Raw genomic sequence first — 72,089 nt, 5'->3', positions numbered from 1 at the left:
TGTTCTGCATTTTCCTCTTTCCACTTTCTTCTCAGCTCACTGTGCTCTTATCTCTCTGGTATTTTTTTGAGGGAGTTGAGGCTTTTAGCCTTGAGCAGCAAAACTATTTTTTACTGCATCATTCGGGCCTGGGTAGGGAGGTATGCGGGTGCTTTGAGGCCTGGGGTATTGAGAGCTGGTTGGGGGGAAAGGTTTTAGAAGGTGATGGCCTAGTGTGGTTTTGGAGAAGCCCAGGCTGGAGAGCAGGGCTGAGGCTGAATATGAATTGTTGGGTATTTATGTATGGTTTTGTATCATTGCATATAGTTGTGAACAGTACTCCCATTTAAATTTCCAATTCTCTCCAATCCAGTCTGGAACATTTTCTTTTATTCCTTTGGGAAGGGGTAAAGAGCATCTGTCCACACCCTAAACCTAATACAGTTGTATCACCGTAACAAACAAAAAAATGGCAACATCATCACAAAGAAAATTGACAGTTATCATCACAAGGAATTGCTGTTATTCTGTGCAATCTTTGTAGTCCTTCTAATCAAGGCTTTAAGACACTAATGTAGAACCTAAGTTATCAAAAAGAATTGGAAAATTTCTTGAGTCTACAATGCTCCATGTTCTTCTTATGTATATATTTAGTTCCATGGAAGGCATGGAATATTAGGAAATACAGCACTTTTTACAGAATAGGGGATGTTAATAGCAGGAATTGCCAGTCTATTAAACTGTAGCCTCTTTGCAGACTTCCTTGGCAAACTCTTACCATTAGAAGCAGTGATGACAGCAGGCAGCATCCAGTGTGGTGAGGTTTTTTATGCCAGGCCATTTTCCATTTCTGAATTGTTTCTGTACCACATGTAACACGCACACACCTCAGTTTGGGATCCCTTAATTTATGTTAGGGATCTTAGCAAAAGCAGTCAGCTCACATTGAAAATTTTTTGTTCAGCCAAACGAGAAATGCTGAGAAAATTTTAAATAGGTTTGTGGTGAATCACAACATTCCAGTTGCACAATAATGAAGAAAACTCACTGATCTGTAGTGATTTCTGATTATTGTAAAACCTTTGATTGTTCAGCTGGAGAAGATCTGTCAGATCATGAAGTCTAACCTCCTGTGTGGAGCAGGATGTTCCTGTACAGCAAGCCAACAAGAAACTTATCTAACTTAATTTTTTAATACCATTAATGAAGGTGACTCAGGTTGATTGGTAGAAAGCATTTTCCTATTATCTAATTGCATATCTGCTAATAAATGTTTCCTTTAATCTAATTCTGATCTTTTAATTTTACATCATTTATTCTGATTCTATTTCTAAAATGAAAAGCAAGCAGTTACTCCTTCATATTTCTCTTTAGATGTAAGCAACTAGCAATAGCTTCAAAGATAATTAAGTAATGCCAACTTAGTGCTTCAAAAAAGCAAGTTAGATAGATATTGGGTTTACAAAAAAATAGGCTTTAAAGAAAGATTACCTAGCAGCCAAATCTGAAATATTAGGCTCAGGATCACAGGATGTCAGGGATAAGAAGGGACCCAAAGAGATCACCAAGTCCAGCCCCCCTGCCAGAGCAGGACCATATAGCCTAGCTCAGGTCACCTCTCTGGGGAGCCTGTTTCAGTGGTCTGTGACCCTTACAGTAAGGAAATTCCCCCTTGTGTTGCAGTGGAAGCCCCTGTGCTGCAGTTTACATCCATTGCTCCTTGTCCTATCACAGGGAGCAAGTGAGCAGAGTCTGTCCCCTCTCTCCTGACATCCACCCCTCAGATATTTATAAACATTTATTAAATCCCCTGTAAGTCTTATCTTTTCTAGACTAAAAAGCCCCAGGTCCCTCAGCCTCTCCTTATGAGGCAGTGCTCCAGTAGCCTAATCATCCTTGTAGCCCTCCGCTGGACCCTCTCCAGCAGATCCCTGTCCCTCTTAAACTGAGAAGCTCAAAACTGAATGCAGTACTCAAGATGAGGTCTCACCAGGGCAGAGTAGAGGGGGAGGAGAACCTCCCTGGATCCGCTGGACGCACTCTTAATACACCCCAGGATTCCATAGGCCTTCTTGGCCACAAGGGCACATTGCTGTCCCATGGATAACGTGTTATCTACCAAGACTCCCAGGTCCCTCTCCACAGGGCTGCCCTCCAGCAGATCATCTCCCAGCCTGTACTGGTGTAGTTTGTTATTCCAGGAACCAAACCTAAGTTTTTATAAATAATGTATTTCCTACTGAAGTGAGGGATACCTTTAATTTTCATTAGATCTGAGTGAATACTTTCAAAATCTGCTGGCAGGCAAAATATTGGAAATCTCAGTTACACATTTGCATTGATGAGCATACTACTGAATTATATTTATTAGTACAAAATACCAGGAGAAGCCCTCAAATCCATTTAAATGATACCTGTAATTATCACATTTCACAAAAGCATGAACCTTAAAATATATAACCAACTTTGAAATGTGTGCTGTAAATAGTAAATCATAACCCAAACCATCAGGAAATGAGGAAAATATTAGCATCTTTTATGATTGTTTGTCATTATGGTGCAAGTTCAAACTTTAGCAAGAAGACTTTTAAAAGACAGGCTGGAAAAGAAGGTTTTCTGCAGAGGAACATCGCAAATTCCCATCTCAGTGAGTGATTATGAGAATTGCCTCATGTCAACAGCTTGTGTGGTTGTTTATACTTTGCTTGGCTCTCCTTTTAAGTCTCAGGCTTATATCACACTATTTTCTCTAAACTCATTATAGCTGTGGCTAAAATGTGCTGATAAGTCATAACATTTTCCTAGAGACCATCTGGTGTCCAAAGTCATGGGAATGTTGGCTGCTTTGCCTGACCTCACATGCAGTTAATCTTAAATCTGTTACTCTTTGTTTAGTGGAGGAGAAAAACACAGGCAAAAGTGTCTCCTTTGGTTGTGAACAAGGAACATTCAAAAGAAAAAAAGAAATACTTGAGGCAGATCTCAGAACACTACCTAACAATATCTAACCCTGTGGAGCTGAGGTTGAGAGCTTAAAAGCTCCTTTCTAATTTTCAGATGAAGGGTAATTATCACACAGCAAGGTTCAAATTCTAGAAAATAACAGTAAAAGCTGCAGTATGAGAACTGAGATGATAGACAAGTGACTACACAGAAACACACACCCCCCCCCCTTTATTTTGGTCACAGCTGGATTTTTAAAACTGATCTTCTTTTTCGAGGAGTCGAAGTCCTGCCTGCTGCTATGAGGAGTTTGACCCTGCAACCCATGTGGCTGCCAGACACTTCCCTGCAGCTGGTGTGTCTGCTAGTTTAAGAGACCCATACTGGAGATTGCACGAGGGGCACATCTCAGCCTGCTGTTGCAAGGTGCTTGGCATGGTCCTTCCAACAAAAAGCTGCCTCTAGCAAAGACAAAGTGGACTTAACACCTTCTTCACATGTACAACAACCTGAGCCTTACCAGAGGCTGCAGCCATAGACACTAGTTTGGATAACCAGCATCTACATCTTCTCCTGTAAATAATAACACCCAGCTGTATTCTCAGGACATTTTCCTTCTTTCTCTTCAGCTCAAGACTAAATCAATAATTGTAAAGCTTCTCAGAGAGACAGTAGAGAATTGTCTCTTCCAGGCTTTAAGGAGAACCTCAACACATAGATCATGCCCAGAGCAAAAATCCTTTGACCACACTTATCCTCAGCCTACAAGGAACTGAAGACCTGTCTGCCACTGTTAGGATTTGTATAATCAGACATGGTTACTTTATTTCTATTTATTTTTATCCACTGAAAGAAAATAGCATTCTTTTTCCAGAAGGGATTAATTTATTTTTATTATTATATTTTTTTCCCAGAGGAAGCTGCACATTCCAAATTGGAATACAATAACAAATATGACATTTTTCTGGGGACGATGACTATTCCAGACAGGCAATGACAGCTGAGTGTCAGTGATGGATGAAGAAATTGCAGTGCATATATACATAAGCACTATCGAAGGTAGGACTTGGTATTCCTTCCAATGAACAGGGTTTTGCCACTAAAATCATCTTGAGCAGACTCAGGCCCATAATTACCATCAGTACAATTGTAGATACTTACAAGAAATAAAAAATAACTACTATTTTTAAGCCTCCTTAACTATAGGATGCCCAACTAAATTATTTTAGTGAGAAACCCAGAGACCTTCCAAGCTTATACATAGCTGGAGACCAGGAATTAATTTCCTACCAGAGGCATTACATATATAATTGCAGGGTAGATTGATGCCACCAGAGGAGCTGCAGATGTCAGGCATCTAGTCAACATAAAAAAAGCCTACAAACAAAACAAGAAAACAACTGCACAGTACTGAAGAGAAATATTGCCCCGCCCTGGCTTTAGACAAAGTAAATGTACCAAGAGATCACTAATGCTGCAAGGTAAAACAATGAGATATTCCTCTAGCAAATGGTTGTTTTTTATTAAATAGAACATTATAAAGCTTGTCAAGATATATTAACAAGCCCACCACTGGTAGTATATAAAACTAATAATGGTGCATAGAAGTATATGCACATCCTCTTATTTGCACAAAATTACTGCCATTAAAAAAATATGCTGATGAGACAACGTTGTGACCCTCTTTAGTGCTGCTCAAAGTGGTTCTTGTTACGTGTTTGACTTTCTGAATTCTTACATGGAGAAAAGCATTCATAAAGGACTCTGGTCTGAGAGTCCTAACTATTTCAAAAATTGATGCTTAACAAAAAATCATAATCAGTTTTTCCTATACCAAATATAGCTAAGCACTGTCATCTATTCTTTTATTGTAACCATTTCATAGTAATCTTTGCACAATGCTCAAGTGTATAACTATTAAACCAACTATTATGTAAAAAGTCTGTCTGACAAAGTCTGATAGAAGACAGCAATAGCAGGACTCCTGCTAACAGTTGCACTTCCTGTGGCTAAGCTTACCTGAGTGGGGCTAGAGCATAAAGGTGTTTGCAAGAAAATAAATGAGTGGTAGAATCATAGAATCAACCAGGTTGGAAAAGACCTCAGAGAGCATCAAGTCCAACCTACTACTTAATACCCAACACCTCATAACAACTAAACCATGGCTTTTGAAGTGACAGTGACTCCACCACCTCCCTGGGCAGCACATTCCAATGGCCAATTATTCTTTCTGTGAAGAACTTCCTCCTCACCTTGAGCCTAAACTTCCACTGGCACAGTTTGAGATTGTGTCCCCTTGTTCTGGTGCTGGTTGCCTGGGAGAAGAGATCAAACCCCACCTGTCTACAACCTCCTTTCAGGTAGTTGCAGAGAGCAATAAGGTCTCCCCTGAGCCTCCTCTTCTCCAGGCTAAACAACCCCAGCTCCCTCAGCCTCTCCTCACAGGGCTTGTGCTCCAGACCTCTCACAGCCTAGTTGCCCTTCTCTGGACACGTTCAAGAGTCTCAATGTCCTTCTTAAACTGAGGAGCACAGAACTGGACACAGTACTCAAGGTGTGGCCTAACCAGTGCTGTCATGATTTATTTAAAGGACTGAAGTCCCTCTCAGCTTGCCCAGTGGGATATGCTTGTCATGACACATCTTTAAAATGAGCAGGAATACAGGAAAACAAATGATAACCCCACTTGCAAGAAAATGAAACCTTCCTTTATTTCAAGGTGATCTTAGGAATTTTGAAGCACCTGAGGTATCTCATCTTATTTGCTTTAGGAGTTCCATATTAATACACAAAGTTACAGAATTCATAATCCACCATGAAAAGTTTTTGCCATTTACATATAGACCCTTATCTTCTAATTTATTTAGCTTGAACTATATTAATGTTAATAGAGTTATATTAAACCTCACTGCCTGTGAGTCAGACAGGAACCTTCAGCAGGTCTGGATACATATTGCTGTATTAGAATCCCCATGTTCAAATATATTAATTAGTTTTTACCAAGTTTAAATGAAATATTTCATTCTGCACCACAATAAATTGGAGGGAACAGTGAGGATCAATGCTATTCATATTATTTTTACATTATGCATATATCTAGGGCATTACCATAGCAGAAGGATGTGAATTTCTCACAGTTACTCTTTTCTTCCACCACTTAAAACCTGTCATATACATGTATTTATGGGTAGATTATACATTAAGCATATGACATGCATGTTGTACATGTTTTATATGTCTGTCCACAAACTTGTGAAGATAAAGTAAAACCATAAAATAAAACATTCTGCCTTTATTTACAGTTTTCCACAACCAATAGGTATGTGAAAATGTGATTAAAAAACCCATTGCAACTCAAAATAGATTATCAGGCAGTTTCTTCATCTAAATGAATGCCTATGTTTCTGAAAAAGGTAGATTGCCTTTTTAAAAGGATGAAGGTACCTTCTGCTGTGACTAATCTTATCCAACCATCTGAGAAAGGCATAGCAGGAAACAATTTATTGAGTGCAATTATTCAGTATGCAGGTAGCTGTAAATCGCAAACATGAGCTTCTTCAGTGTACAGTCAGTAGAAGAAATACCTATTTACTGAGAATTTTTGCAAGTCTCTTTTTAGACCAGAGTCAACATCCAGCTCTTAGGAATAGTGTTTTATCATCTCCTGTGGAAAGACTTTAGACCAACAAACCAGCGTTGAATATTGTTGCTGTATTTCTGTGACAGTGATAAAAAGGGGAATATAGCAGAGCATGGATAATGCAGCACTCTCGTTTTGTTAAATACAAGGACTTACAATTACTCAACCAAGTTGTAATATAAAATAATCCTAATTAAATGTTTCCACTGCATTATCCTTGTCTCCGGTTCCATAAAATGTATATTGTTTCAGTTCCAGTATTTTGGAATCTGTCAATTCATCATCTTCTAGATGGCTACTGTCAGAAACTATCTGAGCTTGAGATAGAAGATGGGTAAAAAGTGTCATTTAGACTTTGTAAATGTCATTTGGACTTTATAGTCACTCCAGAAAGGAAACCAAGTATTCATTATATTGCTCTCTTCAGCAAGTACTAAGGGAGACTAAATGTGCCTTCCAGAAACTTGGCATATGCAACATACAGAATGCTACGCTGACATTCCTCACTTCCCATTCTTCTCTTTCCTTTTTGTCTTCTTGGGCTATTTCAGATAGTGAGATGATTCTTCTGGTAAGAGGTTGGCCCTTATTTCTTGGCCTCATTCTCATAAGATAAGAAATGACTGGAAATAGTCTGTTCCCCTGAGAAAGAAGCTTTCTATTTTTGGAATGGGTTCTTCACCATCCCTCACTCTATCAATATCTATCAAAACTAAATTACCTTCCAAGGATCTGAAGACCCTTGAATTTTATAATTTTAAGTTTAATATCACAATTCTTTTGGTTGTTGTTGTTGTTGAAGTTCTTGGGTATTTAACTACATTAAACTTATAACAATATTCAAATTGTAAATAAAATATCTTAAAAGATATTCAGTCTCTTAGTTCTGAACTGCTATTCTAGGCACCTTTATTCTAAGCATCATGGAAGTTTAAAGCAGAGACAGTGCTGATAGTACCACTTCTTGCAGAGTCTTGAAAGATTTTTAGCTTGCTTTCTACTGTCTTCTGATTCTTCAGTGGATATGTGAAGAATTTTTATTGCTGATAATCCTACAGACAATGCCACATTGCCTAATATTCTGGAAGCTTGTCCAAGGGAAAAAACAAAACAAAACAACCAACTTGAATGTGTTAATACACAGGTGAATAGTCATACTGGGGGGTTGCATATTTTCTTCCTTTATGTGCTGGTATTTTTAATAGTGGTAATGGCTGTCTCAGGTACAATTTTATTTTTAAAATCAAATTTAATCACATTTACCTACATGTAGACTCAATTTTGTCATCCTTCTTTGCTGATGATACCACATAAAGAAGTATGGAATAATTCCCCAGTAAGAGCATTTTATTCAGGACTGTTCAGTGGGGTTTTAGGTGACCCGGACGTGCAATTGGATGATATTTCATCTCCTTCATTTTGCCTCTCATGCTTAATATAGATATTATTTAATCTGTAAGTTGGTGTCTTCCCATGTATTTTGCAGTTTTGCTTGGTTTTACTCCTACAAGTACTCTTTTCCCCCCAACTATGTGGTTTTCTTCATTGTTATGTTGTGAGCTTAGTCCCATTGCTTCTCTCAGTTTTGTCAATCTCATATTTACAGTGTTGGTGTTACTGGATGAGGCATCTTGTCTGATGCCAACATGTATATTCTAGCATTGCTTTTTTTACCTTTGGGGGGGGTTATGCTCGTATTAGACTTTGCTCTGGTAACATAGGTTACTCACTGTTTGTTCACACCATGATTGCATAAAAAATAAAATCCATGCGTTTTCCTTTGCTCTTTACATCCTCCTTCAAATCTGACTTTTTAAATACAATATGCCTATTAACTGAGCACCAAATTTTTTGCATCTTTATGTGTAATCCTCTTTTCCATGTCATAGACAGCACATAAACCAACAGGTATCCAAACTTTTGAATTCAGTAATATTTGAATGTATCTGAGCTTCCACAACTGCTTAGGAACAAGTTCTTTACCATGACGATTGTGGAACACTGGAGCAGGTTGCCCAGAGAGGTGGTTGAGGCCCCATCCCTGAAGATATTCAAAGTGAGGCCCTACAAGACTCTGTGCAACCTGATCTAGTTGAGGATGTCCCTGCTTACTGCAGAGGGGGCTGGACTGAATGACCTTTGGATGTTCCTTCCAACCCAGATCATCATAGGATTCTATGATTATTTTTAACATTGTTATCGAGACTACAAATCTCATTGTATTGCATTGATAGTTCAGCAGTTCCAGTTTAGCAGTTCAACCTTGCTTCTCCTTCTAGCACATTGTGAATACCTCCTTGCACATAATCATTCTTTTTCATCATTTTGTAGGTATTCCTGGTGTTCTTTTTATTATTTTTACAATTTCTGTTCTGAATCCTTGACATTTAATCCCCACCCTTTTTCAGCTTCCACTCCAGCCTTCTTAATTTTCCATTACATTTCTCCCTATTTCTCTGCAACTTTTCATCAACTTTTTGTGATGGCTAGCAGTGCAGAGGGATTTGGAAGGCTGTTGTATTTATTTGATTTATTTGTTTGTTTTCTTTCATTTCTCTGCATTCTCTTTCTGAAAAACAAAACAAAACAAAACCAACAGACACAAGCAAGGAAAAGGCAGAGTTCCCAGCTTCCTAAGTATGAAAGGTCAGCATGATACAGGACCTTTCAGAGAACTGTATTAAGCTCCTGCTACATATTACACTGTCTCTTAAAGCTCCTAAGTGCAAATGTCACACCAAAAGCCAGAACACATGCATATGGCTCAGAAGAGAAGGCTCCGAGGTGACCTAATTGTGGCCTTCCAGTATCTGAAGGGGGCCTACAGGAAGGCTGGGGAAGGACTTCTCAGGATCTCAGGTAGTGATAGGACTAGGGGGAATGGAATGAAGCTGGAGGTGGGGAGATTCAGGCTGGATGTGAGGAGGAGGTTCTTCACCATGAGAGTGGTGAGACCCTGGAATGGGTTGTCCAGGGAGGTGGTCGAGGCCCCGTCCCTGGGGGTGTTTAAGAGCAGGCTGGATGAGGCTCTGGCCAACCTGATCTAGTGTAGGGTGTCCCTGCCCATGGCAGGGGGGTTGGAACTAGATGATCCTTGTGGTCCTGTCCAACCCTGAATGAAACTATGAAACTATGAAATAAACTGATACAGAGAATGGAAGTCAGAGTCATCATTTTGAAGTGCTTTGAGATAGGAAGGCCACTGAATGTTTGATAAAAATTACATTCTCCAAATTGGATAGTAATTTCTAATTCTCACAACAGTCCTTTGTGTCCTCCCTCCACTAGGAAGTACTATTCTTGGAACAGAATTCATTAATTTTCATTAAGAAATCAATTAGGGAAAAAAAAAAAAAAAAGACACCACGTTTTGCTATTACATTTTGAAATTCACATTCTTCTTTCTTGGAGTGGGCAGAGAAGACAAATTCAGTATGACAAACCTTAATTTGCATTGTTATGAAGCCAGGGAAATGGAGTTGCTCCAAGTCAATATGGACATGCTAGTTTATCATGTCAATGTACACTTGTTCATACACAGCACCATCTGATGCTTATGTGCTACACAGAAACACTGGCATGAAGCTACAGTTGTCACACAATTCAGCAGGGTTGGAAAATAATTATGGCACAGACAGCTTGGATGTGATCCCAGCCCTCAAGGATGTCACATAATTTCCAAAAAGCTGAAACTTAAAAAAAAACAAAACCCAACCCCAAACCAAAAAGCCCCATAAATTTAAAACTTTGGGTGGTTGTAGACAGCAAAATGGAGTAACTCACTTAAAATAGTAAAGAGTGGAGAATGATGGGTAAATACTTTGAAATTTCTATTTTTATTGGTCATAGTCTGATCAAATTCTGTAGTATTTCAGTTTCAGCTCTTCAATAATTTCCTTCTGGCAGCCAATGAGGCTGGTTCCAGCCCTGTTCTCTGACAGATGGAGCACAGCAAAGAGGGAAACATCTGCTTCTGTCTGTCAGGGCATTGAAGGCATTTCTAACCTAAAGTATAGGAGTACTCATTCCAGATTGGGATTTGGTGCTGTTAAGCACAAAAGAGGCCAGATATTTTCTTTTGTACTAGGATACCTCTAAGTCACTGTACCCTACCAAAACAATGCAAAGTTAATTGCTGTAGATGGGAGACTGGCTCAACACTGCAGAAAACTCATTGACATTCACACATTCCTTGTCAGGCACAGTATTTCAGGGGGGACGCAGAATAGCGAGACAATAGTTGATGTAAGCTAAGAACAAACTTTTCCAACTAGCTCTTGCCTCCCACTCTTCTTTCATAGTGCTGGGAATTAATTTGTTTACAGTGCAGTTCCACTATTTCCAGCCAGGTTTTGGATACTAAATGCCACTTTCAGAGAGCCAGACACAAGATGTAACATGGCCAAGAAATCTGTTCTTCTCAGACCCAAGACCTGCACGGCCAGCCTGCAGTTGTCCCCGTGCAAAGGCAAGCACCCAGTGCATGGCTCCCCTGCTCGCTAATGCTCTTTGTACATTCAGGCAGCATCTGTTTGTCAGTTGGTTCCTTCATTCTTCACACTGATGGGGCTTTTCAAACAGAAAGGCACTTTCCATGTCTATTTTTTTGGAGATGGAGGGATGCACAGTGCAAAAGGTCTGTAATAGATCATCTCAAAACAAGTAGTGCACCACAGATGTGTGTTCCTAGTGTGCCTCTGCACATGCTGCCTACAGCCAAGACTCCAGCAGCAGGGCAAAATCAGAAGCACTGGTACCAGCACTTGGCTGTCATCCCACAGTGGTCTCAGAAGGACATAAAGCCATGGGGACTATATAATGTTTCTGTAAGTGACACAAGGGGAAAATCTCAATGTGCCTCTGAACTCCTGAAATTGAAAAGGAACTTTAATTTTTGTATTTATTGATTATAAAAGAGGGGAGAAAGAGGAATGAAATGACACTGCAAAAAGGTATGGGATATTTACTACCAGTACTTGTTCTGCATCTAGTCTGCGTTCATAACATATTCATCTATTTAAATCAATGAGAGTTTGAGACATGCAAAGAATCTGGCACTGGGATTAATTTTCATGCTAGTCAAAGTGATTTTTCTTCAATCTATCATATACTGTATTTGACATAAGGCTTTTCTCTCAATCAGTAATTGACTGATACATGCTTTGTGCTCCAGTGAAGGTAGATTTAGTACACTGGGCATCAGCATGAGCTATGTTGGTCTTTTAAATGACATATTTAATTTTTCCAAGTTGTATTGTACTATTGTTTCTACTAATTTCACATTCCCCACCAGTTCTGCAGTCCCTTGTTTAATAACTAATGTTTTACTTCAAGGGAACATGGATCTTGAAGACATCAAAGGTGCCTTGACATCTCTCTATAGACCATGACAGCCTCCTTTGCTCTCCATGTCTCTTAATGTGGAGACATCAATGAAGGAAGAAACACAGGACCGTGGTAAATGTGGTAAACAGACAGAGAAAAAGTGACTCACTTTTTCTTTTCCAGTGGTGTTACTAATAGATTTTCATTGACCAGATTAAATGGACTAGGGGATTGAGCAATTTACCTAACCAGCTAGCAGAGAAATATGCACGCTAAAAGGAAGTGCAACAGTCATCTTCTGTGAAAGATTTTTTTCTTTCTCAATTTGACTGTTTGACTCAAAGTTATTATTTGCTTTTGGCTTTAAAGTAATTTTGAAACTTGATTTTGTGTGTACTGTTCATGAAAATGAAGGATCTTGATGAACAAAAATCTTAGAAAACAGAGCTAGAGAAATGTCCTAACTAACATTCACAGTTTCCTTGATCTTCTAAACATTTGCCCTATTTGCTGAAACTTTGTATTCCATACTCCTTAGAATTTAAGTTCTTAAGGCTGCTCACTGCAAGCCTTACTTGGCTGCCTTTCTGATTGCAAGTTTCCTTTTATTTTACTATTTCTTATATGACTGAGAGAAGCCAAATAAAAATCTTTTACTGGCAGTTCTAATAGGAACAACAAAGCAACTGAAACTGTAGAGTACCACTTCTTGGCTAGAAACAAGTGGTGAGTGTACAGTGTGGAGGAAGGAACAGTAGGAGAGGGAACTGCTAGGTATCAATTTTCTTTTTTTCTTAAATGTTCAACATGCATGACATTAATCTGATAGAAGAAAAGATTACAAGAAATAGGTTGGGCCTAAAACATGCACTACAGATTCTCAGGGTATCCAGTAAAACTGACAGAGTCAAAAAAACCAATCAAATAACCAAAACACAACAACAAAAACAACACCAAACAAAAAACCAACCAAATAAACCATCTAGGAGACTGTCCATTCCCTCATTTAGAGAAAGATCTGAACAACTTGCTTGAAGGCAGTGCAAATAATAGAACTGTAATCCTACCATGTAAGAATAAAACAATAGCCTCAGTAGAGTACTAATAGGGGAAATAATAATAATAATAAATAATAATAATAATCAGCTTAGAATTAGCCTCCACGATCATCTTCAACAAGCATTAGGTGCTCTTACTCATCTGCATTTCTACTCAAAAGCAACAAAGAAAGAGAGGAAATGTAAGGAGACAAAAAGGCTGCAGCTTAGGAAGAGGGGATCGTATAAATGTTTATAAATATCTGCAGGTTGAGGGTCAGTCTCCTTTTGGTGTGTCCTGGGTTAACACAATCCACTTCCACAGGCTCCCCCTCACATACAGACAGCACAGAAAAAATATATCTGGGTCAAGATAAGGAATTTAGAGACCTCACATAATGCACAATCACCTTAGCCTGTCTGCAGAAAAGTGCAGTAAAGGCAGAAGCAGCAGCAGTAGCCAGAGACCTCCATACCCTGACCCACAGGCTGCCCAGTGGAAAAGGCCAGCACCCCAAAAACCAAAAACCGAAAGCATCAACCAAAAACAGGAAGCCTTTCATGTTACAATCTGAACTTCAAGCCCCTTTGCTTTAGCCAGCACTTTAATTTTGAAGCTGGCATGAGGGCAGCATAGTATTGAATATCATCAGAAAATTCAACTCATCCCATGATATTCTCCACCCCTTATTCTATTCCATCTACATCATGCCCAGCAGCAATTAACATCAAACAACATACATCACTCACTGTCTATTTTCACTGAAATTGAGATTACAGTGTGCTACACAGAAGACTTCTCACTGCAGAGGCTCTGGAGTTTCACTCTGCCCCAGTATTGTCTGGGTCAGTCCATGATCAGCTCAAACGGTGGAGCTGTTTCCACCCCAGGGCAGTCAATTCCATGTGTACAGGACACTTCTCCAGATAAAAGCAAACTGGCCTGCATTCCAGTGCTCTGCTTCCAACTCACATAGCTGTCAGGATCCCCCTGTCACACCAGAAATACAGATGGCTTCCACCTGTCACAGTTTGATGGCATCAGAGTGCACAGCACACCTGTATCTACTAAAGCTTTACACTCTCATGGGTTCAACTTGCCAAGACATCGGATCCATACAGTCCAATAAACCCAGATACCCCTCTCTTTCATCTGATGGAGGCAGGGCCCCTCTAATTCTGACTGTAATCACTTGTAGCTTGTGAAGATGCTTCGAAAGTCCCTCCTCCCTTCAGGAGGATCAGAAGTAGTATCAGTTCTTCTGCCCTTTTTGGATGATTTTCCACTGGAAACTGGGGCAGTGTTCTTTGGGGGAGAATTTCTTTGTAATTCAGAGACTTACACAGTTAGAACTGACATGGATTTTGGACTAGATCATCTCCAGAGATCCCTTCCAGTTCTTACCATTCTGTGATTCTGTATGTGTGAACTGCAGGACTGCAGCCAAGGGACGTCTTGCAGGCATGGTATTTGTCATGCCAAATGGATCACACGAAGGTAAAAGCCTGAGGGAGCTCAGATCCAGGATAGATGTTATACCTAGAAAAGCAGCAAAATTTCCATCCTTGGCTGTCTTTCACACTAGTAGAGAAGCAAAATCCATAGTATGGATGCTGGCTAGGAATGGCTTTCTAGATGACCTTCACATTAACCAAAGTAATCAAGATGCATAGATACAGCACAAATTCTAACTTCTTGCTGTACTTTGTGAATTCTCATGTACTCTCTTTGTTTTTCTTCAAATGCTTAATTTTTGTCATTAATTAGATTACATTCTTAATACAACAGAATAAAATGAACCAGCTTGCTCTCTCTAAATACTTTGCCACTTTAAGCAGAGTACCAGAAGGAACAAGGAAAAAAAAAAAAACAATAAAAAAACCAAACACATAAAAAAAAAACCCCAAACCGAATGTCATGTTACAAAAGCAATGAAAAAAACAGCAACATCAATCCAGCCAATGAAAAATGCATTTCTGTTGATGCTCAAGGGCATATGGGAAGTGTTAAAATATATGAGTGAGGAAATGCACTCAGTCAGATGTACAAATGACAACGATTTGGGGAAAGATTCAAAACATTGTGAAAGAAATTCCAACAGGCATCAACAAGCAGAACAAATACACTTACTCGGATATTATGTCTGGAAGATTTCACAGCAGCTCATTTGACCATCTAAGGTGACAATATATCAGGAGATAACATTTTTACAATCCTAGTCTCCACAGGAAAAAAAAAATAAAAGAGAGAGTGAATATTAAAATTTGCAGTAATCTTCTTCATCTTAGTTTTAAGATAAATCACTCACACTGAATTTTCTGTCACCAGATTAACTATACATTCTCCCTTGGTGTATCTACCACCTGTTGCAAAGAGTAGTTCCTACCCACCTTTTTATTTCCTTTAATATGTCATATTCAACTTCATCACAGTCTTCAAACGACATTTTGTTTTCTCATATAGAAATAACACTACTTTCTATTCCTACAAAGATAAATTTTCCCCATGTTTTTCAGTATCTGCCTTGCTTTTTTTCCTCAGTGACTGTGCACTTCGTGGCAGTCAGAACTAAACCACTTCTGCTGCATACTGACAGTTCACCATGGTTGAGGAAAATGCTGCAGCTCTTAGGTGGTGAAGTGCTTCCCATTTTGGGTGCTATTTGGCTTCAGAATCTAATTTAAAACAAAACATGTTAGCAGCAGCAACCTCAAGCCATGCATAATTCAGCCCCTAACTCACTTCAGGGAAAGATAACTGAACTGTTGCCTCGGTCCTGCTGCTGTTATCACAGGATCTAGTGCTAAGATATTATACATAATGAAAGAAGTCCACAAAAATCAACATCTTGCTTGCATGGATCTTTGTTTAAAGGTTGCAAGGCTGGAACCTTCTCAGATGAACTCTTCTACACAGCTCTTCCTACTGGCTCTGCAAAAAAACTGAAAATAAAGGTAGCAGGCAGCTTTGTACACGTGGCACTGAGCTTTGCCTCCTTGTTACTGCTCTCATGCAGAAGTCTTGCTTGTGACTGAAGGGGGAAAAGACTTGTCTCCACTAGTTTTCCTCATGCAGTGTCTATCCTGTTCAGGTCAATCTCTTCAGCTCTTTGACTTAGAAGAATGCTTGAGTAGTCATACAGTTGTTGAAGCTGTGATGTGACAGCACAAGGAGTACTCTCCACAACTTTGCAGAAAATGCGGAGCTGGAGGGGGAGCAGCCAATGCACTGGAGAGTAGGACTGTGATGCCAAAGGATCTGGTCAGGCTGAAGTAATGGCCTAGCAGTAACCTCACAAAGTTAGAATAAAGAATAAAGAATAAAGAATAAACCAAACCAGGTTGGAAGAGACCTTCAAGATCATCGTGTCCAACCCATCAACCAATCCAACCCACCCAAACAGCTAACCCATGGCACCAAGCACCCCATCAAGTCTCCTCCTGAACACCTCCAATGACGGCAACTCCACCACCTCCCTGGGCAGCCCATTCCAATGGGCAATCACTCTCTCTGTATAGAACTTCTTCCTAACATCCAACCTGAACCTCCCCTGGTGCAGCCTCAGACTGTGTCCTCTTGTTCTGGTACTGGCTGCCTGGGAGAAGAGACCATCATCCGCCTGTCTACAACCTCCCTTCAGGTAGTTGTAGAGAGTGATAAGGTCACCCCTGAGTCTCCTCTTCTCCAGGCTAAGCAACCCCAGCTCCCTCAGTCTTTCCTCACAGGGCTTGTGTTCCAAACCCCTCACCAACTTTGTTGCTCTTCTCTGGATTCGTTCCAGCAAGTCAACCTCCTTCCTAAACTGAGGGGCCCAGAACTGGACACAGTACTCGAGGTGTGGCCTAACCAGTGCAGTGTACAGGGGCAGAATGACCTCCCTGCTCCTGCTGGCCACACTATTCCTGATGCAGGCCAGGATGCCATTGGCCCTCTTGGCTGCCTGGGCACACTGCAGGCTCATGTTCAGCCTACCACCATTGGGTGGTTCTTCCATGCACCAGTACAGACTGGGGTTTGACCTACTACGAATCAGGTCTGCACAAATCAGCCTGGTGGTCAAGGTGGGCAGCAATCTGGACAAGAGCCAGCAATGCAACCTTGCAGTAAAAGTGGCCAATAGCAACCTGGCCTCTCTCATCAAGAATATAGCCAGCAGGTCCAAGAGGCTGACCCACCACCTCTCCTCAACACTTGTGAGGTCATTTTTGGAGCATTCTGTCCAAAGTTTTGTCTCCCTAGAGCAGGAAAGATGCTGACATACTGGAGTGAGTCCTCCACAGACCAATGAGGATGATCAGAACACTCAGCATATGAGAAGCTGAGAGAGATGGATTTGTTGAGCCCAGAGAAGTAAAGGCTCAGGGAAATCTTACTACTTTGCAAGCACAGGAAACAAAAATTGTGCTGCCAGACTTCTCACAGAGGTCTGTTGTGATGGGGCAGGGGGCAATAGGGAAAATATGGAACACAGCAAATTCTGATTAGATAATGGAAGCTTTTTTTATCAGAAGGGCACTCAAATTCCATGATACTGGGACAAACAGACACTGTGGCATTTCCAGTTTTGGAGATATCCGAGCCTTGAGTGAAAACAGTCCTAAGCAACCCGATGTGATTAGACCAGGTTTTAAGCAGCAGTTTGGGCTACATGACCACTGAAGGTCCCCATTCTGACTAAATTATTCTTTGAGTCTATAGATGTAGTGGTACAATGGACAAGAGAGTGTCAAAAGAAAAACAGAGATATTGGAAAGAAAGAAAGCAAATTAACATAGTAGTCAAAACAGAAACAGGGGAAGAGTAAATGCTGATGCCACAGTGATACCCTAAGAAAAACATACTTAAGAAATGGCATGTCATTGTAGAAATTATCTCCTACAATGTTCACTTCTATAACATCCCTAAGTATCTTTAAAAAAATACTACTCATCTGAAATGCTTTAAGTTAGATTATTCTATTTTAGGTTATGTGTAGAATAATATATTGTATTTTAAAAGATGTTGTTCCAAAGTGTAGCACTTAGAGGTATGGAAATGACATGATTTATACTGCTTTAATTCAGCTGTTTTTACAGATGTACTGAGCACTGTTAATAGTGGCATACTATTGGCTGTACTTTCAGAGGATTGTGCCCCTTCAAGGAAATGAAGCAGGCAGCCAGCACTTCCTTGAAGATTCACTATTTATTTATTGCATTTTACCTCCATGCTGGCTTTTTGTTGACTACTACAGCATTAATTCTCTTGGGATACCTCTATGGCTCTTTGTGGCTTTAGCATATGGATTCTCGTGAACAGTAATGAACATCTCTATCAGATTAGGAGACATTATTTTTTTCCCTGTTTCCTAAGAGGCATTTCATGTAGAGACCAATTGAGATTCCTCAAAACTGCCCACTGATGGCAAGAGAAACTTGGGTGCTTTGCACCTGGTATTTGAAAACATTTAACAAGCTTGTACTGGCTTACATGTTAAAAGCATCCCTGTAATTGATTTCATTTGTCAACAGGAGCTCCAAATCTGAATCAAGGTAAGTCATTCAGACATTGCAAAGATGAATCATTGGTACCGTGGAAATGCACACTGTGTGAAATTACTCTGACCTGCATCTTATGTCATCAGCAAAGGTCGGGTCTTTGTAGTGACATGGAGGAGATCCTTATCACAGACAAATAGTTTCAGCTGTAGTCAGTGGACTGAGTCTCCAGGGAGGCAGGGCAGAGACTTTTCCAGTTGATTTCACATCCATTCACTAAGGGAAAAAGATGCTCACAGTATTCCTTAAGTCACGGACAAATTTCTGAGGCAATGGTGCTTGTTACTTTGTTATCAACTCTGCAATTTCTTTTGTTTTTTCTTCCTTTATTTTCCTATTTTGCCTCTATTCACTTAAACTTTGTTTATACGTTTACACAGTCTCTGCCTTCCCATTTCCAGCTCTCCCTGCTGTGAAGCCCATGTTGTCTTTCTAACTCTTGAACCCTTGAAGTCTGATTGTGTCTTAGGACTAAGTGGATCCCACTACGTGGGCTGTTTCTCTTGTGCTCCTTGAGAAAAGATCTCTGAGGCAAGGGAATACCTCACACTCAGAGAGGGCTCTCCCAGGTACTTCAGGAACAGTGGGTGGCCAGGAAGCAGAGACTAGAGAATGCCCAAGCTCCCATCTCTTGTTTGCTCAGATACAGAAGCTGTAAATGGATGTAGCACACTGACTACAGAGGAAAGCTTTGAAGAACCAAAGATGTCAACAACTGCTGACCCTAGTAAAATGCACTGTAGTGTGCAGGTTGTGGTTGGGTTTGTGTTTTGAGGGGTGCTATGTGTCAACCTTCTGCTTGTCACTGAGAAGCCTGTTGAAGTCTTTCAGTTATGTAGACACTGAAAACATTCACACTACGTATGACTGAACTTAGCTGGAACTTTAAAAACAACAACAACAAAAATCAACCCAAGGTAGGTATCTTGCAGAGGCAACTTCAAACAGCAAAGTTTAATAAAGTAAAAACTAATTGAGTAAAAACTAATTGTACAGAAAGCACTGGCAACATTCACAATAAGCAGCAGTACTGTTATATATATAATATTCCAAGTTTTTGCTTATATTGTTGCCATTTTCTCCTTTTTATGAAATACATTTTTGAGGTGGTGTGTTGTAACTTGGCACACCTATGGTCTTCATAAGTTTGTTAATCCTTTCTCAATTTTTAAATATAATATTTGCTATATATTTCCAGTAATTAACATTTTACAATTGGAAGGCAATGGAAACATAACTCAGACAAACTAAATGGCTAACATATTTGTGTCTGGGACATGCCTACTGAAGGGATACAAGACATTAAAAAACAGCAAAATCATCCAAAACTAAATCCCACAAAACTCCAACCCCCAAAATCTAATTTCCTTTCAGATTGTAACATGTCAGTGAAATACGTTTGTTCTTCAAGATGCATGACAGGCTGGTGTTGATTCACAGACACCTATGGCTAAAAGGCTCTTCACAGAGCTAGCTGATACCCCCACTATGTTAACCAGAGCACTGATACCCCTCCTATGTTAACCAGAGCTCTGAGTTTTGGTGGTTGTGTTTTTAATAGAGGAGCCACCTAAGTACTTCAGAAAAGGTGAAATTGTTGCAATACATGTGTGTGTTCTCTAACACTACTGCTACTGGGAAGCAAACTCCTGTGACCAGCAGTAAGAGCAAAGCTGTTTGTGCTCTGAGGAGATCTTAATGTAAATAATATTCTTCCTTTCTGTTTCAGCCTTAAAAGTTTATGAACAGAGCAAAACACAGTTCGGAAGAAAGTTGTGTGCACCATTAGGATTTAATCCTACACTGTTTGAAATTTATGGGAATAGCTATAGTTAGATCAGGATCTTAGGAAGGTAAGTGAAGCTTTTGGGGGCAAGAATTATTCTTAATAGAGCTGTAATAATCACTTATGTAACAGATTTTCTCCTGGTTCTTCACTAGAAGATGGCTTTCCTGTATATTTCCCCATTTTATAGGTTTACCTAAAATCTGAGTAGCACCACTTGCTTTAAAATCTGTGGGCTGAATCTGCCTCCTCTTCTTTTTTTGATCATCTGTAATGGACATTACCTGGGTGCCTCTGTTTCTGTCCTACGAGGCAGAGCTGCTTTAGGCAGTGAATTATGCTAGTACTCATGTTTAATAACTAATCAAAACATTTGCCCTTGACATTCTCAGCACCGTAATGCTAATTAAGCAAAATAAACAGAGATGAAATGAAAACCGGGCAAAGTACTTATGCCTCCTCAAGATTTAATTTGGGCTCAGAAAAGCCGCTGACGGGAGAGGGAAGTGGCAATTGCGAAGTATGGCCACGCACGAAGGCTGAAATGCTGAATTATTTTTTTTAAACTTCCACTAATCACTTGTGATTTAAAGATCGCTTCAGCAAAGGAATCAAGGTCAGGCACCGCTTAACCTGCATCCGAGGCGGCTTTTGGTTTCTTCCAGGTTTCTCGTCGTAGCGGTGCGTTAACACGGAGCTGCCGGCGGCTGCCGTGGGGCCGGTGCTGCCCAGTCCCTTCTGCCAGCACGGCACGGCCCGTCCGGCACACGCTTCGCGTCCACGCGTGACGCCTGCCCAGACGTGCGGGGTCACGGCACACACGGCCACGGCTCCGCCAGGAAGAGCCGTGCTCCCTCCCGCCCCCCAGGCGCGGCCGACGACGGCAGCTAAGCCTTAAGCGAAAGAAGCCGCTCGGCGCTCGCTTTCCAAACGCAAAGCCAAACGAGAGAATCCCAGCGCCGCCTGCGGCTAGGGGAAACTTCCCAAAACTTCGCCTTAGCGGGGCGGGGAGGAGCCTGCAGGGGCCGCGCCCCGGCCCTGCTGCCGGCCTCCGCTCACCCGGCGCGTTGGCTCCCGCCCCTTCTTCGGCTGAGTGCGGGTCAGGCCGAGCCCCTCCACCTCCCCCGACAGGGGCGGGCAGGGGGAGGAGCGCGTCGGGCCGGGCCGGGAGGTGCTGGGGGACTAGGGGGAGCTGCTGCACCTGATACACCGGGGGGGAGCGTGGTGAAGCAGAGAGGGAGTGGCGCTGTCCACAGCTTGCGAAAGCTTCTCCCCACCGTTAGTCAGCGCTGGTCTCACTGTTTCTCTCCTCCCGCCCCTTCTGTGCGGAGCTGGGCTCTCGTTCTTGTTCCCCTCGGGGCCGGCGGCAACGCGTCCTCCTCCTCCTTTCCCCCGGGCCCCATGGCTTCGGCTGGCAGCGGCATGGAGGAGGTGCGCGTCTCGGTGTTGACCCCGCTGAAGCTGGTGGGACTGGTGTGCATCTTCCTGGCGCTGTGCCTGGACCTGGGAGCCGTGCTGAGCCCCGCATGGGTGACGGCGGACCACCAGTACTACCTGTCTCTCTGGGAGTCCTGCCGCAAGCCCGGCAACTTGGACAGCTGGCTCTGCGAGTCGACGCTGCACAGCGGTGAGATACGGCTGCCCCAGGGCTTGCCCCAGTCCCCTCCGGCTCCGCTCTCCCCCGCTGGCGGCACTCCTGTCGCGCAGCAGCGCAGCGGGGCGCCTGACCCCTTCAGCGCTCCTTCGGTGCTTTCTACCTTTCCCCTCAACATCGGCTGCCTCCCGTTCCCCTGGCCGCACCCTGGGCACTGTGACTTAGCCGCCTTCCCCGTGCCCTGGATGCCCCGCCAGCATCCCCTGAGCCGCCTCTCCTTCACCCTTGTCGCCTCCGGGACTGAGTCCCAGCCCCTTCCAGGGACCAGCGCCTGCAGACCTGAGCAGTGCCTGGGGCGCTGCCTTGCCATCTCCCGCTGCCCCTCCGGGGTCCCCGCTTGGCGCACTCCCCGCCCAGCTCCGGCCGCTGCCGCCGGGAAAAGTCCCCGGCACCTTTGTCCTCCGGCCCTCCGCACCCTTCCCGTTCCCGAGCCGCTCCGTCCGTCCTCATCCTTCTTTCTGCCTTCTCGATCCCGGAGCTTGTCCCCCCCGGGCCGCGCGGCCCCGACTCCGTATCTCGCTGCCAGGCGGGTTGGATGACGGCGGCAGCAGTCGCTGTCAATATCGTGTGTTGGAGGGGGGAGCATCGAGAGTCCGTGCTCGGTTCGTCCCTCTGCGAGATCGTCTAGGGTGCAGGAGAGACGTGAGCTTGGTTTCTGTGAGTGAAAGGGGTGCCTGACTGCCTATCTCCCTGGACTGTGTTTTCACAAGAGATCTCGGGCTTGGACTAGGTTCGATTATTTTTCCGTGTGGCAGTTGTTCTCGTACAGTGAGAAACTGTTGGGGGTGAAGTATCTTTTAATTCCCCCCCGGCTCCTCGGCCCCCATCTCCCGAAGTCACTGGTGTTGGAAAGTTGTGGCTTTCTAAACCAAAACTGGTTGTTATTTTGTCCCGACTGAGGACGCCTGGACTCTCTCGCTCTCTCTCCATCCCCGAGTGTGCTTGTGTGTGCCTTTTCTTTAGCAGGTACTGTTCTTCCCATCGCCTTTCATACTCATTTGCCTTCAGCCCACACTCCCTGTTTTGGTTTCTTGATGCTCATCTGTTCTTCAGCTTTCTAGGTCTTGGGTCATAAATAATTTTTATTTTTTTATTTTTTTTTTTTAATGTCATTACCCTATTGCTTGGAGTACTTAAACAGGTTGTGAATGATATGAATGAGTTGCCTGTTGAATAAATTATTTTGTAGTACCATAATTGGTTCGATTTTCATGGGTTACTGTATTTACTTTATGCCTGATACCAACTTCTGGAGTTTTAATAGAAACACGAATGAAGCCAGCTTCATTCCCCTACACCCCCTCCCCCCGGCCCCTGTTTTCATCCCCATCCCTGTCCTCCACACATACAAACACACACACACATGCTTTACTAAATCATCCATTTAGTTGGGTGAATGGTAGAGGGACAAGATGTTTGTTTTGGGAAAGAAGGCAGGGGGCTGGCTGTAGACAGTTTCTTTTTATCTCAGTTCTCTGAAATCCTTCTGTGGATTCTGGAAAATAACTGATCTGTTCTTGAGTAGAAATTGCACAGCTTCCCTTGCTGCTGTGCTCTTCCCCCCCAACCCCCACATCCCGGTCATTGTGTGTAATAATATTTGCGAGTTTGGATGTTTTTTGGGGTTTTGTTTTAAATCAGTACTGCCAAAACGAATTACAAAGAGATGTCGGTTTCAATCAGTTCCCAGGGTATCTACACGAAGTTGGGAGAGCTTTCTTTTCCTTCCCCAGTATAAATGGAAATTTATGTAGGAATGTCAGTTTCTACGTGTCTCCTTAGCAACGTGAATCCTTTGCCCCTTCTCCCTGTCTCCTGAAATAGTATCCCCATGATTGCAGAAAGACTTTTCAAAGAGCTTGAATGAAAACCTGCTTCAAATCCCCCCCCCCCCAGCCCCCCCCTCTACGCACACTTTATTGGACTCCCCTCTCAACCCATATCCTCACCACGCATGCGTGTATACACACAACTGGGAAAAGCAGGACAGCTTATGGAACAGCATAAAAGGACACTAATCTCTCTCTCTCTATTGGTCACCTGTCTGTTTATGGGAAGGTGGAAGATGAATGAGTGAGGATGGATAGGAAAGAAATGTGCTTTTGTTGGTTGCTGTGTTGTAAATCTGTCCTGTCCTTGTATTCTATCCTGTGCAAAAATGCACACCCGACCACTATCATAAAAGTTCCTTGAATGAGCTTTACTCATTTTCCGCAGATGCTTTCCAGTCTAGAGGAGCCAGGTTTCACAAGCTGCTGGGGCAGAAATGAATGATTGTTTTATGTGAGGCTACTGGAATAAAGCCTTGGTGTTCCTCATGTTTTGCACACAATGCTGTGCTCTGAGGAGACCTGAAATTTGAGAAACTGCACTGTGATTCCTTTGCCTTTTGCTAGTCTGTTGCAGTTCTTATTAAAGTCAATAGGAAGGCTTGCAGTAAGTTCACCAGGTTGGATTGGGCTCATATTTGAGACCATTTTGTGTGCTTGCCTTAATATTTTAAGTGCACTTCCTTCCTACATTGAGAATGTAGCAAGTGGTATATTTCTGAGATAGTGGAGGGCTCCCACAGAGAGAGCTCACACAGGGAAAGCTCTTTTAGCTTGATACCAGTGCAAACAGCTTTGGAGCTAGCTGGCTGTGAAAAGCAGTAGTACACACAGGAAAAAGGCATCTTCACCTCTGGTTTTAGGAGATTTACTTCATCATCCCTTGAAGGAGAGCACCTCAAGTGGCACCATCAAGGGCAAGCTCATGCTAGAAGCTGTTAAAGCATATTTGAGGTTTAATTAAAAATCTTTGTTGTAATTAGATATAGGACCCCTGACTGCTATCAGAAGGGCAATTTAGTAGTGGAGAGCAGAAGGAAATGTATAGAGCATGATTACATTGGCTGTTATAGCTGGAAATAATCCCTATGTTTTCCTTGAGCATTGCTGCAGCTTTAAGTATTATGTTCTTGCATTTATTCATTCATTCACTGTTTTGAGGGCTTTATATATATGTGTGTATATATATATATATATATATATATATATATCTCCTGCAAGCAATCCATTGCTCTTATACTGTTTTTTTCAAGTTCTGTAAGTAATTCACAATATTGATAGTTCAAGAATGTAAAATAATGAGTTAAATTAACTTTTGAAATCTGAAGATTACAAATACCTCATTTTACCTTTCTGCTGTCTGAGGCTTTTGAGTCTATGTAAGTCACCTGTTAAGTTTTGTGGTTTTTTTCCCCCTGTAACTGTAGGAGCTAGCAAGGTATTCTTGCATATCCATCATCTCCCTCTTCCCTCGATGAAATTCTAAAATTCCTATTAATTGAGACTTCAGGAGCTGAAAAACTATCAAAGTTGCCAGTATGAAAAGCTTCCTGACAAAATACAGAGATCCAGCAATGCTGCTTTACAGTTTCACTAGCTGTCTGGGCATAAAATTATTATCTATGATCAAAGCTTAACTTGGATCATGCACAAGTTTGTCTTTAAGTCAGCTGTGTTTTAAATTCATGTGCTAAACCAAAAAATCCCCCACAACTTACAGGGTTTGGAGTGTTCCTTTGCTGTCTTAAAATGAGATATTTTTTTTTTAGACCTCATTTGAAGTGGCTCATGCCTAATTTGTGATGATTCATTTACAGATTCATCAAGAGTTATGGGTTATGTATGAATATTTATTTCTATCATAGAATCTTCCCAAAATTGTGTGCTAGTGTGCTTGCAGCTGTACAGAGAGTTGTTTTCTGCCTTCAGAATTAATAGACGTAAACTTGAATTTGTACAATAGACTGCAGCCATTACAGTTCTTTATATCAGAGATCATAGGTACACAGGATGTGGAAGACACAAGTGGCTCCCTAGAATCTGATGTGCAGGAAAACATTGTGTATTTTGGTTTCAATACATGTATATGCTACTCATAGAAAACAACCTCTCCCTTGCAGCAGTTCAGTTAATGTGAAAACAGTGTATATAAAAACTATGTTTGGATGGTTTCGTACTGATGGACTGCATTCATCCTCATGAATGGAGGTATTTGGCTTGTTACTTAACAACCTGCATATTTCTTTATGCAATGCTCGCTGTTGTTTAAGAATGCTATACTCTTCAAGAACTGTCTGCAAATGTTTGAAAGACAAAACATTCTCCAGGAAGTAAAACAAGGTCTCTGTAGGTGTTTAAACTGAGCAGTGAAACAAACCTTGAAGCTTAACTTACAGCATAGTGCAGTAAAACAACTTTGAGTCTAGTTTTATGCTTATAATTGTATTATAATTTGTTCTTTAAAAAAAGCATCAGAGGCTGCTCATTCAGTAGCACTTGAAGGAGTTTAACTTTAATTATACATTAGATGCAGATATCTGAATTGACATGACTCGATAGTCTTGGATGGTATCTGCTTGTTTAGAATCTAAGGAGTTGTTCAAAGGGGAAATTGCTAGCTCATAAGCAGCTTCCTCATTAGAAGAGCTGGATCGTTGCTCAGAGTTGATGTTGACAATATTTGTAACATGCTCAGCAAGGCTGATTGTTTGCTATAAAATAACATAAGAACAAATGTAATCTTACTAAGCCGAAAGGAAGTAGCTCATACAATGTAAGGAGGAATTAATAAAACATTCCTTCTGGTTTTGAGAACTACTCTGCATTATTGCATATTGCTCTCTTTAATAATCATCCCCAACACTTCATCTGAGGGTGGATATAAAATCAAAAGCCACACTACTTCAAACTCAGCATCTAAGACCCTGAGCAAGTTGATTTAACTTTGAAGTTGAGTCTGCCTTAGAGATTGGCCCTGCTTTCCATGGGGAGCTGCGCTAGATGACCTCCAGAGATTCTTGACCATCTAAATTATTCTGTGAGTCTGTGATGACTGATACTCTGTTTATGCCTGATGCCTGTCTGACTCCTTCAACATTTTCAAAATGCCTTGAATTTCTTACCCCTCACAGTGGCCCCAGATAGAATATTTTCAGGTATGCTCCCAATTTTACAAATGGACCACTTATTGTAGCCTCAGGATGTTCCAAGACATGCTCTTTGGGAGGAGCAGATCTAAGACTTCTCTTTGGTAGTCTGGACCCTTTAGTGTGATGTAGGATACCATTTCAGTCACCCATTTCCAACCAGCTAAGAGATATAGTTACAACATGTAATACATGAAGTTTGTGTGAGTTTATCTGATCAGGTCAGGAGCACCATACACCTTATCACTGATAATACTCTTAAAGTCATAAAGGAAGGAAGATTTCTAGACTTAGTGGGTTATTGTTACTGCCATTGTTTATTGCAGTTTTAAAATTGGTAATGTATCCTGTTGCTTTAAAATATTTTTATTAAATAATAAAGTCTTGCACCAATAAGTTAAAATGTTCCTTGTGTTAGGGATAATATCAGTGGTTTAAATATTTGATGAGATTTTATATTTAGAATCATATAGAGAGTAATCTTGCCTCTATTACTGATTCATGGCCAAAGGTGACCACATAGGATTCGAGCTAACAAGCAGCAGGTGGGATGAAGTCTATTCAGGTATATTGCTTTATGTATTTTCACTTTACTTGTTCCAGTTCTGTACTATAAAAGCCACCATTTTGATAAGAAGTACTTCTTATTTTAAGTGTTAATTGTTTTTTTTCTCAAGGAACGATGGAGTGAGTTTTGAAGATTGCAAAAGATTGCCAGTTTGCTTGAAGAGTGTTGGTAACTGGGGGAAATAATTACATTGCTGTTCCAGTGCAAAGCCTACTTCTTCCTTCTTCAGATCGCTAAAATGTAATAGTACATTATACAGGAGAGGTCAGAAGAGGTGGTATTTCCTTGAAAAGCTTGCATAACACATCTCCCACACTTCTTTCCTAATGGCATAATTCTATGATTTCCAGGTTTTGGGGAGGTTATTGGAGTTGTGGGTGTGATTGAGTTTTTTTTGTTTGGGTTTTTTGTGGTGTGTGGTTGTTCTTTTTTCTTTTTTTTTTTTTTTTTTAACTGAATGAATGACTCTCCAGTAATTAAAATGGCATAGTAGTGAGCTCTTCTCAGAAGAATGCCATGTATCCAGTGGAAGAAATTCCTGAGCACATGCTGTACTAAATGAATTATAGATTACATGTTGGTTTTTTTTCTGTAATGCTGTGCTTGTCTTGAAGTCCTCTGTTGGCAAAAATGATGTGCAATGCATGTTGCCTTTAAATAATAAAGATCTGTGTGATGGCACTCAGTTAACTCTTTATTTGAAGATGTACTGCATTTAAGGAATGTAAGCTTTCATCTTCTGGAGAGATGTGTATCAGTGAGCAAGCACCTGCTGTTTCAAGTTCCTCATACATCTGTAGCCCTCCCTACCCCCTTGGGCATAGTTGTCTTGCAAAATCTGTTTCCTTTGCACAACAGTAGAGTTGCTTACCATATTTTTATTGCTTCTGTTGTTTAGTCTGATCTCCTATAGAGAGGGGAGATAAAACTTGTAGTGGTATCAAAGCACGCAGGAAGTTCTAGCAGTCTCAGGGTCACAAATAGTCTGATGAGCATGGTAGATGAAATGGAGACATCAGTCAGATTAATGCAGTCTGTATTTTATGCAAAACTGCTGTAAAGACCATCCTGAAAAACTTGAGATGATTTCTGCTTTGTGTGCTGCTTGCCACTCTGGGAACCAGACTGTCAACTGCATGGTGAGTGGCAGGGTGGAAGGCAGGGTAGCTGTGTTTGCCATTGAAAGGTGAGTGGAATCTGTACAATGGCTACCTAATTATTTTTCTGACCTAGCAAGTATGTCCTTCCTGGGCTGAGGAGGGTTGGTAAAAGAGCAACTTCTGCCTGGAGCATCCTTCTACTGGGCTGTTACCTTGCCTGGAATGGAGCTGGCCTCTTCCTTACTAATTACAATTGCTATGGAGAAAAAGAAAACCATGGGAGGAGGCTAAGTGAGAAGGATGCAGCTCTTTAGGAGATTAAGGACTTTCTTTGCTCAAAGGCAAGAGAACCCTGAGTTGTGGCTGGCTTACAGTAGCACTCAGTGTGTTTATTTGTCACTGGAAAGGTGTGTAGATGACACCAGAAAGATGTAAAGGACCAGTTAGGTAAGAAGCACTTCAAAGCAAGACTCGGATTTAGATTCCTTCATAGATACTTGTTCAAAGACCTCAAAGATCTCATGTTTATCTTTTTTCCACCTTGAGTGGGTCTAGCAGATGGAAGAAGAGAGTGTTTTCAGTCTGCCCTGGTGGTTTAAGAAATTATTCTGGGAAATGGGAGCAGAGGTTCAAGTCTGCAACCAGAACTGGGAAGCAAAGACCTTACGGTTTCTGAGACACCCTCTAGACCCTGGTATATTGCAGATAAGGAAGTGCCTTCCTTTCTTCCTTCATTAGTCAGCTATGGTTAACCATTATCATTCTGCATCTCAGCAAAATGCAGGTGTACTCAGGTTTGCCTCAGTTTATTTTGGACAGGTCTTGTGTTTGTTGTCTTTTTCTTTTGCTCTAAATGGCTCTTTACTCATCATGAGGAACACTTAATTAGAGAATGGCTTGAGTTGGGAGCGACCTTACATCTAGTTTCAACTCCACTGCCATGGGCAGTGACACCTCCCACTAAGCCAGGTTGCTTAAAGCCTCATCTAGGAATGAGGTGACCACAGCTTCTTCTCTGGGCATCCTGGTCCAGTGTCTCACCACATTCACAGTAAAGAACGTCTTCCTAATGTCTAATCTAAATCTACCCTGCTCTTGTTTAAAACTATTTCCCCTTGCCCTGTCACCATGGGCCCTTATATAAATAGTGCCTCTCCAGCTTTCTTGTAGGCCCCCTGCAGGTACTGGAAGGCTGCTATAAGGTCTCCCAAGAGCCTTCTCTCCTCGAAACTGAACAGACCAACTGGCTCAGCCTGTCCTCCTAGAAGAGGTGCTCCAGCCCTCTGATCATCTTCATGGCCCTCTTCTGGGTGCTCTTCAATAGATCCATGTCCTTGTGTGGGGGGCTCCAGAGCTGGATGCAGTCCTCCAGGCAGGGTCTTACCAGAGCAGAGCAGAGTGAAAGAATCTCCTCTCTTGACCTGCTGGCCGCACTCAGGACATGGTTGGCTTTTTGGGCTGCCAGTGCACATACCTGACTTAAATCAAGTGCTTTAAGGTCCCTTCCATCCCAGACAATTCAATGATGCTATGATGCCTCATCAAGCAGCACCTCCAAGTCCTTCTCTGCAGGGCTGCTCGCAATCCACTCATCACCCAGCCTATATTTGTGCTTGGGATTTACCCCTACCCAGATGCAGGACCTTGCACTTTGCCTTGTTGAACTTCATCCTACAAGCACCTTGTACAGTAATTGGAAAGTGACTGATGCCTTGTGTGGAGCCTCTCAAACACTTAGGATTTTTGGCATCCAGCATAAAATTCTCAAATTTCTGTTTGGGTGTTATCAAACATCTGGTGAATCAGAATTGCTGTTAAACCCACCTATGTTGTGCAACTTGAATTATTGAGGGCTTTCTCCCATGTGCTGCTCTGTGTGGATGAAGACCAGTTCCTTAGGGAACAGCTCAGTAAGCAAATTTCCTGCTGAAAAAAAGAAGGACAAAATAGTTTTGTCTCTTCCACTTTTGTTTGTTTGTTTGTTCTAACATACCTGTGATCTCACACAGTGTTTTCAGAAGAGTGTTTTGAGTTCTGTCTTGAGGAAATAATGCATTCAGTCACAGCTGGCTGGTTTCCATAGCTTTAGGCTTTCTAGGTGGCTAAGTGACTTTGAGGATACTCACACAAGTCCTTTTCATAGTTCAAAAAAAAACCCCAACTTATTCTCAATCCATAAAATAAAAAGAAAACATAAAAGCTGGAGTTGATCTGTCCAGCAGCTATCAGTAATAAGCATACTATAGAAATGGACAACGAGCAGAAAATGCTTATTTATTGCAATTTTTGTACAAGGCTCTGCTGTGGAGAGCTGTAGCTAAAGCAACTTACTGGAGATTTGGTATGGAACCCGCCTGAAAGTGCTTCTCTCTGCAGTGTGCAGAAGTGTACCCTGTGGAGTTCCAAAAGACTGTACTTGTGGTGCTGGCTGTACAAGAATAGAAAAGTATGGGCCAAGTAACTTACGGACACTGAGCATTCCAGTTTTAACCACTGTCCCCTTCATCCTGAACAAAATTCATCTGATCATCTCAGCTCCTTAAAAACCATCATTTCTGCTTGGGTGAGGTTCCAAAGGATTGACTTTGTGGAATAATTTTGTGAGAGCTTAATGGCCACTGCAGTACTTGTTTTACCTTGGTATTTCTGTCGAATTCCATGGAACTTGGCCTTCCACAGGAGTGTGTGGATCTGGTCATGCTGAAGAAAGGGAATCTACTGATTGTGTGGCTAATGCACTTTCAGAAACTGGATTCTACCTCTGTGTTTTTACATAATCACTATGGGTTTTTTAAAACTTTTGTTGGCTGTTTGATGACCAAGTTAGTGAGTGTTTATAAACTTAGCCAGAGATTCCTAATTGCTTCATATTCAAAAATATTTATCTTAGTTGATTGTTATGACATTGAGTAGGTTATATTTAATTTGTTATGCGTGGGTAGCTCAGCTTTCCATGCTTCACTTGACATGTTTTTTGAATTCATTATTCTTGAATTTAAATGTTATATTGCAATTTCTAATAATATTTATTGGCTGACGGTGGATGCATGAAAGGTGGAAAGCTTTGCAATAAATCAGAAAAAATTACCTAAGAGTAGTGCTGAGTTTTATTTCTTGCCCAAGGCTTTGCTTACTGCTATGAGAAGATCAGCCATTACCTTCATCATGTAACAGCTGCATGTGTTTTCTTACATCAGCATCTACTAGGAAAGGATCATAGAAGCATAGAATTGTTAGGGTTGGAAGGGACCTCAAGGATCATCCAGTTCAAACTCCCCTGCCATGGGCAGGGACACCTCACATTACAGCAGGTTGCTCACAGCCACATCCAGCCTGGCCTTAAAAACCTCCAGGGATGAGGCTTCTGCCACCTCCCTGGGCATCCTGTTCCAGTGTCTCACCACCCTCATGGTGAAAAACTTCTTCCTAACATCCAATCTGAATCTACCCATTTCTACTTTTTTCCTTTCCCCCTAGTACCTGACCCCCTAAAAATCCCTCCTCAGCTTTCTTGTAGGCCCCCTTCAGATACTGGAAGGCCAGAATGAGGTCTGCTCAGAGCCTTCTCTTCTCCAGACTGAACAGCTTCAACTCTCTAAGTCTCCCTAAGTCCCTAAGAGGTGCTCCAGCCCTCTAATCATCCTTGTGGCTCTTCTCTGGACATGTTCCAGCATGTCCAGGTCCTTCCTGTAATACGACACAGTACTCTAGGTGGGGTCTCACCAGAGGGGGTTAGAGGGGGAGAGTCACCTCTCTGGACCTGCTGGCTATGCTTCTCTTGATGCAGCCCAGGATGTGATTGGCTTTTTGGGCTGCAAGTGCACACTGCTGGCTCATGTTGGGCTTCTCATCCACCAGCACCCCCAAGTCCATTTCTTCAGGGCTGCTCTCAAGCCAGTCGCTGCCCAGCCTGTATCAGTGCTTGGGATTGCCCTGACCCACATGCAGGACCTTGCATTTGGTCTTGTTGAACCTTATGAGGTTGTCATGTGGTGAAGAACCATTGTATAAAATTAAGGAATAAATTATTCTTTCTTAAGAGATTAATTCAGTTCACTGACATTTATCTCAAAGAATGCTGTACACAAACGTCTTGCATATTCTACAGTATGTTTTGTGTCCACTGCTTCTTTTACTGTAGAATCCCAAGTAGATAAAATTTAATTTGGGGGAAACTTGCTAAAAACATGAAATCCATGGCAGTGCTAGCTAGCCCCGTGTTGCTCTTTTTCATGTTACAAGATTACGTCATTATTAAACATTTCAGAACTTTGAGATGTTTGTTCCTTTTATGACTTTTCCTGATTTTTATCCTAGTACTGAAGTATTATTTTTTTTCCTCAAGAAATAGCACAGATAGAGCTGCTCTTAATTAAAAATGAATGTACAGCTTAAAGCCTTAGGTCAATTCATTTGGGGGGAAGAAGAGAGAGAAGTCACACACTTCAGTGTGCAATTAACACTGTGCTTCCCTATCATTAAGAAACAGGCAGAATTTCCAGAGGCAAATGAGACCATTCTGCCCTTACAAAAAAAGGCACTGAGTTATGCATGATCTATTAAGTGAAATAAAGAAAAAAGTTATTGACATGGTTTAGGGTTTGGTTTGTTGTTTTGTAGGTTTCTTTTTTCTTGTGCTTATAGACATTGCAATGCTTCTTGTGCATCACAAAAATATGTTTACAATTTTACACCTGAAAATAGCACACATTAAGTGAGGCTTTTCTTAAGACATCTCTCAAGTTAGTTAATGTGTTGATTTGGGTTGATTTTGGTAGGGTTTTTTTGGAATGGGATAGGTGGCATTATTGGAGTAACTCTTAACATACTGGTAAAATGGTGAAACACTGAAAAGATCTGAAGTTATGCTTTCTGTTGGCTGCAATTGCAAACAAAACAACTTAATTGGAACACACCTGTGAGGTGACAATGCTTTTTAAAGTCTAAAGAGATTGGTGGGAGTGCAATTTTACTGGTTAAGTGTTTTCTTAGGTAGTGATGTGTTGTGTAAATAAACTGTAGTGATGTACAGTGAAAAATACTGTTGTGTATTCTTAAAGCATAACCACATTGTGCTTTGAATCCAGGAAACTAATAATTATTATCTACAAGTTCCCATTTTGCTCATGTTTATACATGTTTCTATCTCTCTGAGAACAAGCAGTCCCTCTGAACTACTCAGGCTCCTGCACTGAGTAACTTATTTGCAAGATTGGTGCGTGCCTAGAAATGGTGCAAGCGTGCTTTGGATACCCTAAAATAGGTTTATGGTGTTTATGTTCTCCATACCAGTAACACTGTGTAACAGAACAGCCTGCTGTTCCACTTTGGATGCTGTGTGCTACAAATCACACCTGGGCACTTTGAGGAATCAGAGAGTGTTTTACTGTAGCAAACTCTGTGGTTATATTGTGGCACCTATCTAATTTACGGAGTGTTCTTTCAGAGACACTGATTCCACTTTCTTTGGATCTTTCTCTTCTTTTGTATGAAGTCCAGTGGCCTGGATTTTTTTCTTGAAAAGTAATTACTGTTAAGTGGAAGACCCATACAGAAGATTTTACTTCCTTAATCCAGCATAAGCTTTATTTTGTCACCAGATCAAATGGCTTTCAGAATGGAAAGTCAGGTTTTTCTATGATGACAAGGAGATTTAAACATGTAGTTTCCATGGTAATAGAGGCAATATAGGAAAATTCAGTCTAGTATACTTTGTGCACTAGTGTCTGACCTTCATGATGTTCTTTAACCAGCATCCCTCTCAGATGCAGCTCAAGGCAAAGGCTGGTAGCTCTATGCTCCTGTGAACAGAAGCTGGAGCTAAAATTAAGAGACAATTCCAGACATTGTGGCTCAGAACACAACTTTCAATACTTAATCCCTCAGCTAGCAGTAAGGAACATTAAAAGCCTCACTTTTGTCCTACAGTCAACATTACTGAGTAAGTTCTCTTATCCAAGAAATTAATTTTGTTTAATTAAGTCAGCTCTTTTTTAGTTGGGAGTGTAGGTGTCGTCCAACAGTCATTTGTCCTTTTACCTCCCACATCAGTCCTACAGTAAGGTGGTTTGTTTATTTTTCAACCTTTCCAAAATCCATAGATATATCTGTCCTGGAAGCTGAACTATAGTCTAACCTCACAGTTATATCATATTTGCTTTAGTTATTTTCTCTTATTTGGTGATTTTGCCAATGTTGGTTTAGAAAACAGTAGGATAGTCATCTTTTTATTTTTGTTGTTGTTGTTCTTTTCATTTAATTACTATTCCAGTCTTGCACACCTTTTGTTTGCCATTAGACTTTGGTGTCTGAACAATGTGAAGATAACAGTTAATAATTTATTTCTACTGGCTTTCAAAAATCTTAGCTTCTGAGTTTCCCATCTGACACTTTGATAGTATTAATCAATTTTGTATGGCTTTTAACTTTGGGGCTGATATGGATTTGTGTGTCTAGTCTTTGTATCTGTGTAATTTTTTAGTAACAAGGGTTCCTTACATTTTCTCCCAAAGTGGTCCATTCTGTTTATTTATTTCTGTATTTTGTATTTGTAATGCACTCTGATACTGGAAGAATAGTTTCTAAATCATCACCGTTCTAACCACTTAGTATTTCTGAGCTATCATCTCAACATTAAAAGCCACTCATGACAGCATTCCCATCCATGACTGCAATTGTATTTCCATCCCAGTAATAGTAGAGCAGCAGGCCACACAGCAAACTGGATGTTAGAGATTGCATGCTGACAGGAGGAGAATAAGAGATTGTTCCCAGCCTTGGGGTTTGGTCCCGTAAGAAAATGAGGAGTAAAATAGCTTGCAAGATTGAGTACTGAGTAATTAAAGTATTAGTAAACAACATGCCTGAATTGCTAAAAGAAATTAAATGTGTGTGCTTGCACAAACATGCCTTTAAACTACTTTCTATTTTAGCAATGCTTTTAAAGCTCTTCTATTCACTTTCTTCTTTTAATCTCCTTCATTCTTTTTCATATAATATATGAAGGCTTTTTTTTGGTGATAATAGCAGCCAGCCTTCCATTCCCAAGCCCCACAGCTGCACTGTTGGTATCTTCAGCAGATTATGTCCCTTTTAAAGCTGGATGGACTTTAAAAAAAAACATGTGCTTTTGCTCTCTTCAAGAAGGGAATGTGAATTTTTGTCCTTTAACTTTAAGATATCTACATTGATTTAGGAATTATTTTTTTTACTATATAATGCATTTTGACACCATTCTGAATACTGTATAAGGGTTGTTATTTTCAAAGGAAGGAAGGATGCATTTGATCCATAGATCTATTTCCCAGCAGATGATTTTCAGTTGTCTTTATTGAACTACTTAAATAGTAGAGATAACAGTGATCTGATTATTTTTCTTGATGCCTGCTATTGGAGAGAGGCATGGTTACTGACGGTACTAAGCTGTGTGGTGCTGTGCACTCACTTGAGGGAAGGGATGCCATTCAGAAGGGTCTTCACAGGCCAGTGAAAAGTGGGCCAGTGACAGCTCCGTGAAGTTTAACAAATCAAATTTGGTTCAAGGTCTTGCATCTGGGTCGGGCCAGTCCCAGGCACAAATGCAGGCTGGGTGCAGAGTGGGTTGAGAGTATGTCTGAAGAAAAAGACATGAGCTGGCAGTTTGCTCATTCACACGTATCCTAAGCTGCATCAAGAGGAGTGTGGTCAGCAGGTCAAGAGAGGTGATTCTTCCCCTTTACTCTGTTCTTGTGAGAGGCCCACCTCAAATTTGTGCCAAATTGTGGTGTCCCTGTCATGGGAAGAACACAGAGTGAGTCCAGAGGAGGGCCACAAAGGTGATCCAAGAGCTGGAACACCTCTGCTATAAGGACAGACGGAGGGAGCTGGGTTTTTTTAGCCTGGAGAAGACTCCAGGGGGACCTTATAGCTGCCTTCCAATACCTGAAGGGATCCTACAGGAAGGCTGGAGAGGGACTACTCATAAGGGTGTCTAGCAGCAAGACAATAGGGAATGGTTTTAAGCTGAGCGAGAGTGGATTTAGACTGGATCATATGAAGAAGTTCTTCAGTTTGAGGGTGATGGGTCTCTGGAGTAGGCTGCCCAGGGAGGTTGTGGATGCCTCTGCTCTGGGGCTGTTTAAGGCCATGCTGGATGATGCCTTGAGCAGCTGACTCTAGTTGAGAGGCATCCTTGTCCCTGGCAGGGAAGTTGGAGTAAATGATCTCTAAGGTCCTTTCCAACCTGGGAGTTCTACGATGCTCTTTTGCAAGAAAGAGACAGCACAAATGCCATGCCATTCTGAAATTGTACAGAAGTTTTTAAGTTAGATCTTGGATGTTGTATAGGCCTGTGATGACCATCAGCTTGCAAACAGATTTTGGTTTACGTAATTTATGACTGCAAGGATATTGTGTATAACTGTCCATTACGTATAAAAATAACTAGAAAATACACTGGACCAAATCCAGAAGTAGCTTTTGGGGAGAGGAAAGAAAAACAGACATTTTCACAGATAACTTGACATTTTCATAGGGATTTCAGATTTTACTTGATCTGCATTTTATGATCATTTGCTGCCTCTATAACAGCTTGACTTCCATGCTTTTTTTTTTTTTTTTAGTGTTAAATTTGTTTATTTATCAGTTCCTTTGAGCATCTCCTTACTTTTACCTTTTGTTTTATTATTCATATTATGTGGCCTTGCTTCTTCCCAAATGACAAGTGCATGTGATAAGCCTCCATGAATTTTCCTTTGTATATCATTGTAATGAGCTCAAACGGAGGTTTGGCTTTCACTCTTTTCTGAGAAACTCATGATGGAGGCAGCAACACATGCTGGCTAATCCTGACCCAGTCTCAATTTCTCATTCTAAATTGGACAAAAAACAGAAGACCAAATTATTCAGTCCTATTTGAACCAAAATCCCAAAGAGGCCAACTAAATGTGAAAGGTTGCAGCACTTTGTTCCCGAGTTGCATCCGTTGTATAAAGGTGTTTCACTAATTAGGAGGAAAGAAATCCAAAGCACAGTTGTTTATTTACTCGAGCCTCAATGCAAGTCTCTGTTCTTCGTGTTCTGCTGTTTCTGTCAGGCCTCTGGACTTACTCTACTGAAATTGTATTAATTTTTTCCCCATTCTTTTGTCCCTCCTAGACTGGCAGATAGCTACTCTCGCTTTGCTGCTGGGTGGTGCTGCCATTATTCTTATAGCTTTCCTGGTTGGGTTGATCTCCATCTGTGTAGGATCTCGGAGGCGGTTCTACAGACCAGTTGCAGTCATGCTCTTTGCTGCAGGTAAGCAGATTACTGGTACCACTATGAAAATTTCATGAGAGCAGCTTCACTTTTGTGAAGAAAGATATACCATGTTCTGCATACTAATTCCGAGCCATTTGGTTTACTTCTGTGCTAACTCTGGTGAGGTTTCTCGATATGCTGGTTCTGCATGACATCAGTAATTTTTGCAGTTGCACTGTTACTAATTCATAAACAATTATTTTATTTTCTGCACATTTTATTGTTTGTTGAAGTACATGCAGTGGGGGTAACCGTGGAGGATAAATCTCAAAGTACTGTTTTTAACCTATGACTCCATGCTGCTCAGTGTCCTCATTTTTATTCTTCATGCAAAGCCATTTCTGTGATTTTAATGTTCTTCCCTTTACAGTTTTTAAAACAGGAAAATTAATGCCCAAATATGAACCCTTGAAGTCCTGTGTGTCAAAATTAATAAGATTATGTTGCGAGGTGTTTATATATACCCCTGTGCCACGAGGAATTAATTTCCTTGTATCAGCTTGCATACTTAGTTATTAATTTAACAAGCTGTCACAGCGTAGCCCCTGTCTGCTTTTTAAAACATGAAAATGGAACAGTTTATATAAACTATCTCAAAATCTTAAGGGAGACCTATGAATTCAAATTGTCTGGAAGACTGATCCAGTGAGCTGTAATTACAATATCAAATCATCTCCTTTTGTACATTCTGGTGCTTTGAGGCTTAGTCAGCATGGATGTTTCTGTCTCTCCTGAGATTCACCAAGGCTGGTTTGCCTTCGTCCTGTCACTCATACCTGCCTTGGAGCCAGCAGCTTAAGCCCCTTCTGATAGCCCATAATGAAGAGGATGACAGGACCTAGTCTTTGGGATGTGTTAAAAAAAAAAAAAGGCGCATAGAAGGATATGTAAAGATAAGGGTGCAGGATTTGTAGAGTATTCAGGAACGAAACAAAGCTCCGGGGAAGGCTCCTGCTGCCCCCTGCTGTTAACATTACCTTAATTGAGCCTCAGCTGTTTAAGATGCACTTCTGTTTGCTCAAGACACATTGGTAGGTTATATTTAATTTGCTTTTAGGAAATGGGTGAATCCTAGGGTCAGATTTCCTCAGCAGAAGTCGTCTCTTTTTATTCTATGTGTTGTTTTGCTTGCTTGGCTAAATGAGTAAAGGCACTAGTGCCATTATTTTGCAATTTTATTCTAATTCTGAGATTGTGAAGAAATCTGGGAAGTTACCTTTGAAGGAAACAGGGGTTTTTATTTGGCTTTTGACTTAAATTCTCATAACACTGTGTAGTAATTTAGTAATTATTCAGCCATATGCTGCCATATTGTTCATTTCAGTTTGTAGTAGAAAAAAAAATAAACAACTTTCTCCAAGGAAAAAAAAAAAATCCCCAAATCCTGCAGTTTGTCTTAAAGCTTAATCTGTTCTCTTTGGCACAAAATTATTTCTAGTCTTTACTACAAAAGGTTGGGGTTAGGGAGGTTTAATGCTTGCTTACATCAAAAAGCAAAATATATCGGTCCTTTAAGGCTTGAGTGGTGTTCACCTCTTTCCTTTGCTCCTGTGTGTGTGCATGCGCATTTTAAATAGCCATGACTTGAAGCTTATAAGATGAGAGATCACAGAATTGTCAGGGTTGGAAGGGATCTCAAAGATCATCCAGTTCCAACCTTGTTGCCATGGGCAGGGACACCTCACACTTGATCAGGTTGCTCAGACCTCCATCCAGCCTGGCCTTAAAAACTTCCTGGGATGGGGCCTCCACCGTGACTGAGATGATGAAGCTGAGACAACCTTGCCCAGTTCTTCATTATCTGGCAAATCTAAGGAGAATCCTTTTAGGATTTGATTCTGACATCATTAGTGTAGTTTCCTACAGATTTTATCTTTGATGTCAGCTATTTTTAGAGTTAAATATGGCCTGGCATATCTTGAAACAATTATGGAAAGAATTCCATGCTACAGAGCAGAAGGTTAAGATTGCAGCACAGTGGAGTTTATGCCTTATGCAGCTGTCCATGGATTAAAAGGTTCTCATGTGGATTTCACAGATCTTTTAGGATAAACCCCATCCCAGGCTGTGAATCTGCTGGCAAGACTACATATTCTGTATGACTGTGGTTAGGAGTCTACCAGCTGCCTCTCGAGGAAGGACACAGGATGCATTATCTAGACACATTTAATGATCTGTATGGCTGTCAGGTAGAAAGCACCACTTTGTGGGAGAAAGGACAAAATGTGAAAGTGGTTTCCAGGCACTTTAAACGGTTGTCTTCAAGCATTAATTTTTATATTTCTAGCTTTGCTTTTTATTTTTTTCCCTTTTGTGGTTCATTTTTCTTCCTTTTTTTTTTTTTTTTTTTTTTTTTTTTTGTTTTTTTTTGTTTTTGGGTTTTTTTTTTCCCTTCCCAGCTTTAGATTTGAGGTAGTGACTCTAGGTAAGGAAGAAGATTGACTGACTAGGACTGGAATAGATGGAAGACATGAGAAAGCAAAGGGACTAAAGATATAACTCAGCCTAGGTACTGAGAGTAAGCCAGCAAAGGGTGAAGGGGTGTGAGTGTGTTTAAAATACAGTCAGCTCTGTGTAATGGGGGAGGAACAGCAATACCTCAGGTAATGTGAAAATGTGGAGCACATAGAGAGGGAGTTGTAGAACACTTGTATGGAGCCATCTTGGATCATTCAGCTCTTCACAGCATTTTTGGTCTAGCTGAGGTCACTAGCTTAGGTACTTGCTGGAGTATCTTAGTGCTCATGAACCAAACTGGCCCTGTAACCCATGTCCTCAGACTTTCCAGGGATTGAGTTGAGGCTGACCAACCTATAATTGTGTGGATTTTTCACTTCTAGCATTTTTTAAATGGACTCATTAACCTTTTTTCAGTTGTTTGAATATCTCCTGATCAGTGTTATGTTTTTTTGTGGAGGGTTTATGATTGTGTTGGCCAACTCTTTCATTGCCCTTTGGTCAAACTCATCTGTCTCTATAGATATGGGTGTAACTCTTATGTCATCCCTAACCTAATCCACCACTGCTGACACTGTCCCAGATCATGCCACTCAGAGGCCTTGAACAAGATGCCTGTCACTAAACTGGCTTTCTCATCCATCATTGTATGGATATATTTTCTGAACTTCTTTGCTGTGAAAATTCTTCTTACTCTTTTTGCCATCTCCTAACTTTATGTTGGGGTCCATCTGGCCTTCAGTTTTCCTGATGTTATATCTTAAGTAACAGTGCTTTTATGCTCCTGTCATTGTCTGTCTACAGTTGTTTCATAGAATCATAGAATCAACCAGGTTGGAAAAGACCTCAGAGATCATGAAGTCCAACCTATTACCTAATAACACCTCATGACAACTAAACCATGGCTTTAATGCTATGTCCAATCCTTTTTTAAACACCTCCAGGGACAGTGACTCCACCACCTCCCTGGGCAGCACATTCCAAAGATGAACAACTCTCTCAGTGAAGAACTTTCTCCTCACAGCCTAAACTTCCCCTGGCACAGCTTGAGACTCTGTCCTCTTGTTCTGCCACTGGTTGTCTGCTCATGTATACCCCTTTCTTGCATGTGATTGAGAAACTCCATTTGACCACCTGGGCATCCTGACAGTTAATTGCACAGGTTGTATTAAATGCAAACAGTTTCTCAGAGAGTAGTTGTATGTGTGTTAACCTTTGAACCTGCAACACCCTTTGCTTATTAATGAAGTGCTCTACTCACATGAAGGAGCAGAAGGAATGTAGTAGAGAAGAGAAATGCAGAACTTAGTAGCCAGCACCACCATTTTTTGTAAATACAGACCAATTAGAAAGCCACACCATAACTGTGGCTTTTTGACAGCAAAGTTGTTATAGCCAAGCATTTGAACAAGTTAAAAAAGATCACAGAAATGATATTTTTATAGTTGTAAGTATTTGTTGTGATTCCTGCAAGTTTGATATAGTGAGTACACATTATATTTCATGTAAACGGCGTAAAGCTAGTATTTGTGTTCTGTGCAGGTGTCTTACAGCATCATAGTGGTAGTCATAAAAATGGGTCCAAACTTGAAGTGAATAGCCTTTTTTGTTTGTTTGTTTTTTGTTGTTGTTTTCTCATACAGGAAATGCTAGCACATCTGAAAAAAAGTGCACACGCTTTCCATAAGCAAGTCAACACAGCATGGAGTTCCTTTAACTTCACTGAAAGCAGATTAGTGGTTGCAAGCATTGGTTTTAACATCTTTTAGGGTCATACTGGTCATTTTTCATAACTTCACCAACTGGGTTTTTTATAGCCTACATAGGTCCCTTCCCACTCCCCAGGAAGAAAGTGATGACTGTTATGCTGCCCAGCTGTTTCCACTGGCTAGTTGCTGCCAGGACTTCCTTTGACTTTTACAGTACTGTATCCAGAACAGTAGTAGCAAAAGCAAGAACCCTCACTTTAAAAATTACTTAAATACCTGTTGTGGGTGTTGCTGCTTTAGAACCATGTTCCCCTTCCAGAAGAATCATTTTTTTTTGGTTTGTTTTGACAAGTCCAATCTGTAGATTAAAATTCAGCATACTTCATATGTTTGAGGGAAGATGGAAACCTTCCTTAGCTGGCATTTGACACACAGACATACACAGAGCAGATTGTTGACTCAGCAGAGAGTCTTCATCTGGCAGTTCAGGAAGCCACTAAAAAACTTGCATATTTCCATTCATCTTAGGAAATCCTTTTTGACTTTGAATGGTCTTAAAGCATATGCCTGAAAGCTGAGCATATGTTCAGGTGGTTTTAGGTATAATGATGCTCTTATTATACAGAATTGAAATGCATAATCTCTTCATAAAAGTAGGTGCTTCCCCTAGTGAATCCTGTCAAAATTTCTCCAGTGTTGCACCATGTTTTATGAGCTGGCAGACAAAAAGTTATATTAAAATGGAATAACACAAAAGTAACACTTCAATAACTTTAGGATTAAAAAAAACCCTGTGGATTTTGGTCTTCACACTAGAAAATCCACTCTCCAAAACATTATTCAGGTTGTCAGTCTCGAGTAAGGCTCCAAAGACTGTTCTGTGTGCTAAAAGGGGAGAGATGAATTTTCCAGTGTTTTATGAAGTGCTACCAGTGAGGGTGTAATGAGCATTTGAGATCATCTCCCCATACCAGTCCCTTCCAGAGGACAGACAAACATTAATCTCCAGGCCTAATGAAAGTGCCAGTTTAACAACACTGAGGAGTGCATGTGGGAATAAAAAGGCAAATGACAGATTTTGAGTGTGCAAGTTCTCAAGCAGTAGAAGAATACCATTAGTATCAGTAATCAGTATCAGTATCACTAAGGTTGGATTATTTTGTTTACCTATAATTTCTAAGTGTAATTTCAGAAGGGCTTCTGTAGTCCAAAGTAGTCTTCCTGTTATCCACTGGCATTTGATATTGACTCTGACTTTGCAACAATTCTCTAAATTGTGTTAATTCTTTTTACAATACTTAATAAACTGTAAAAAAAGGACCAGTCAATGTTGAAGAAAGTGGTTATGGCATTATATTGAGTGCCACTAAACTTCAATCAGGCATATCTCAGACCTGCAAATACTTAAGCACATGCTTAAAATTATCAGCCTTTTCTCACTTGTACCCTGTGATAGGACAAGGGGCAATGGATCTAAACTACAGCACAGGAAGTTTCACCTCAACATGTGGAAGAGCAGTTGTGGTGCTTAGGGACAGTTTAGCTGTGGAATTGGTATAATTGGGTTAATGGTTGGACTCAGTGATCTTGGAGATCTTTTCCAGCCTAAATGATTCTATGATTCTATACTGTAAGGGTCACAGATCACTGGAACAGGCTCCCCAGAGAGGTTGTGGAATCTTCTATTCTGGAGACTTTGAAGACCTGTCTGGATACATTCTTGTGTGACCTGCAGTAGATTTTATGGTCCTGCTCTGGCAGTGGGTTGGACTCAAAGATCTCTAGAGATTCCTTCCAACTCCTAACGTCCTGTGATCCTGTGAACTATATGGATGTGCCAACCTTGCCTGTAATCCAGGGGCTGGAGCAGTTTGTAAAGACACTCATGTGCTGAAGTCCATAAAAATGGCCAGGGTTATATGCTGGAAAGGAGCATTGTGAAAAGTCTCTATCATATATACCAGGGCCAAAAAGGGTGTTTTGCACATTCCTGTGATATTTAATCTTTTGTGGGTAGCAGAACTAGGGGCCTGAAGGATCACCACATCACACAGCTCATTGCATTTGAGCATAGTTTTCACCTGCTTGCCTTGGAAACTATTGTCCCAATTTTCTGTTACCATTGTGCCTGGAGTTAAAAGAGAATGGATGCTGATGAAACTGAATCTTATCGTGAAAACTGTTCTTCATCTCTGTTTTTCCTTTTCAGACTACTGCATGTGGTGGGGCTTTTTTTGATGTAGTACTATAATTAACAGGTTTGCTGAATTCCACTGCAGACCTGTGGATCAGGCTGCAGATCTGGTGAGGAGAGGATGCTGTAAAAAGTAATAATTTTTAAGCTTCTTTTATTACCTTGGATTTTATCTGCTTTATTAGGTTTTTATCATGAAGCATTTCTGATCCACCCTCTAAATTTGTACTAGGAGTCAATGCTTTGTCGGTTGGAAATTTAGTGACTGATAAGGTTTTGTATATTCTGTGGTATTCGGTGTAACAGTATCATTAATTCTGATTACAGTACACAGTCATGTGAAATATGAATTCAGAGAGCATCTACTGAACATAAATATTGTCACCTACTGGAATGAGTTATTTCTAGGCTAAGTAAATTATTTAAATCTGAGCTATTAATATTTTTTTAATACTTGTTTCTTGTTTTGACTTAAAATAAGAACAGGTGATCTTAGTGTTGTTTTTATGGAAGGAATAATGACTGCAAACTAAAATACCAAGGAGAGACAGAATTGGGAGAGGATTGCTTTCACTGTTTATTTCATGGACATCTGAAGGATCATTGTTATACTGTGGCAGTAACATTTGTTCATCTGTGAGCGAATATGGAAGAACTTCTCTGTTCTCTGTGAATGAAATGAAGGTGATACTCTTTTTCAAAAAGAGCAGTACTCGCAAGCTAAAAATGCAGCAAAAGCATTTTAAATGTGAATTTGAGTTCTGTGATGTTTTCCTTGTTTTATGGAAATGAATTAAGGCTGCTTCTTCTGACATTTGGGTTTATTTTTCTCTTTCAGTTGTTCTCCAAGTGTGCAGCTTAGTCCTTTATCCAATCAAGTTCATCGAAACGGTCAGCTTGAAAATATATCATGAGTTCAACTGGGGCTATGGCCTGGCTTGGGGTGCAACTATATTTTCATTTGGGGGTGCCATTCTTTATTGCCTGAACCCTAAGAACTATGAAGACTATTACTAGAATCATTTAATGGCGACTAAAATAGCAAAAGGATTACCCCATCTTTTCTAACTCACGGTTTTTTTAGAACACTTGTGGAGCACCAAACAGTCTGCTCTGTTGATAAAATAGCCTTTGCCTTTTGGGTGTGAACACTGTAACCAGCTTTTACAACCATTTAAAAGAACTGCAGACACTAGGATTGCTGATCTTACATAGGCAGATGCTGCAAGCTGCTGATACATAAGCTTCATTTTTCCTGACAACAAGCAACAGGATCTACGTGACTGCGATCATTGTGAGAAAACTAGTTGGAATGAGAGTGCAATGCCAGCATCTGCTATTGCCTTCAGGGGAGCAGCTGGTATAGGCTCCATTTAGAAGTTTCCCTGTATCATAGAGGATTCAGATGTCTGATAAGCAGGCAGTGGCATCCTGTACAATAGGCTGTGTTGGCCCCTTGTTACTTGCTCAAAAAAAGCTCTTAAGGAATTAGTTGCAAGTGACTGTTGAGGGCAGTGAATGTAACTAGTTAATGACTTGTCTAATATGTTCATTCAACAGTCTTCTGGGAGAGTAATAATAATAAGAAAAAAGCAACAGCAAGGCACCAACCACACAGGATTTCATGAATTGGTAATTGACATCAGTGTGCCAGCTGTAGCAGATTGTTGAAGGAAGTCCAAACTGGGAGACACATGCTTCTAACTGTTTAGTTGGAAGTTGTCTCAGCAATGAGTGTTGTGCTGGGAGGGTGGAGATAAGAGAGAGCAGAAATAGAGCTCCTCTGTCCCTGAGGCATCTAAAGTGTATGAATGAATTGCAGTTGTCCTAAGTACCCGCTTAATTTCTGAACACCATCATGAAAACAATGCATATGGAACAACTTCAGTTATATTTTTCAAAAGTATTTGTTAGTATAAATGAATATATAATACAAATATAAATGAAGAGGGAGAGAGTTGGTTCATCTTCAAATGGTAATACGAGCTGTGATGCAGTGGTTAAAATACTAACTTTGTATACATTTTTGAAAGTCTCCAATTGGCATCCCCAACTTTGGTTTGGTGTTACAAAATAAACATGAAACCTGTTTGTCTTCTGTGTACACCCTTGTACAGACTCTGTGTTATGGGAAATGCTTAAATGTTCACATCAAGTTAAGACAGAACTGGACAAAACAACTGCTTGTTATTCCATGTGTAATCTAGTACTTACAAATTCTTTTCTAAGGTTATTGCAAGGCTATTGCAAAGAAAACAACTGCCATGTAAAAAAAAACCCAAGACTAGTTAGATTGTGAGTGTCTCTGATCATCAAGAGCACAACTGAGACCCCATCATGTCCATATTAAAACATTAACAGTTCAGGAGGTAATCTCTTGTTTTTTAAAAGCTGAGCTTATAATGGACTGGTTGATGATGCTGTACATCTAATTTCTCCTTGCCTAGTATGTTTCCCGCTTAAAACATCCAGAGACTGTACCCATGAGACTCAAGGCAGTAAGAACTTTCACCTGAATTTAATCTGCATCACCTTTTTGTTTTTGTTTACAATTTGCTTCTTTGGATATCTTCAATTAATTATGAACATATTTTTATACAATTCTGATCTTTAGAAATGACTATTTTTTTTAACGGAGAAATTTAAAATATATACTATGTGAAGCTGTGCACAGGCAAAATACACTAGGGTTGCACATCCACCTCTACACAAATGGTTTTGCTTGTTACGTGGAAAAAGACTGCTAAATTACTCAATGTTAAGAGCAAGTGTACAGTGTTAATGCCTCTGCCGCTGTTTGCAGGGCACAGAGGTTCTGCAACAGCTGTGGAACCACAGGGCTGCCTTTAGGAGGTTGTTGTGAAAGCATTGCTGATGTATGGAGATGGCTTATTAAAAAAACTCTGCAGCTCTCTGGTGTTAAATGTTTACTGCTGCAGCACAATATTCCATATCAGCAGTCTTTCCAAGACCAGTGGTGATTGGCTACATTAGATGGAACAAAATGATAGCTCGACTTGGCTTGGAAGGGATTGAATGGCAATGCTTAGAGAACAAAAACGATGAGAGGAAAAATTATGTCCACTTGTTCTGCAGGCACCAGAGAGCATTTGTAACTGTGTGGTTTTTTTGTCTTGAGACTGACTTAAGGCAGATATTCAGTATATCTTCAGTGTATCTTTCTGAACAGCTGTGTCATTCTGCTTTTATTTAGCAGCATGAAAAACATTGCAGTTTGGCATGGGACTTAGGTTAATGTAGAGAAGCGCACTGTGAGAAGTCATCTGTACCTTTCTAGGAGGGTGGTGTTCTGGTGCTTACATTGTGTGGCACTTTGTCTATGCTAACAAGAAGGTACAGTGCTGAACCCATATCGTATCTACTACTTTATCAGATCTGTTATTTTCTTTCTGTAGAGTTTGAGTGAAAACAACTGTCAGGCCTAAGGCATATGCACATTAATGGCATGTGCTCTGCAAGTCACCTGGCTGTTAATATGAAAGGCAAAATGTTCACAAACACAAATGCCTAAAGACAAGATTCTTCGTTCATATTTGAGTCAGAGATCTGATTTTCAGTCTCAACGCCTACTTCTCCTCTTGAAGACAATGAAATCTACGAGGACTTGTCTCTCAAACTCCTCAGGTCCTTTGTGTATCTACTATATGGGTTTATGTACCTACCTTTAGCTACTGCCATTTCTATCCTCCCACCCCTCCTTACCATGCCAATTTTGGCAAGCATTCTGTTTCTCAGCACTGAACCAGAAGTATCTATAAAGTTCTAGTGATCTTGTTTCTATTTTTTTTTCTAGCCACAGATCTATGTCTTGAGTGTACGTATGAGAAATCAATCATTTTGTATGTTGTGCTTGTGTCATGTCACAGTTATTTCAGTTGTTCGACTTCATTTCACTGGCAGGATGATCCTCTAACACAACAAATCCATTGTTTTTCTTCCAAATATATATATATATGAATAAATAAATAAATATATAGAGAGAGCAAACTTGCAAGCAGGGCTAGTTATTTGTATTTTTTAAGCTTAAAGTATACCGTCCGGTGCTGACAAGTACCTAGCACCTCTTCTGGATTTCTTGCACAACTCTGTTTAGCTTTTTGTACATTTTAAAAATGAATATAGAGAGACCTATGTGTTTGAAATATAAATGATATATATATGGATTAGCATGTAACTGTATATTATTAAACATGCAATGAACTGACTGGTAAGTGAAGTCTAATGGTTAGCAATGTAATTTATTCAGACTGTATTTTTGTACAGCGCAGTGCACACTAACCTGTTGCCTCTGTGTCCTCTATAATGCCTAAAACTGTGCCTAGAAATTTCATTTCTGTCTTGAAAGGAAGGAGAAGAAAAAAAAAGAATAATAAAAAAAAAGAGAGAGAAAAAGACAACTAAATGCTTCATGTTGCTGATGGTATTGTTTCTTCTGATGTTGTTCTTTATTTATTTTTGGGGAAGTGTATGGTATGTTTTTTAAACGAATCCACCAAACCACAGTATGTTTTAAATGCTCATTGGCAGCAGGGAAAGGCAGGTCCATTTTGTTGTGTTTTTTGGTTGTTTGTTTTTTTCTTTTATCGAAACTTTAAAGTTTGGAGTTTTAGTACCATTTCTGCATTTCACAATTTTTGTAGCTTACATAAAGTTTTATGTGAAAAAGTAACTGATAAAATAATAATAATAAAAAAAAAATTGTTACAGTAACCAAATGTGGCTGTTTTGCTCTGAGTAGAATATGTGCACAGCTGAGGTGGTGTGGTTTTCTCTTGGGTGGGCTGAAAAGGAACACTCTGCTCAGGCTAATAAATATGCCTGATACTCAGTTTTCATTCTAGAGAAGTCTTATCAAAACACACAGGAGGAGAGAGGGAGAGATACAGATGTACTCTCTCCATCTCACCTGTCTGTAGAACAAGTAGCACAAGGTAGGTGTTTGGGTGTCACAGAACCCATTGGAAAACCAAGTCGCTTTAAATGTGGTAATGAACAAGGCCATGTGTTGAAATGGGAATCTATACTGAGCACCTTGTTCCAGTGGGGAAATGTATTCATTATATGCAGGTTTCTTTTTCATGTTTCCAGTAACTAATAATTCTTTCCACTTTGATTCTTAAAGCCACATTACTTTTTACTCTGAAAAAAACCCGAAACTAACTGATTTTGAACCTGAAATGTAATATTGCAAAAATGGAAAAGCATGTTTAAAACACTAAAAGTATGATACTGTACCGGGTCTATTGTTTGGTATCCTGCTGTCCTCATCTGCATTGCTGAGGTGAGTAGAATATGTATGCTCTCAGGTGAGCAGACAGCAGCATGAAGAAGAGGCTGCCAGCAGAAAGCAACAGAAGAATGGAGAGCAGAAGCCTTGACTTGAATGAATTATTTCCATGCACGAGTACAGGCACAAGAGTGAGATGCACAGGGTAAAAGACAAGTCATGGAAAAGGAATTCAGAGCAGGGAGTAAGTATGACAGGAGTGGAGAAGGATGAAGAGGGTCTGAAGATTTGGTTTCTTTTGAAATGTAAGTACAATGAGGGAGAGAAATTCATAGGGAAATACAAATCTGCAGTCACTGGAGAGTGAGCAAGCAAGCCAGAGGTGATGGAAGACTTATTTCTTGAAATCTGCATTCAAAAATCTGATTATAGTGGATGTGGCTTTAGGAGACATACTCCCCAAGGATTTGACCTGGGCTTAATGCCCAAATTTTAGGTCATCTGTGTACCTGCATGCTGGCACAAGGTCAGAGGGGCCCACTGGCTTAACAGTGGAAGAAATTAAATGTAGAGTGAGGGTGCCTTACTCAAACATTGTCCATCCAAACATGCTAAATGTTAGGAGCCCTGGCCTAGCAGGAGCTGGCATGTCCTTGCTGTACCAAATATGTCCCAGCAGACCTAACAGTCTCAAGTGGTATCTCACAAGGTGTCTGGCATCTGTTACAAGGGTAGACCTGCATTCTGCTGCTGAACTGGATGAAGTGTGGCTATATGTACAGCATGATGTGAACAAAAGAAAGCATGTGGAAGATGGTGTATGAGCCCATATTTGTTCCTATCAAAATGCAGTTTGAATGCTGGAAAGTCGCAGAGTACTAGGTGGAACAAATGGTTTGAGGTTTGTAAAGGATACTGAAAATTACAGCAGTAAACTCAGACAAATGTAACCAAAACAAAACTCTTTGGGACCTTACAAAATCTTAAGTTGATATTTTAGTTGTTTATCTATGGACTGTGAGATGTAATGCTTGCTTGTTTCTGTACTTTGAAGGAGTACCACCAGTCAATGTTTTTTTCTGTTAAATGTATAGGTGCAGTGGGATTTTTAAAGATACAGAGGAATTTCTCTGCTGTGTTAGTGACTTCCTGGCAGTCTCTTGATGGAAATCAGTACTCCTGAGGTTTTCCAACAGATGGTTTCTCCAAAGAGGACTGTAAAATCTTCCAGGTATCCAAAGAAGTTGAGCGTTTGTCTGGAATTTGACACAACAAAGATTGCAACCTACAGGAAGGCTGAGTTTTGTGATTTTCCTTTTGTTCAGTTAATACATCAGTTTTTTGATACATGAGGAGAAACACTGGATGCTGACAACCAAGTAGAAAACAGTGTTCAGTGTCTCATTTAAGAGCATGGTTTGTACATTGTCCCTCCACATCTAACCAAATAGGTCTGCTATCCAGTAGAACATTGCCTACTCTTAGACTGATTTTGTTGGTATATAGAAACTCATAACTTCTGTAAGGAATGTATGAATTGCTAATGAATTAAATACAGATACCCAACTAAATTTTGAGTTAGCAAAATCATGGAAGGTATGTTCAGCAATATTTACTGTTGCTTATTTTCCTTCTACTTTCCTTTCCTGATCCCTTTTTGTTTGCTTTTTCAGACCCATGATACCATACTATTGAACTGTAACATTTGAGACATAAATGAATGATTAGGTTAGGCCTGATGCTGCAGGAGAACATCTAAATGCACACACCTTCCTGCCATCAGAAGAAACAGACCCAGAGCCAAGCTTCAAGGATGCTAAATTAACTTCCAGACTCCTGAAAGATATGTTGTTAGTTTTAATTCCCTGATAGGTGCTGGACTGCAAGGTAGGTTTGGAGGCTTTTGTCAGCTTAAACCCTGAACACATTCCCACCAGACGTAAGCTTCCTGCGATGCTTTTGCTTTGGTCACTACATAGCTTCTGAGCATCATTGTATACTATACTGTGCACCATAACTAAAACCCTGTCCTGAAGTGTGATATTGCCCATTGTGCAATGAAACTTGAGCTGGATGAGACACAATGGGATTTGGGATGATCCTCAGTTCTGCCACAGTTCAAGATTAGGTGCAGGGCAGCTGTATCTCTTGGTGAATATGAAACCATCTGTACCTGAACTAAATTGTAAGTGTATGACAGGATGCAAAGCAATTTCTGCAGCAGGAGACAAGCCTTAGTGTATAACAATGATGACTGGGTTCATAAATGGCTTCCTATAAAAGGAGGAATATTTTTGTGAGTGACTCAAGAGCTGCTGGGGGACTAAATACTCACCTTTGTCTCCAGGCTGCTCAGTGCTGTCACAGGAGGCAGAATCAGAGGCATTATCTTACTTTTTGTATTTATTTTTTATTTTCATTAGGAACAAGTCATGTTTTTTCCTCAGATAATTTTATAACATTTCAATTATTTAAAATACCTAAATGTGTTCAGGTTGTTAAACTCCAGCTCTTTTAAAATAATTTCTTATCTGCTATGTGTGGGTTAGGTCTTGGTATCTTTTTTTTCCTCTTTCAACTGCTTACCTCTTTTTCTTATCAATAGGAGAGAAAAAAATCAAGCTAAAATGCCTGAGCCATTTGGAAGTTGAGAAAATAGAAAAGCAAGGCTGAGCATTCTGCTTATCTTGGAATAACAGGAATGGGGGGACTAGTTTAAGCTGTATCATCTGATGTCTGAGAAAAAGTGAAATGAATAGCAATCGAGAAATATGGCCCCTCTTTCCTACACATGCAGACTTTACTTCCATCCATTTCCATTTCTTTCCTTGATGCTACAAGAAAAGAAACATTTATTTCAAGCTTTGTCCTGGTTATCATCTTTTGAAGTAAGCATGCCTGCTGTAAAGCTGTATCACAACGTACTTATTAAACTAATATCAAGAATTGCTAATGGAAATGTTTAGAATATCTAATTTCCAAGGCCTAATTGGAGGCAACTTAAATTATTGCATGAATAGGATTTGCTTGAGGGAAAGCCAAACAGGAGTCATGTACTGCAATAGAAGTCCTAGCTGGATAAAATTATTTCCATTATGGACCATCTGAAAAGCTTTGCAGCTGCTGGATTGAAAGAAACAAAACTACTGAATTATTCTGTTGGGTGTTTGGGGTTTTTTTGTTGTTGGTTGGGTTTTTTTGTTTAACACACAGAGATTTTAACATAAAAGATAATGCAGCTTGCAAAAGGAATAGGCAAAGACATTCTGAGAAGTTTTAAGTGTAAACAGATTGCACTTCATTTGTTTGAAGATCGCTCTTACCTGACTGAAGTGCAATGACATGATCCTCTCTAGCAAACATCTTGTAATTGTAACATGCTTGTTTTTTTGTCTGGTTTTAAAGCTGTAAGAATGTGAGGTCTAGGCCTCAGGTTTTAAAGTTCCATCTCTCTTGGGAGCCAGTGGTGCAAATCCATGCTACACTCAGCTCGTGGAGCTCATGCTTTTGTCCTGGCAAAGTGTATGGAGTGCTCAATGGAATGCTATTTGCAGCTAACAACTCTTGTGTCTTGTGGACAAAAGCTAAAGCGTCAAGGTTTTGATTGTTCTGTGTCTATACAAAAGAAGTTTTCGTAGCAGATGTGGAGAGGGGCCTTGGCAGGAGCCATTTCAATTTTCATACAAATTCTCCCTCTCTCTGTGCAGTTATACTCAGACCTGTGCAAATCTGTGGACAACAGTGCTCCAAATCAGAGGGGTGTGTAGTCCAGCAGTGATGCTGCTGAAGGGCTTTGGCCACCTGCTGTCACGCTCTCACTGCAGCTGTGCACTAAGGAGTATCTGATTTTTCCCTGCTTGAGTCAGTGAAGCTTAGCTTGTATAAAACATGAATAAGGAAACCTGTAACCAGCTGTCCTGGTAGTGGCTGGCCAAGTCCCAGCATGTTTAAAAAATGTTGAAATCATTACTAAGCGGGCAGTATTCTGGTGCATGTGTGTTGTAATAAATGACCTGCACTCACATACTGAAGACAATGAAGTTTTGGGCATGGACAAAATCTTACCAAGAAACAAAACGTAATGTTGGCAGGGGAGGATATGTAAATTTCATATCCTAGACCTATTCTATATACAGAGAAATCACAGAATGCTAGGAGCTGGAAGGGACCTTAACAGATCATCCAGTCCAACCCCACTGCCAGAGCAGGATCACCTATACCACATCACACAGGAACACATCCAGGTAGGTTTTGAATACATCCAGAGAGGGAGACTCCACAAGCCCCCATGGGCAGCCTGTTGCAGTGTTCCATCATCCTCACAGTGAAAATTTTTTCCTCGTGTTTCCATGGAACTCCCTATGGCTCAACTTCCACCCACTGCCCCTTGTCCTCTCATTGGGCATCAGTGAGAAGAGCCTGGCTCCATCTTCTTGGCACTCACCCTTTATGTATTTATAAACATTAATGAGATCACCCCTCAGTCTCCTCCTCTCCAAACTAAATGGAATGCCATCAAGTACAGGTACATGTTTCAGTGTATAAGCTAAAAAAGGTGGCATATATATCAATGAAGAGTATAGGGGCACCATTCTAGAATGCTGCTTAGCCATTATCTTTTTGCAGAGAGCAAAGTATGTGGCCACTTCAATAAGGAATTAGCAGGGAGAAAAGAATGAGAATGACAGAAAAAACTAGCAAGCATGGAAGTTTCATTATTCATGGCCTACACATCTTTCCCACAAACACTGGCAATTAGAGAATACTTTCTCAAATTTATATTTTAATGAGAAAGCTTTCTGGCACATTAAGTAAAGTTTAAAGCTAACCCTGCTTTGCAAACCTTATTTTCTGAGAGGTTGGTGTAGATACAGGCTAACTAGCTGCTAACGGTAAAACTCTTCACGCCTCTGATTCAATTTTGTGGGTCTCCTGCAGCTGGAGCTCCTGAGAACAGTTGTGCCAGTTCTTTTATGGGTCCCGGGGTTAGTATTGCAGCAAAAGTTTACAAAAAGTGAAATCAGCAGCCTCTGCCTCCCAGTACAGTCACAGGTCTGTGGAATTCAAAGCACGGTTCTCTGGAAGCTGCTAATTGCCTGTCAATCATTTGGCACACAAGCCGTTCACACATTTTTGCCATCGACCTAGCAGATTAATAGTATAACCCAAACAAAGGAACAAAGGCTAAACTGTTCAATTGGGAAGGGTAATGTGTGGTCTTTTCAGGCCAAGATTAACAGAGAAACAGAAAAATGGTGTTCTTTGTATAACTAAAGCTGCAGTGACTGTAACTCTGCAAACAGACTGAATGAGTTCAGCACTATTTGCCAGCCAAACCTGAAACAGCAGTGCTTAAAAAAACCCACCAAAAAAACCCCACAACCCCAAACAAACAAACCAAGCCCCCCAACAAACCAAACCCCCAAACCTTATACTGAAAAATCTTCCGAAGCAAACTGGAGTAACATTAGAGTTAATTTGATTTCACTTTTAGGAGTCAGCAGCGTAGCTAAAATGATTCACAAATGCTAGAAACTGTTGATCATTATGCCACAGCCTTATGCTGAATCTATTTTTAGTATCTCAGTGAGTCTATTTTCAGGACAAAACAGCACTGTTTAGAAAGAAAAGAAAACAAGTGTGTTCTAACTTTTCTCCTGGTATCTTTGGGACTTGTATGCTTGGACTGAGGTCAATCAGAATAAGGGTACTATTATTATTGCTGAAATTAATGTTTTTGTAGTTATTTATATATTCATAGCTAGGAATTCCAGCTGAGACTGGGACTCCAGTGTGCTAGCAGCAAGGCCACACAAATGGCAAGGCCTTGAAAATGTCCACTCCCTCTATACACTGGAATTTTCAGTCAAAGCTTCATAATAAAGATTGCAATGAGGTGTCCTCTAAATAGAACAGTGATGAATGAAGAGAAAAGGGTGACTTGTATATGGATTGACTGCTGCACAACACAACATATTTTAACTACCTTTATTTGCAATTACTTGGTATTAATTAGATAGCATTGAAAGAGAAAAACGTTCAGGCTCAAAGAGAAAATACACTAAATAGACCATGGGTATTTCTTGAGGCAGGTTTTGTTTGCAAAAGTGGTGATGACATGCAGTTCTCCCCTTAGTTTAGTCTTCTTCCTGTTCACCTTACCTATACCCACAACCTCATTTGTTCTAATAAAATATTTTGCCGGGGCTGTACAATAAATTTGTGTCATTGAAGTGATCCACTACATAAAGAAGCTGTCGAGAAGTATTCTTTTCCCAGACCATTTCAGCAAGAACCAGCAGAGGTGAACATAAGCAAGTGGGTAGGGGAGAACTAGAGCCATCTGCAGTGCTGCACTGCATTGTCACACTTTTGGTCTCAGCATTGCAATTCTCTTCATTGCTGCTGTTGTCAGTCCCAGGTAATGTCTGCTCTCCAGGCCAGATGGATCAGAAGACATGAATAATGCTGAAAGGCAAAAAATCAGATATTCTGAAGCAAGAATCAACTGTTCTGATATAGTCTGACCTCCTAACAGGCCCAGGAGGCTCCCCCCATAATTTCTACAGCAATTGCTTAAATTCTGAATGAGCAGTACTTTAGCCTCTGCATTGCTCTCAGTGGCTTTGGCTCAACCTTGCTTGCAGTTTCATGATCAGCTGAAATCTTCACTTGGTGCCAGAGGATCAGTTCCCGTCAAACAGTGACCATGTATTTAGTCACCTTCTCTTGTGTTCACATTTTAGCATCTGTGCTGCTGTGCGCTTGAGGTGTCACAGCAGCTGATCCAGTGAGGATGAAATTTAGGGTCATTAGATTTCAGTAGGGCTCCTGTTCAGGATGATGCAAGTCTTTGAGTCAGTGTGAAACCACATCCTAAGAGTCTTAAATATTTAAGCTTTATCACAGCCAAATGAACAGAGGACCAGGAGTAGCAGCACACAGCTACCTGAGGAGACTGCTGTTTGCAGGTAGTTCCCTCAGGAGAACTCTATATAACTCTGTGAGGGAGACTGGCTGAAACATAATGCTTGGCAAGCAGCAGCATTGGGAGTTTGTAAGATCCCTGCCGATATTTCAGTTTATTGCAGGAATGGCTGTGCAAGATGCGTGTATGAAGACCAGGTGTGATTGTGTTAGCTGTCTGCAGGCCACTACCTACTCTCCCAAAAGGTTCTCGTCGTTCATATGGAAACCTGTCTTTTTCTATACTGATACCCTGTTGCCTCTGTGGCATTCACAAAGGTACTGGCATCACAGTGGATGAAAATAATTAATATATAATTCCTCAAACTAAATGTTGACATGAAAAGTGCAAGTCAAATAGACATCCTGGATGTTTGGCTTTCAAATTTCAAGACAATTTAAATTATCGATGTGATTCATTGCACTGTCATTTTCATTCCCTTATTGAATGCACATAATTCATAGAAGAGAATCCTAAACTGCAGCCTTAAGGTTGGGTTCAATTTCATTTTCTGTGACTATTCTGCAATATTAATTGAAAGTTTTTCATTGCAATCCAGTAAACTCACTCATTGACCTAGAAATTCTCAGTGACTTATAAGGTATTCACCCCGCTTTAGTGAAGGATGCAATTAGCACTATTTCATCTTATGGCTATGAAAAAATAGGGAACTTTCAGTCTGGAGTAAGAGCCAGGAGTCTTTCAAGTGCAGTCAAAGAAACTAAAGTAAGGGCATGTATTAGATGTGAGGAGAAGAATATTTCAGACCTTAGGAAATCAATTGAGAAGTAATGAACATTGATGAACATATAAAACTTGCAGAAAGTCTCATTTATTCATTGTGAGCTTCAATAAAGGGCATCTCATTTGTCTGCTACCAACCTGGAGGAGGATGGATTACACTACATAGTGAATATTTTGGTTTGTGTTTTATTGATCTGAGGGGGAAATACAGATTGTACTGTAGAGTATAAACTGGATTCAAAACCACTAAGGTCAATAGAAAGATTTCTTTTGCCTTCAGGGCTTTTAGAGCAGCTTACATCTGTGAAGTGTAAGTTGCACAATCAATGTAAATTGGTTACACAATCCTGAACTAAAGTGAAGAATATTCTTCTTCTGACCCAAATGAACCATAGCTCCTAGCCTTTTGTTCTATGAATTTAATCACATAGAACAAACTATAATCCTTAATTCAAGAGATCATCTCAGGTAGGACATGTTGCATCCAGTCTTTATTCACAGAGGCATGTAGGTGCATGTATATTACTTCCTGAATTTCAGGGCTGCCTGTAGAATATGGACTTTAAAAAAAAATATCTAAATTTGGGGGGAAAATGGGTTTGGTATTAGGTGGGAATTTTGTCCACCACCTTAAAATGACACTTCACAGATGAGTGTAACCCTAAAATCACTGTAATCTTGGACACTAATCTGAATTGTGCCCAATGGGTTGTGCCTTGGCGTAGCAGCACTCAGAGGTACAGCTGAAGAGAAAACCACATTTCTGGGGAGACCAAACAGCAGATGCTGGGAAAGAGATTAAGGACATCATGTCCCTGTGACTTGAATCTGGTTGGAATATCTCCAACAGGCAGAAATTTCTTTGTCTCAGCCTCCTGCTCCATCAATGTTTGAAGAATCTAAAGGTAGCTCTAAAACTGAAGGAAAATAGAGAGCTCCCATGTCAAAGTATAGTCAGTGGGGAATAGGTGCGGACTCTGTGGAGCACTGATTTTAAATATGTGTGTCTTTTTGTTCTATTGATATTTTCAATTAGATATATATTTTTTTTTAAGAGTAAAGGCAGAGCAGGTAGTGTTTGGAAGATCTACTGGATTTCACTTTCAGTTGCATCTGATTCTAACAGGTAGCAACTTGGATGAAAATTGAAGATTCTTCTTTGCAATACATGCACAAAGACCAATAGATAACTCTTTTCCTCTTTACCTTTCCCCCCCACTGGAACAGGACAGATTTTTCCTGATACTTGAAAGAGCACAAAGAATGATATGCAGGAGTTCAGCTCCTATATGGTACAATTTGGCCTGAAATACCAGAAAGATAACATAGATAGAACAGGTTGTGTGCTAGTGACAAATTTATCACAAAACATTAATGTATGGCAAGGATGATGTTTTCTGATTCTGACGACTGCAGTTTGCCTGTAGTTACTCATGATGAAATGTGCTAGCTAAAGGCATTCATATGCATATCTTAAGAAACCCACTTTGAACAGGCATTAGAAATCTCCTGCTATGCTATTTAGTTTTGCTAAGAATTGATGAATCCTACTGAGCTTTGCTTCCATTTTGATATAACTCAGAAGTGATGTGTAATTTGTTTTGGAAACTGATGAGGTTTCAGATGTGTGCTGGTTTTGGAGAGAGTGTAAATTAAGAGGGTTGATGAACATGTGGCTACTTGTACTTCTGCTGTACAGCTCAGTAGTAGGAATATGCTTCTGGGAACAATAGAAAGTGCTTAATGGGCTTGTAATGTTTTTTTGCTTAATGACAAGGAGAGAGAATAAAGGTTTGGACTACTGCAGAGAAAAGGATGCTTTTGGCAAGATGACTGCAGTTCAGAGATGATTTTCAGTGGCATTGTGAGTGGCACTGCCAAAGTTTTTGATAGGAAGCCTGGGCAATATCCTCTATTCAGCTTCTAATGCTTTTCTCCTTAACAGGACTCCTAAGAAATTAGAAATATGGTCAGATTTATACAAACTGTCACAGAACTGTGTTTCATCACTTTTTTGTTTTCTCCACACAGAAGCCCTTTGTCTCTTCTGGCTTGTACTTTTTTTTTCTCCAGAACCTTATTGGTCATGCAGGAGGAAAGCTGAGCTCTTAGTCTGATAGATACTGGACAGCCTTATCATACAAGAAAAGAGTTGATGAAAGCCTCACCTCATGACTTAATTTGAGATTCACACACAAACACTTGCAAACTATGTAAAATCAATCATCTTAATTGTCCGTATAGGCTACAATCTAGCCCTAAATTCGCTTTCTCTTTAGTGTCTTCAACCATGACATAGATCATAGACCTTTAATTCCCTTTTTTCTATGTATCAGAAAAGTCAGGTTTGAATAGTTCTTGAGCATTTTATTGTGTCATAGGCTGCAGCTTTGTGTCTACATCTACTTTTAAATTTTCCCACTACTACAGCACACAATGGATTTCTTGCACTTCAAATCTTGTAACGAGTCAGCTCCTACTTCTGCTCAGCAGGTTATATAAGTGCTAGATGAGAAGAAAATTGCTAAGGCTTAACCACATTGTAGTTGTAGATCAAATAGTTACAGTGAAGATGGAAAGATTACATTTGACCCCAAATAGTGTGAATATCTAAGATGTCAGCAGCTGCTCAGGATATCTGCTTCTGGTGTAGTGTGTTCATTAATTTTCTGGGAATAGGAAAGGAAACTGTCTTCTCCATAGTGCTAGAGTGATTAGCCCTTATGGTGCTAGATTGATTTATTGACTTTTCTTTCAAAAGGCTATAAGACAGTGAGATCTTGAATCACCCTCCAAAGTGTGCCACTGCACGAGATGTCCAATGAGCAGGAAAAGCAAGAAAAGCAGGGAAAGCAAAAGAAATTTTTATGAATACCTTTTATAACAATGATGATGATTTCCAAAGCCAGTTATGGTCTTTAGTCCAGAACCTGTCCACACCCTTTCCACAATTTGATCAGATCCTAAATGTGGAGGATCACTAAGTCTGAGTCTTTTGTCAGCATATAGCAATAGTTTCTTTAAGAGAACAGGGATACTACAGGGCCACTTGATTCTATCCCACACAGTCACATCCTGGAAATGAGATTAAATGGACTAGGTAAAACATTAATTTCCATGAGTTTGCTACTTAATTACCATCCCAAACTGCTGCAAGATCATCAAGTGTGACGAAGAATAAGAAGAAAAATTTGTCTTCTGTATTTTACATTCAGCAGCAGCCACACAGCATTTATCTACAGTAGAAATGCTTGTGCATCTGCTTTCTTCCTAAGGCTTCAATGCATACTAATTATTTTCTCATGTATATTAACTAGGATTTTATAGCTTTTGCTGCTTTGTGCACTGCTTCAAATCTTTATCCCATAGCTTTTTTCCTATCTTGCTTGCTTAGAGCTGAAAATAGTTTTCTGTAAAAGTCTGGTGCAAATTCCTCTTTGTACATGGGCAGTCTTGTAAGTTTACTAATACTACATAGTATGAAGACTATACTCTTTAGAGCAGCCTTATGTTTCCTGGATGAAGTGAAGCACTAAAGTGTACCAAGGTGTTGAATTGCCTTGTTTTGTGATGTTTCATTTACCTCCAACAAAAAGCTGGACAGGTCAGAGTCCTCTATAAATGCCAAAGGACTCATTACAAGCCTCTACACTGATGACTAACCTTAACATCACACATACTCAATACATATGGTTTACAGATACAACAGGTATTTAAGCAAGAATACAGGTGTCTTCATTGGTTCCACTTCCTACTGTTTTTTATTTCTGTCTAGCTTTACTTGAATTCCTTGAAAGAGGAGGAGACTTGATGGGGTACTTGGTGCCATGGGTTAGCTGTTTGGGTGGTTTGGATTGGTTGATGGGTTGGACGCGATGATCTTGAAGGTCTCTTCCAACCTGGTTTGGTTTATTCTAAATAAAGGTTTATTCTAAACATTGTCATATTTGAACTGATTTACCAGCCTTTGACCTATCACCCTGATATTTGGTGAGATCTTGGTCTGCCTTTTTCATATCACTACGTTTAAGTGAGAAATGTGTATTTTTCCCTGTTGTTCATAGGAAGAGAAACATTCCTTTCGCATACTAAATCATGATTAAAGTCAGCAGTTTTCTCTTCTCTTTCCTCATTTAGCCAGCACTGGAAATTCTAAATTACTGCTTGGCCTAAATAATATGCAATTCACAATTGGTATTAATACTGGATCAGGCCATTATACCTTGCTCTGCTTCAGTAGTTCTTTCCACGGTCTAGGGGTTGCCTTTATTAAGAGATGAGCCTGAGAAATGAGGCTACTGAAGAGGAACTACAAATAGGATTCCAAATCCCCTCCTAACTGTTCTGACATATTAGATAATCTTTGCAAGACCATAAAACTTTAAGATGAGAACTACCTATGCATTTGACTTTACCATGCAGTCACACTTTGCTGATTTTGAGCTTTCTCCCCACACACAGACCATTCAAACAGATACAGCTTTTAATTTATTGTGAAAATCAGAGGGGTGAGGATAATATAATCCAGGTAATGCACTCAAAATGTTTATCCTTGATAGTTAACAGTTAGAAGCTTATTGTGTAATATGTTAAAGAGCTTTTCCCATAATCTTGTATAATGAAAGGTATGTGGCTTTGTGCACAGGGCAATACACACATTTGTCTAGGCAAACTTATCCCTTCGAAAGGCAGAATCAAACCCCATGGCTTCTGATTTAACATAGTTGCAGTCAGTCCTCTGCACCCAGGGCTGGTTGGATGATTTAATATATAATGCTTAAAATGAAGGTAGAGTCTCAAACTGATTCTATAAAAGTACAGTTTGGGGACTTTTCACATGTGCAGTGTCATACAGCATTTCTTTCACTTTGCTCATGCATGACTGTTTTCTCTACCTTCTGTTTTCTAGATGTCACAGTTCAGGCCCAGCTGGCAGCTGAGCCCCACACAGCCACTCACACAACTGCCCTCCTCCACCTCCCAGTGGGATGGAAAAGAAAATTAGGAGAAATCACTTGAACGTGTCCAGAGAATGGCAACAAGGCTGGTGAGAGGCCTTGAACACAAGCCCTATGAGGAGAGGCTGAGGGAGCTGGGATTGTTTAGCCTGGAGAAGAGGAGGCTCAGGGATGACCTCATTGCCCTCTACAACTACCTGAGGGGTGGTTGTGGCCAGGAAGGGGTTGGTCTCTTCTCCCAGGTAACCAGCACCAGAACAAGGGGACACAGTCTCAAGCTGTGTCAGGGGAGGTTTAGACTCGAGGTGAGGAGGATGTTCTTCACCGAGCGAGTCATTTGTCATTGGAACAGATTGCTCAGGGAGGTGGTTGAGTCATCGTCCCTGGAGGTGTTCAAGAGGAGATTGGACGTGGCACTTGGTGCCATGGTCTAGTCATGGGGGCTGTGTTGATAGGTTGAACTCAATGATCCTCGAGGTCCTTTCCAACCTAAGTTATACTGTGATACTGTGATACTGTGATCATGGATTGAGATAAGGAGAATTTAATAGAACATCACAAAGGCATCAAAAAAATCAAATAGATCAATAATACTAAGAGATTAGTAATAATATTGTGAAATATTACATGCAGTGAGTGATGCATAATGCAGCACTGATCACAAAGGTCCAGCCTTGCCCAGCCACCTGATCTTGCCCCAAGGCTGCAGCACTGCCACCTGCTTTAAGATCTCAATGTACAGGAGATTTCCTGCACTTACGTCACCTGAACCCCATGCAACACTGCAGTCTTGGGAGAAAGTGGCTGGAAATATGCCCAGCAGAGAAAGATCTGGGAGTGTTGACTGACAAATGTCTGCCACACTGCCAGAAATGTACTTAAGTGGCCAAGAAGGCCAACAGCATCCTGATCTGCAATAGTCTGAAAAGTAGGACCAATGTGCCTCCTTGTACTCAACTGGTGAGGCCACACCTTGAGTAATGTGTTGAGTTTTGGGACTGTCACTACAAGAAAGACATTGAGATGCTGGAGCCAGTCCAGAGAATGGCAACAAAGCTGCTGAAGCGCCAGAACAGATCTTACGAGAAGTAGCTGAGGAAACTAAGATTCTTTAGTCTGGACAAAAGAAGATTGAGGGGAGACCTTCTCACCCTCTACAACTACCTGAAAAGATGTTGTAGTGAGATAGGTGTTCATCTCTACCAGGTGGACAAGAGGAAATGGCCTCAAGTTGCACCAGGGAAGGTTTATATTGGATATTAGAAGACATACCTTCACTGAAAAGGATATCAGATGCTGTAACAGGCTCCCTGAGGAAGGTGGTTTGGTTTGCCAACCAAAACAATCCCATGATTCTATGCTTCTAAAATCTGGCTGAGTATTGATGGAACAAACCTCCTGAGCTATTTCAGAGTAGAATGATATTGTGCTTTCAGCATTGCACAGGCTTATCAAACCAGCAGTAAAAAAGCAAAACACTGAGTGCTGTATTGTGTTGGAAGGAGTCATATAACCACAGATGTATTGGAAGGCTTTGGCAACAATTCCAGTATGAATAGGTTTAGGCTCCTTATACACACACAGGTGCTGCCATCCCATCAATTATTCTGAACAGATCACATTAGCTGAGATCCAATACCTTGAATCCAAAGCTCATTGTGTCTGTACAGCTATTGAACTTTCTGAAGTGTAGGGGTTGCAGTTAATTTCGTTTAGAATTACAATCCATTCTCAACCTGAACTGCTTTCTTAAGCTGTTATATTGAAATTAATATTCAAGAACCTCATGTTCCTTATATGGGTGTTTCTTTTAATTAAACAAGGTGTTTGCTACTGTGAGTGAAGTCCTGAACCAAACAGAAATTGCATAGTGTTATCTCTGGGTGAATGTCTTTTGAGATAATTCCTGTTTGTACTGCCTCATTAAAGTTGTCTAGCACATATTTAGCTCTTAAAAAGAAAACAGACAAACAAACACACAAACAAAAAAAAAAAAGACAAGGAAAAGACCTTATAAGTATTCCACTTAAGCCCATTTGCTTGGTAAATTTAGCTCACCCTAGTTATAGTTTCTACTTTTTAAATGTCAGAGTTATGAGGTTAACAAGTTCCACAAGTTCCTGCATCTGGGTTGAGGCAATCCCAGGCACAAATACAGGCTGGGCAGGGACTGGCTGGAAAGCAGCCCTGAGGAGAGAGACTTGGGGGTGCGGGTGGACAAGAAGCTCAACATGAGCTCTCAATGTGCACTTGCAGCCCGCAAAGCCAATCAGATCCTGGGCTGCATCAGGAGAAGTGTGGCCAGCAGGTCGAGGGAGGTGATCCTCCCCCTCTACTCAGCCCTGGTGAGACCCCACCTGGAGTACTGTGTCCAGTTCTGGAGCCCCTATTACAAGAGGGATGTGCAGGTGCTGGAACGTGTCCAGAGAAGGGCCACAAGGATGATCAGAGGGCTGGAGCACCTCTCCTATGAGGACAGACTGAAGGAGTTGGGGCTGTTCAGTCTGCAGAAGAGAAGGCTCTGAGGTGACCTAATTGTGGCCTTCCAGGATCTGAAGGGGGCCTACAGGAAGGCTGGGGAAGGACTTCTCAGGATCTCAGGTAGTGATAGGACTAGGGGGAATGGAATGAAGCTGGAGGTGGGGAGATTCAGGCTAGATGTGAGGAGGAGGTTCTTCCCCATGAGAGTGGTGAGACCCTGGAATGGGTTGTCCAGGGAGGTGGTCGAGGCCCCGTCCCTGGAGGTGTTTAAGAGCAGACTGGATGAGGCTCTGGCCAGCCTGATCTAGTGTGGGGTGCCCCTGCCCATGGCAGGGGGGTTGGAACTAGATGATCCTTGTGGTCCCTTCCAACCCTGAATGATACTATGATACTATACTATGATACTTTCTGCAGCAAGTATGTTTGAAGGAGACTGAAGGAAAAATTATTCCTTTCCCTTTAAGCTGCCAAGGCAGTATAGGCTGCTGTCAGCCACATTTATCAAATTCTAAGAACATCTTATTAATTCCTCCATTTTTTTGCACTCCAGTTTTACTCCTGCGTGACTTATTCTATGGATTACATTCATGTTTAATCTGTTTTTTAAGGCTAATTCAGAAGAATCCAGTGGGATTTCTTCCTCTTGATACAACTGTTGCCTTGGAAATAGCAGTGAATAGTCTCAGTGCTTTTTCATGAGATGTGTCATTAAGGATCAATTGTTTCCTTTCATCATAGAAAAAAAAAATATAAATTTAGATGGTTGTTTCTTTTTTCCTAGTGTGTTTCTTGAATTTCAGTTCTACTATTTCTCTAAGACTCTCTCAAAGTGAAAAAAAAAACCACAAAAAAAAACCCACCAGGTAAAATAGTCTTTAATCTTCTGTTATGTCACAAATATAAGCCACTGTAAATGCAAATGCTTATTGTAAGAAATTATCACTTAGTGAAACGAAATGCCAGCATGAGACATCTGTCTGTTCCAAAGGTTTATTAATGTAAAGCAGAGCCAGACAGTTCTAGGTCACACATTTATATCAGACCCAAGTCACGTGTGATAAAAAACTTGACATTCAGTTTGCTGGGCAGTGGCGTCAGCAAAATGAATGCATCTACTCTCTAGTTCACAGTCAACAGGTGATGCATTCTTAAACTCTTGCCACAATTACAAACTCTATCTCCTTGTTTTCCCCTCCTGTTCTTTAGTTGCTGTAATAGACATGTGTGGCAGTTTTAGGCTGATGCCTAGGGAAATCTTCCACAGATTGAGTAGAAAGCGATAGAATGTAAATAAATTACCATTGGATGTAAAAGGGAAAATAACAATAAGGTCTAAATGATCCCATTGCTCTGATAACTAACATAAAGTTAGTTGCATAAAATAACTTCTTCTCTTTTTGGCTTCTTTGCTCTAGCAGATACTAGCTGGTAGCCTTTGCTTGCCTGTTGCTGACCTTGGCTGCGTTCTCATTGTGGCTAAGTACTAACAAGCTACTCTCTGCTCTTCTCTCTCTTTTCCCTTGTATAGAGTGGGGGAAGGGAGCAGGGAGGGCGAATCTTTTGGTAACCTCCTGGTTTTGTCCAGGGGGGGTCCTTACATTGTTTATAAATTGTAACTATATGTAAATATTGTATATTTTGTATATATTCCATATCCAGTGCATTTCATACATCTAGATTGTAGTGCACTTGTAAATATAACTTCATTTGCTTTCCAACCGAGCTGGCCTGACAATTTTATTTTGGGGGTAATTCTCTCAAATTAGTTGGGGAGCTATTTCAACCCACAACAACATGTCAGCAATGAGAGTAACTCAGGAGTGTAGACCATGCTCCCTCATCTCAGGATTGCAGCTGGTGTTTCTTGGTCACTACTAAGCTACACTGGCTGGTGTCATGGTCTGCTCCTGTAGAAGAATGAATTTTCTTTGTGTGTAAGAAATTAACAACAAAATTGTGAGCTGCGCTCACCTCATTCTGTTAACAAGTGTGGATCCTTTTTGTGGGGACCCATTCTTGAAAATTTGGGATGACAATTTTTTTGTAAGTGATTTGAGATATAAAAACTTCAAAACTCATCTGCAGAGATCTGAAGAAAACTCATTCTTTAGAAAGAGATAGATGGTTTTCTCTGAAGCTGAATATGAAAAATACCACAGGCATATTAGGACTGGTCACTGTGAAAACTCCTTGTTTTGGTGTAAAGTATTTTATAGAAGCAGTGACATATAGAAGGGCTACTGTTCATGTAATATCCAAGAATAACTCCTGCCTTGACAAACCATAAGCAAAGATCTAGTGTGGAAAGAGAGAGGTCCTCTCACAAGCTGAACTTGAAAATAGCTGAGCATTCGTCAGTAAGAGCTTCTCTATCCATCAGGTGAAGTTTTACACATCTGACTCAATAACTACAAGGTTTCATTCTTGTATATATGAATGATGGCAGAGATCTGGTCATTCTGCAGTGTTTTAATATTGTGAATTCTGGAACCTTTTTCAAAGATCAGAACTACCTAGGGCATACTTATATGTGTTGCTAGAAGGATGTGGGTTGTCTGGACCATCAGATTAAAGCCACAAACAAAACTGCATAGCTGTTTATGAGACAGCTTGATGAAGTATTCTATGTAAATTTATTTAAATGTGCAGTCTCCAGCTCTTTTTTTGTTTTGAGATGAATGTAATAGCATAGATGTCAAGGGACTTTTGCTAGCTAATATAAATTGTCTTTGTGAACATCTTTATATGTCACTGTTACTTATACTGTATGACATTTTCTCCCTATGCCTTCCTCCAATGTAGTCCTTACAATACCTCCAGCATGTTCTGTATCATCTCGGGGGTGCTGGTGGACAAGAAGCTCAACAGGAGCTCTCAGTGTGCACTTGCAGCCCGCAAAGCCAATCAGATCCTGGGCTGCATCAGGAGAAGTGTGGCCAGCAGGTCGAGGGAGGTGATCCTCCCCCTCTACTCAGCCCTGGTGAGACCCCACCTGGAGTACTGTGTCCAGTTCTGGAGCCCCTATTACAAGAGGGATGTGGAGGTGCTGGAATGTGTCCAGAGAAGGGCCACGAGGATGATCAGAGGGCTAGAGCACCTCTCCTATGAGGACAGACTGAAGGAGTTGGGGCTGTTCAGTCTGCAGAAGAGAAGGCTCCGAGGTGACCTAATTGTGGCCTTCCAGTATCTGAAGGGGGCCTACAGGAAGGCTGGGGAAGGACTTCTCAGGATCTCAGGTAGTGATAGGACTAGGGGGAATGGAATGAAGCTGGAGGTGGGGAGATTCAGGCTAGATGTGAGGAGAAGGTTCTTCACCATGAGAGTGGTGAAACCCTGGAATGGGTTGTCCAGGGAGGTGGTCGAGGCCCCGTCCCTGGAGGTGTTTAAGAGCAGGCTGGATGAGGCTCTGGCCAGCCTGATCTAGTGTGGGGTGTCCCTGCCCATGGCAGGGGGGTTGGAACTAGATGATCCTTGTGGTCCCTTCCAACCCTGAATGATACTATGAACCAGCACCGGAGCAAGAGGACACAATCTCAAGCTGCACCAGGGGAAGTTTAGGCTGGAGGTGAGGAGAAAGTTCTTCACCGAGAGAGTCATTCCTCATTGGAATGTGCTGCCCAGGGAGGTGGAGTCACCATCCCTGGAGGTGTTCAAGAGGGGATTGGATGTGGCACTTGGTCCCATGGTCTAGTCATGAGGTCTGTGGTAACAGGTTGGACTTGATGATTGTTGAGGTCTCTTCCAACCTTGGTGACGCTGTGATACTGTGATCTCAGTTGTAGGAAGTGTGTTGACTGTAGTCTTCCAGTGTATTCTCAGAGTAGTAGGAAGTCCTGCTTTCATGCCAAAGGACAGCCTTGCTTCTGGTTTCCCTAAAGACAGTGATAAAGCTTTTACTGTCTTGAACAAGATCTGCAGTCAAAGCCTTTTTTTATTTTTTTGTTTTTTTGGTTTTTTTTTTTCCATTGGGCACATTTTCCTTTTGCTAGCATTCTTTTTCCTTGTTTATGCCACAAGGTTGCATGGATAAAATTTTATTAAGACATTTATCTGGATCTATAGAAGCCAGATCCTACCTGATGCAGTCCTAAATGCTGAACAATATCACATGCATGAAATAAATGCTCTTGCTTGCTTTTTCCTCCTTTTAATCCCAAAACAGAGAAGATGTTGAAGAGCTACAGCCAGTGGCTTCTGAACACCGCAGTGTTTAGTTTTGTTGGACTTACTGTTCTTTTAAAAGAGGAGCTGTCTTCTGCTTCCTTCTTTTAAAAATTAATTATTTTCTTGCATGCAGTTGAATATTTTGCTCCTCCAGTCATCCTGTGAAAAAAACTATTTACTTAATGGGATTTAGGTGAGAATGTGGGAAAGTATTACAGAATTATGATGTAAGTTTCTTGTGGCTTGTCAGACAAAGTGAGTTATTTGTCCCTACTGAATATTAAGGAACAAATGTTCCTTAATAATGCTAGAATTGTGATTTGTTGTAAATAAGTGAATGATCTCGAAAATACCATCTTTACTATTCAACTAGCTTATGGGTTGATTTCGAATGACTTCTCATAAGTTTTCTATGCAGTACAGTTCATTTAATTTGAAGTCTTACAAACATCACATAGGGGAATATGTCTGGTATAGTGCAGGCTGGTGTCCTTAGTAGCTAAGTGGCATGTCAGCACGTGAAAAATCAATTGAAATCTAATCCTGGCATTGCCTGCAAGTTGGAGTACTCTACAGGTACAATATAGTATTGTAAAATGTAATTCTGGTTGTGTGGTCCTCTATTTGTCTGACTCACCCTTTCTTTCCTTCTCTGCTGTGGCCATTAAATGAATCAATCCTAATTCAGTGTAGCTCCTACAGCACTTTGTGCAAGTTCTCTGTTAAACTGACTCATAAAACAAAAGTTAATATATAACATATCAACACAGTGTTGTCTTCTGAGCCAGTGGTACTTGTCATAATCACTTAATAGGCTTTTTTTTCCTCTACAACGTGTGTTGGTTCTCCTGTATTTAAGAACCAACAGCAAAAATACAGCTCTGAAAGCTGTTTTTCCCTGGGAATCCTCTTTTCACAATTGATTGCCTTAATTTGACTTTTATCCAGCAAGTTTTGCAAAATTCACTGGGTTTGGTTGTTAGTCTTGTATTTCTGCTAGCAAGGCTTAATGGGCTCTTAGTTAGAGAGCTGGCCTAGTTATGGATGCCTGCCCCACAGGCTCTCACCTGGCCCTTAGTTTTACTTAAAAGTAAATGCAGTACTTCCTCCTTGTCCTCATTTTTCTTTGGGCTGTGCAGAATAACCCATGGAGCTATTGATTCACTGGGCTGATCCTTGCATTTATTCTAGGATGTCATAGATTCAGTCTGGATGATTTAACTCTGCTGCTGCTCTTAGTTTATTGTTGTCACACATGAGAATTTTGGGGTTTGTTGCTGTTTTGCTTTAAACAAATTCTACAAAATCTCACTAGCAATTTCCCTGTCTGCTTCTCCTGCTTATTGGGGTCCTATTTGTTTAGGGTTGGGGTTTTTTTTGTTTTGTTTTTGGTTTTTGGATTGGTTTGGTTTGGGGTTTTTGGTGTGCTTGTTTGTTTGGTTTTGTTTTTTTTTTCAATTCCAGGTTTTTAAGACCTGACTTAGAACTTCTGAAAGGTCTCTGATTTCCATAGTATTTTGCTGAACACCTTTTGCAGTCAAGTTGTCTCAAGTTGCCTCTCTGAAGCAATGATGACATTACAGGGAGCTATAGCTAAACTGGCCGTAAACTAGTTTCCCTGCTACTGCTGGCTCTGGACTGCTAGATCAAGGAACACAGCTGGCTGTAAAACCCACCTGAGAAGCCAGGTAAATGCTAAGAAGATTAGCTCATGCTAATCTGCACTGCTGGGTGTAAAATGCCAACAAATGCCCAGACTGTCTAGCTAAAATGTGTGCCTATACGGTCTGTCACTACGGTAGTTGGAGGACCACCACATGCTACAGAAGGGAGAGGAAGCCTGTGCTGAAAACATGGAATCACTGCCTGCTTTTAAATATAGCATCATAGACTCATAGAATGGCTTAGGTTCAAAGAGACCTCAGAGATCCAACATCCTCACCATGGGCAGGAACACCTCCCCACTAGGCTCAGCTGTTCAAGGCCTCATCCAGCCTGCCCCAGAACACCCCCAGGGAGGAGACATCCACAACCTCCCTGAGCAACCTATTACCAGAATCTCATCACCCACATACTGAGGAACTTCTTCCCAAGATCCAGAATAAACCTATCCTCCTTCAGCTTAAAACCATATCCCCTTGTCCTTTTGCTAGACACCCTTATGAAATGTTCATCTCCAGCCTTCCTGTAGGATCCCCTTAGGTATTTGAAGGCAGCTATAAGGTCCCCCTGGAGTCTTCTCTTCTCTAGGCTGAACCACCCCATTCTGTAACCACCTCTCATAAGGAAGCTGCAGTAACTTTTGGGTTGAAACATATTTGATCAATAAACTTAAATCAAGCTAACAGTATCTGATAAACCACACAGAGGTTCATGGTTTACATATAAATGTCCCCTTTGGACATTTGTTTCACATACAGAGTTTAGCACTGCTTTCTTTTATGTCCACAGTCGAATCCTTCTATTTTTGTATAGCTTTAGGCATATTCATTATAATTCAGATACTAACACGTTCCTCCTCCTCTACACCCAGATTCTGAACTGTTAGTTTTCTTGGAAAAAGAGGCCCAAGCCCCAGTATAAATTCATCCCCTGATGGTATCTATCCAAGGTCCAGACAAATGATTAGTGTGGGAAACTGTGGATATGATGTTAAACTGTAAGCCAAAAATGTTTTTGATCCCTGCCTGATCTTACTGGATAGTTTTAGTTAGTTAGTAAGGCCAAAGTTTATATGGGAGATTTTATTAAGAGGGGTAGATTATGGGCATGCAAGTGTTTCCTCAGGTCCAAAATAAACCCAGCAAGATTAAAATATGTTGGGAACAACACCGTTACTACTTCCTTGCATGAATCACTTTGCATCTTTCTTCATCTTTTTATTGTCTCTTTGTCTTGTCTTTTTAGGTCATAAGCTCTTCAGGAAAAAGATGTATTCTTGTCCTATGTGTTTGTATAACCTATCCCAAGGAAGTGCTGTTTTGAATGGTGGTATAGGAAGTGGGCACCTCCCTATGCTACATTTTTCTCTTTGTCATTTTGATCTTTATGAACAGGAGCTTGTTTTGCATGTCTGAAGCTGATATCAGAGGCTAGGTTGAAATACAAAATAGCTGAGTTTTGCTTAGAGCATCAACTGTCATGTCTCTCTCTTGGGTGAATTTTCCATCTGTCTGTGCTGGTCAAATGGTCACTTTGGTGTCATGGTGTATGGTCAGAAGCACTACTGGAAGTTTCTTGCTCCTGACTGCATTTCTGATCTTAGATTAATGAGCATGCTATAAAAACAAACAAATGAAAACAAAGGCTCATGTACATGACAATCACAACACTTGATATGCAC

At 40.7% G+C, this 72,089-nt stretch overlaps 1 protein-coding gene and 1 long non-coding RNA gene across 2 annotated transcripts; one reads left to right on the top strand and one right to left on the bottom strand.

Annotated features, from left to right (window-relative positions):
- Positions 1-8,644: 8,644 nt before the first annotated feature.
- LOC137449603 (uncharacterized) lies at positions 8,645-15,148 on the bottom strand. Its single transcript, XR_010989431.1, has 3 exons — positions 15,056-15,148; positions 14,330-14,464; positions 8,645-9,131 (listed from the first exon to the last, which is right to left on the bottom strand). It is a non-coding gene; the product is annotated as an uncharacterized lncRNA (long non-coding RNA).
- Positions 15,149-21,488: 6,340 nt separating this feature from the next.
- On the top strand, positions 21,489-48,920 carry TMEM47 (transmembrane protein 47). The gene is made up of 3 exons (XM_068155060.1): positions 21,489-21,875; positions 37,681-37,821; positions 45,023-48,920. Exons 1-3 carry the CDS (start codon positions 21,650-21,652, stop codon positions 45,199-45,201), a joined length of 546 nt encoding a protein of 181 aa, XP_068011161.1. The 5' UTR covers positions 21,489-21,649; the 3' UTR covers positions 45,202-48,920.
- Positions 48,921-72,089: the final 23,169 nt, after the last annotated feature.

Source organism: Melanerpes formicivorus, unplaced genomic scaffold (assembly GCF_026170545.1).
Source record: "Melanerpes formicivorus ecotype bairdi unplaced genomic scaffold, bMelFor1.0.p_v2 SCAF_30, whole genome shotgun sequence".
Classification (NCBI taxonomy): domain Eukaryota; kingdom Metazoa; phylum Chordata; class Aves; order Piciformes; family Picidae; genus Melanerpes; species Melanerpes formicivorus.
This window is presented reverse-complemented; position numbering and strand designations above follow the sequence as displayed.

Bases quoted from the DNA above. Each gene is read 5' to 3' on its own strand.
- TMEM47 (XM_068155060.1), top strand. From the start codon at position 21,650: ATGGCTTCGGCTGGCAGCGGCATGGAGGAGGTGCGCGTCTCGGTGTTG. The intron at 21,876-37,680 runs GTGAGATACGGC...TGTCCCTCCTAG, and splicing joins CGAGTCGACGCTGCACAGCG to ACTGGCAGATAGCTACTCTC. The intron at 37,822-45,022 runs GTAAGCAGATTA...TTTCTCTTTCAG, and splicing joins AGTCATGCTCTTTGCTGCAG to TTGTTCTCCAAGTGTGCAGC.